The sequence below is a fragment of the Setaria viridis genome, chromosome 5 (assembly GCF_005286985.2).
Source record: "Setaria viridis chromosome 5, Setaria_viridis_v4.0, whole genome shotgun sequence".
NCBI classification, from domain to species: domain Eukaryota; kingdom Viridiplantae; phylum Streptophyta; class Magnoliopsida; order Poales; family Poaceae; genus Setaria; species Setaria viridis.
The window spans coordinates 30,974,992-31,047,080 of NC_048267.2; the positions used below are offsets into that span (position 1 = coordinate 30,974,992).

The 72,089-nt window shown below is 46.5% G+C and overlaps 2 protein-coding genes and 2 pseudogenes across 2 annotated transcripts; 3 read left to right on the forward strand and 1 right to left on the reverse strand.

Moving 5' to 3' along the window:
- Positions 1-1,347: 1,347 nt before the first annotated feature.
- On the forward strand, positions 1,348-8,809 carry LOC117855320 (probable protein phosphatase 2C 8). The gene is made up of 3 exons (XM_034737640.2): positions 1,348-2,251; positions 7,631-7,736; positions 8,168-8,809. The coding sequence occupies exons 1-3, from the start codon at positions 1,370-1,372 to the stop codon at positions 8,500-8,502; spliced, it is 1,323 nt and encodes a 440-aa protein (XP_034593531.1). The 5' UTR covers positions 1,348-1,369; the 3' UTR covers positions 8,503-8,809.
- Positions 8,810-18,671: 9,862 nt separating this feature from the next.
- On the forward strand, positions 18,672-19,998 carry LOC117856420 (uncharacterized; annotated as a pseudogene).
- Positions 19,999-25,569: 5,571 nt separating this feature from the next.
- Positions 25,570-28,024, reverse strand: LOC117856421 (uncharacterized). The gene is made up of 5 exons (XM_072294009.1): positions 27,839-28,024; positions 27,662-27,736; positions 26,983-27,486; positions 26,348-26,701; positions 25,570-25,665 (listed from the first exon to the last, which is right to left on the reverse strand). Exons 1-5 carry the CDS (start codon positions 28,022-28,024, stop codon positions 25,570-25,572), a joined length of 1,215 nt encoding a protein of 404 aa, XP_072150110.1.
- A 19,381-nt stretch (positions 28,025-47,405) lies between these two features.
- On the forward strand, positions 47,406-50,989 carry LOC117856424 (uncharacterized; annotated as a pseudogene).
- The last annotated feature ends 21,100 nt before the right edge of the window (positions 50,990-72,089 follow it).

Here is a 72,089-nt window from a genome sequence, read left to right on the forward strand (position 1 = left end):
TTCATATACGACAAAAGTTTCAGGTAGAAAAGGAAAAGCTGCTAAACAACTATCGCTCTATCTATCCAACAGTGGCTTGGGCCGTGTGCGTGTATGATAGCCTTCGACGGAAGTTTGTGATTCGCTCTCTTCAGAGACACAAAAGGCCCTTAACAATTCTTTTAAATCTTGAGGTCCAATTCTTTCCCGCTAGGTACAAAACTTTTGAATCTCAAGGCCCAGTTCTTTCCCGCTCAATACAGATTTTGAATCTCAAAGCCCGCATGATGTGGAACTTTCTTGGCAGATAGTGCGAGCAAGTTACACGTGAGTATAGAAAATCAACAGGTAGAACGTGATTGTGTGAGCAAGTTGCACGTGAATATATAATATTAACGGGTAGAATGTGGCTCAAATCTGTCCAATTCTACCATTTTTTTCCATAGTCATGAATTGACAATGTGGATACATGACCATTTGTAATTGTTAATATGCTTTAAAAATCATGTTTGAACTTTCGTTGGCTGAAAATCAACCGAGCTACATTTTATTTTTTTTGGGGGAATCCATTAAGTTTACATAAGGTTTGAACCTATTATCTACTTGAAACATATGCAAGCATCTAAAGCATACCACTTTGGACGCCATATGATACTGTCTAGCAACGCTTTGAAGAAGTTCATGAAATGTTTAGCTCCTCATTAAGTATGTACTGATTTTACCGCAAGACATTCCCGTGAGGCATAACGGAGTGCCTAATCTGAACACGTAGTCGAATTCTCATGCGCAGGCTGTGCTGCGCGCACAACAGCTGGCATCCAAAAGGCACCTGAATCTTTTGCACACTGGCAGGCGGAGACGGCGTGCCGCTACCAATTCACTCCTACCAGTCAAAACCGCACGGCATACCCCACCGGTCGTCTTCCTTCTCTCCTCCACGTAAACCCTCTGCCCTTCTCGCCGGGGTCCCACGCGTAGGCCAAGCGAGGAGAGCCAGACGGTTCCGGCGCCGGCTGCGCCTTCTCCGCGCAGGCACGCACACCTTCAGCGACGGACAGCTGGGCCCCACCGCCTAGCTTCCTGATCCCGTCTCTCCGGTTCACGTGAGCCGCGCGCACCGGTTGCTTCCTGGAGCCGCGAGGATCGAAAGCCGCCCATCGCGAGCGCCACGCGACGGGCGCCGGCTATCCCCACCGTCCACGTACAGGTCCGATGGGATCCACGTCAGGATACCAATCCTCCGGGTCCTCCCTCCTGTCGCGCATCCGGGCCATGTAGCGCCGATCCGACGGCTGCCCGCCGCTGCCGGGGGCTATTTAAAGCCGGCCTGACCCCACCCCATTTTCTCACTTGTCTTGCGCTCATTCCCCCGCTAGTATAGAGGAGAAGCATGAGCAGCAGTGAGGCCAGCGCTCAAGGTCACGGCGTGCCCGTGGCCGAGCCCGAGGTGCTCCTCCCGCTAGTAGATAAGAAGGAGACGAGTAGCAGTGAGGCGAGCGAGAAAGATCATGGCGTGCCCTTGCCCGTCCCCGTTCCCGTGCCCGAGCCTCAGGCTCCCGCGGCCGGGGCGGAGGACGTGAGGAGGCTGGCTAGGCGCCGGAGGCGGGAGATGGTGCTGTTGAACCGCTTGGCGTCCTCGGACGGGTCCAAGCGGGCGCGCTCGGAGTCTGGCACCTCCTCGGGCTCGCCCGGGGGGTCGGCCAAGGTGGCGCCGGAGCCGCAGCAAGGAGCTGATGCGGCGGCTGCCGCGGCGGTGGCGGTGTGGCCGAGGAGCCTGTCGCACGGCGTGCATTCCGTGATCGGGCGGCGTCGGGCGATGGAGGACATGGTGGACGTCGCGGCGCCGCTACCGGCTGCGGCCGGGGAGGGGGAGGACCGCGGGAAGGAGGAGGAGGGAGACGACGGCTGGGTTCCTGAGTTCTTTGCCGTGTACGACGGGCACGGCGGGGCCTGGGTGGCGGAGATGTGCCAGGACCGCCTGCACGTGGTGCTCGCGGAGGAGATGGCGCGCCTGCGCCTTGCGAACGGCGGCGGCAGCGAGGAGGCCAGCGCGCTGTGGAGGGAGGCCATGCTGGCCGCCTTCTCCCGCGTGGACGGCGAGGTCGCCGCCATCCAGATCGCGAGGAAGGACACCAGCCCCCCGCACACCGAGGGCTCCACCGCCGTGGTGGTCGTGGTGGAGCCCCGCCGCATCGTGGTCGCCAACTGCGGGGACTCCCGCGCCGTGCTCTGCCGCGGCGGCGTCGCCGTGCCGCTCTCCACCGACCACAAGGTAACTAGCTACCCCCCCAAAACAGATCCTCCCGAGTTACAACCAGGCATCAGGTAGGGGGGCGGCGGCGAGCTGATAGCTCGCCAGGTGCCCCCCCCTCCAGATCCGCATTAGTTTAGGATCGCTGCGAATTAGGGAACGCAGCGCCTCTGACGCACGCGTCGACGTCGCCGTCGTGACGCCATTCCCTGCCGTGCCCCCGGGATCTTTTTTTTCGTCCGGGGATCACACGCAGACACAGGTGTCGCGCGCCGGCCGCAAAGCCAGGAGGCTTTTATTTGGCGTGCGGCCGTGTCGAAGCGGGGGCGCTCACCTCGACCGCGCCGCAGGTTTCAGCAGTCAGTCGCTCTCAGTCTCTCACCCGTTTCTCGCTTCCGGCAAGGGAGCGCCTGCACGGCTAGCGCAGGTCCCTTGTAGCGCTGCGCCAAATTGGAAGGCGATCCCGGCCCGCTCCTGGCCGCGGAGTTAGCTGTCCCGGCCAGGGTGGGGCGCGGCCGTCTGGGGCTTGGTGAGCGATGGAGTTTGTCAGTTTGTCACACACAGACACACTCACAGTCTCATACTGCGTGAGGAACTCGATCTCCCACCTGGCTAGGGGTTTGTTACGGTAAACGCCAAGCGGCGGGCGGGGTGGTCTACACCTGGCCGGGTCCTGGTCACGCGGCAAAGCTGGCGACACGTCGGGGGCGGAGGGGAAGTTCACCATCGGGCCAAGCCACGGTGGGCGTGTCCAGCCGCGGTTACCGGTTGGGTCTGTGTAAAGTAGGGTGCTTGGTTGGATCTAGGTCGGCCAGTGTTCTCTGGTGGTGGTGTGCTGTGTATGCTACTGCCTGGCTATCTGCGATGGGGTCCTTTCGCACTGGGAAGGATGCTCAGGTGATTCGGTTTACTAAACTGGGTAGAGATTCCTTGCTTCATACACTCAGGCCTGAAATGATTCAGGATTGCTTCCGGCTCGTACAGTGCTGCTGCTGAATTGCTGCCCTCTCACTAGAAACCAAAGTTAGTGCTGTACTACTTTTAACTGGGCCATTATTGGTTACTACTTTTAACTGCTGGTTGCTGTAGACAAAGCTTGACTTGGTCTAGCCTGAGGTTCGACTAGTGGAATTTAGGAAGCAGGACAGACCGGGTAGCAATTCTACACACCTACCCCTAAGCAACCGTTCTTCAGGGAAGAGCCCCTAGATCCTGTGACCTCGTTGCCTGTCTCAGTACGTGTACGTTTTAAAATATGCAATGCATACTTGGAACATTGTAAAAGATCGTGGAGATCTCAAGATACTAATTTTGTCATGTATAAAGATAAGATCATGGCTAGGTAAGAAGGTTCTATAAAATTGGAGAGAATGCATAAGCTATAGTTATCATACCTCATGGTGAAGTGTAGAATACTTCAGAACTAGATATTTTAGCATGGTAGAAATATAAGAAACTAGATAAGAATAAGGATAAGAAGAGTTCTATAATTAGGATATACAAGAAGAATGTGGAAGTTGTCATATGGCAACACCACACTGATCATAAGCACAAATAGAGGCGCTCCCCTTCCTCCTAGCTATACCATAGTATAAGAGGTCTTAAGTAGGAGATTGCAAGGTAGTCATGTAGTGTAGTGGTGAGTAGAAATATAAGAAACTAGATAAGGATAAGGATAAGGATAAGAAGAGTTCTATAATTAGGATATACAAGAAGAATGTGGAAGTTGTCATATGGCAACACCACACTGATCATAAGCACAAATAGAGGCGCTCCCCTTCCTCCTAGCTATACCATAGTATAAGAGGTCTTAAGTAGGAGATTGCAAGGTAGTCATGTAGTGTAGTGGTGTCCTCAAGTAGGACATTGCAAGGTAGCCATATACTGTAGTGGTGTTATGGTAAGATAGTCACGCAAAGAGTGTGCAAGTGAGCCTTGTATAAAATTGAGTAGTGAATAAAGATTTGAGTTTCCTTATAGAGAGTTGGTCTCCTGCATTGGTGTCATGGTAAGATAGTCACACAAAGAGTGTGCAAGTGAGTCTTGTATAAAATTGAGTAGTGAATAAAGATTTGAGTTTCCTTATAGAGAGTTGGTCTTCTGCATTGGTGTCAGTGTGAAGGTCTTCTTGATGTAGTGTGGGTAAGGGTCTACAAAAGAAGTGGTAGCACATTACTTTGGTGTCACTTTTGAGAAGTCGATGTCAAGTTCGGGGCACACTACTTTGCTTGTTGTATTCATGCAATATCAAGGCTCTTAGAGGAGACTCTGCCGGTGCACAGCCTAGAACTGTGAAGCTCATTGGTACAGGATCAAGAAAGCTAACTTGATGTCGATGTCGGGCTTCAGTTTGGAAGACCTGCATGGAGTCCTACCTAAAGGTCAAGACCTATGGGAGGTCGTTTCCTACCTAAAGGTCAAGACCTATGGGAGGTCGTTGTGGGCGTCGAAATAGTACCTCCACCAAAGGAGAGTGGCGACAGTTCTTCGAAGGAGGGAGCCGATGCCTTGCGGAAATGGCGTATCAAAGCCAGTAAGGTCATATTTGTGCTGAAGACAACTATTGAGGATACCTTCTGGAGCACATTCGAGATGCGGAGACCTCGAAGGAAGCTCGGGAGACTGGGGAAATTATTCTCCAAGAAGAAATAAGCATGCCTCTATCTTTTAGAGAAATAAGACACTATGAGTATTAATAATTACTTTACTAAGGTGAAGAATATATGCTAGAAGATTTCTCAGCTTGATCCGGAGGAGAAGGTCAGCGAAGCTCGGATGAGAAGGATCATTATCAACGACCTAAGACTCGAGTACAGTGGGTTTATGGCTGCAGTGAGTTGAAGGTCAGTATAGCCATCCTTGGTGGAGTTGGAGAATTTATTGGCTAATCAGGAGGCATTAGCCAAGTAGATGGGCAACATCACTTTGGAAGAGAAGGATGAAGAGGAAGCGCTCTTCATAAAAAAGAAGGGTCCACCAAGAAGCTGAGGAAAGGTGAAGGAGTGGACAAGAGGTGATAGGAGTTTTCCAAGGAAGAGCAGCTATTCAGGGGAAGCTCAATAAGATAGCAGTGACGAAGATGACGAAGAGTTGGTGAAGAATAAGAGGAGAAGAAGAGGTGAATGCTTTAACTGTAGCAAGAAAGGGCATCTTGCACGGGACTACTGAAGTTTACGAAGGCACTCAGAAGGAAACATGGCTACAACAAAAGAAGTTGTCCTGAGTGGGGTAGTTAAGTGAAGAAGAGTGGGATGCTATGGCAGCAGCCATAATTGAAGATGATGGAGCTTACTTGACAGAAGGTGAAACTTAGGGTTGACGAAGAAGAAGAAGAGTGGGATGCAGAAGGTGGTTTCTCCATGGAGGTGAGAGATCCAGATACTTCAGATTCTAGTATTTGGATATGATAGTGATGAAAATTGAGAGGCTCTAAGCGACCATGTCACGAGGGTAAGTGAAGAAGAAGATTCGTAATGGCAGAGCATAGAAGATCCATGGGTAGCGACACGCAATGGTTCAACCGCTCGAGAAAAGTATGCATTGAGGGGGAGTGTTGAAATTTGCAATGCATACTTGGAACATTCTAAAAGATTGTGGAGATCTCAAGAGACTAACTTTACCATGTATAAGGATAATATCATGGCAAGGTAAGAAGGTTCTAGAGAATTGGAGAGAATGCATGAGTCATAGTTGCCATACTTCATGGTGAAGTGTAGAATACTCTAGAATTAGATATTTTAACATGGTAGAAATATAAAAAATTAGATAAGGATGAGGAGGGTTCTAGAGTTAGGATATTTTGTATGAAAGAGTGTGGAAGTTGCCACATAGCAACATCATAATGATCATGAGCACCTATAAATAGAGGTGCTCCCCTCTCTCCTAGCTATACCATGGCATAAGAGGTCTCAAGTAGCAGATTGCAAGATAGCCATGAAGTGTAGTGGTGTCATGGTAGGATAGCCACACAAAGAGTGTGCAAGTGAGTCTTATATCAAATTGAGTAGTGAATAAATGTTTGAGTTTCTTTGTAAAGAGTTGGTTTCTCGTATTGGTGTCAGTGCGAAGATCTTGTCGAATTAGTGTGGGTAAGGGTCTACAAAAGAAATGGTAGCACACTACTTTGGTGCCACTTCTAGGAAGTCGGTGTCAAATTTGGGGTGCCGAATTCTCAACGTGTATATATATATATATGTATATATATGCTCAAGTGCTCTTTTTGCGGAATGAAATTGTAAAGGTTCCATTGCAGTAATCAGATCGTATTATTTAGTTCAATAGGCCGGGTGGTACGTAGTTGCGTGCAGTGCAACGAGAGAGTGAAAGACTTTTTCTTTCGATGGTTAGCTTGGTTCAGTCCTTGTGATTAGTACTGACATATATGCTCCTTTATTTCTTTCAAAGCTTCAAATGGGAGCAGCTTTGTTTTCCAATCTCCCGAATTACCATTGGTTGTGATATAGTCTACTACTATTTCGAGTTCTTTAATTAGTTTACCTATGTCATATCTCTTGGTAAGTTGGGTGTTGTTGCGTCTCCGCAATACATTTCTTCGATAGTCTCTCCGCAATACATTTCTTCGATAGTTACGTGCAGTTAGATTTATACCGTAAACTGTGCGTGTCTTTGTTTCAATTGTTTATGGTATACATGGTACAATACTACTACTTTAGTCGGTACTAATTGTGTTTACAAAATGCCACATAGAATGCTTCATCATTCAATCTGACATCTTCTAGGTGAGTTATTTAAGCTTTTGTTATGTTTTATATCAATTTTCTTAAATACTATAGGTCGATCAATCTATAAAAAAGTTAGAGTAGAGTTTATTTCAAAAGATTTCTGCGATAATGTTTAAGTAGGTTTAAATATAGACGAAATGTGAAATGTAATACACTACTGTAGTCAGACTCCAGGTGTTAGTCTAAGTGATGAGTATTCTTTTTCGTTGATGCAATGCACTGTTAAATTACTCCCTCCTCCGTTCCTATTTATAAGGCATGGCACATGACATAGCACGGTCTTCCAAATTAAACTTTAACTATTCATTTATTTTATATTATATTATTTATGGTTATAAATTTATAATCTCCATTATATTATATTATTTATGGTTATAAACTTATAATCATTGGAGAGTACATTTGATTACAAATCCAACCATACCAAATTTATATTAAAAAATAAAAAAATTATTAGCTAAATTATTGATTAAAGATTGTTAACTTTAAATCTTGATATGCATGCGCGCCTCATAAACAAGAATGGAGGAAGCACTCTATTGTGGTTCAGTTTGAGATTTCCTTTCCTTTTACTGCACTTGCTTTACAGTTTCCTGCTTTGTCAAACACGTATGTTTGTCACAGGTAACGCTAATGGAGCTTTGTTTTACATGTACAGCCAGAACGCCCGGATGAGTTGGCAAGGATAGAATCAGTAGGTGGCCAGGTCATCTACTGGCAGGGACCCCGTGTCCTGGGGGTGCTTGCAATGTCAAGGTCAATTGGTACGATGTGTACTTTACATTGGCCATGCATGTGGGCGGAGATGACAATCATCATATATTTATAGCTAGAGTATCAACCATCTTACGATTGCAGTAGCTTTGGTAATTAAGGGAAAACAATGAACATTAGCTGGATAATGTCTAACCATGTTATCACACGGATCATTTTGGATTTTTTGTGCAATGACATGCTTTGTGCACCCTGAACCTTAAGGTCCAATTAAACCAAGCTGCACCAGTAGTGAAGTAGCAAAACTCAATTTCACTGGATGAGATGCAAAACCCTATGTAGACTTGGAACTTGGTGAATCATTCGAAATGCTCAATATGTTCCCATGCATGTCTCCATTTAGACAAGCTATTACCGTACAGATTAAGCTCTATATATCTGGATCGACCACTGAATTTCTTTGATGTGTCTGCCATTTCAGGAGACTATTTCATGAAGCCAAGCATATCAGCTGAGCCAGAGGTGACCGTGACTGACCGCACGGGCACGGACGAGTTCATCATCCTGGGGAGCGACGGGCTGTGGGACGCCATGTCCAACGAGTACGCTTGCAGGGTCGTGAGGTACTGCCTGAGCGGGCGCTTGGCGGCCAAGTACCCCGCGACGGTCCACGGGAGCTCGGCCACCGACGCCGCCAAGCTGCTGGCGGACATGGCGATGGCGCGGGGCAGCGAGGACAACGTCAGCGTCGTGGTGGTCCAGCTGAGGCGCATGGTGTGGAGGAGGAAGGCTGCTCGCCAGAACGGCAGGACGTAGCCTGCGGGAGTCCCCTCCCGGCTCGTCGCAAATATAAAGCATGCATGGCGACGGAGCGAGGGAAGGAGAAGGAAACTCGCAGTATGACGGGACGGTGTGGGGGAAAAAAAAAGAAAAAGGGCTATGAGAGCTGCTCCTATATATGGTGTGATTAGGAGTGTGTTACTCGTAGGCTTCGTAGTCCGTGCCGTTGTGTTGCGTTGGTTCTTTAGTTATCCTGACATGCATGTGGCATTCCGGACATATGCATGGAAGCATAATGAAACATGGGATGCTTTTACCAGTTCTGATCGTCTTGTTCTAGTCAGATTACTATCCTGTTTTAGCTGAAGCCTGAAGCACTGCTGTTAGTTTTGGATGTCGAACTTGCGGTAGTGTCGACACTACCTCACAGCTCTAGATGAAGACACTACCGTGAGAAAGTGCAGTAGCTCTAAGCTCGGTATCCTCCGGTAGTCCGGTTTATTCAGTTGTCGGGCATTTGAGCGATGTGGTGCGAGATAGAAATTTGTAGTCTGATCTGATCGCAAGATTGAGAAAAAGGCTAACGATCTAATAGGTGGATCATATCCGATCCGCTGCTGCATTTTCAATACTCTGTCCGCCACTATCGTAGCGAAAATAGGGAAGAGCTCGAGTGCCCGTGCTACATGCAAAAGTGGATGGCTACGTCGGGAGGAGCTCGCGCTGTGGTAGTCCTTATCACTGCTGTATTTGTTTCTTTCACCAGTTGATGCTCGGTTACGCTTAGACATCTATCGTGTACACCATTAGATTGCACGTGTTGTGCCATCTTCAAAGCACCGCAGAGTTGGTAGATCTAAACGCGAACAGTAGTCTAGTGACTGGTGATAGCTTGATCGTGCCATCGATAGTACTCATAACGACAAGGAACAACAACGTCGGGGATGACGTGTCACCTTGCCTCAGACTCAAATCGTAGCCATGAGCCCCTGGCATTTTTTTAAAAACAATGGAATAGTTTCCCGCCTGTGCGAATGAGCCTATGACATACACGATAATATATTTTTTGCGACGACATACACGATAACATGTTACTTAAAGGTACAGTGTGAAAGTACAAAGGAAAAGAAGTGGTGGCAAAAACTCAAGATATAGGTCTTGCAATCTGCAGCGAAATGATGAGACTTGAAGGAAAAGAAGCATATATAGAAGGCAAACCCAGCTGATCAACTGCGGGTGCATTAGATTTTAAAAAAACAGCGGGTGCATTGCAGGCCATGTTTAGTTCACTCCAAAATCTCAACTTTGACACTATGCAAAAAGAAGATTCCCCATTACATCAAACTTGCGGTACATGCATGGAGTACTGAATGTAGACGAAATAAAAAACTAATTGCACAGTTTTGTTGTACTTTGCGAGACGAATCTTTTGAGCCTAATTAGTCAATATTTGGACAATAATTCACAAATATAAACGAAACGCTACAGTGTTGCTACGGTAATTTTGGAACCCCAAAGTTGGACAACTAAACAAGGCCACAGTTTATGCTAAGAGCCTAGCCAACAACACTAGCTTCCACATGAATGGCTTAACCAGAGGCTCGGAGGCAGAGCTAGCCCACAATTGCACACTTCAGTTTTTGCCACCACTCATTCAACAGCTTCCTGACGGTAAAAGAACGTACTGCCCAAAATTAAAAACTGAGAGTCGTCGGTCACCATGATAATCAACATCTGCTCACGACAGAAACCAAATGCAACTGGAACAGTGGATGGGATCCCTTCTGATGCGTTGATGACCTGCATGCATACAAGGCCTCAGACGAGCAGCAAACACTCACGGCTGTTCATGCATTCCAAGAATCCAGATGGCAACTTGTAGGCCTGCCTCTTCAGCTTCTCCTCCTTGGGCACCTGACAATTTGTCTGTTACAGCCCTCTCAATGGCTTCAAGAGCATCCATGCTTCTGCTGCATGTTTCTAACAAATTCAGACACTTTGCCACCGCGGCATTTGTACATGCCTCAGCAGCTGTAGCATTTGAACCTGCTTGGCTGCCTCCTGGACTATACAACAAAATAACTTCAGCCGAGCACAACTCCTCTCGTGCACACATCAGATTCCGGCAAGAGATATCTATTCATCTAACAAATACGGAGTAAAACACTAAAACGATGTCTTTTTTTTGAAAGACCCGGAACCATGTCCGGCATTCATTGACAAGGAGAACACTAAGGGTTAGTTTGGTGCGACTTCAAACAGCTCCGGCTTCTTCTGACATTTTTTCTGACATTTTACTGTTTATGTTCTGCAATAACACTGTTCACACGAGTTATTTTTCTCTCTCTTCTCCCTCCCTCTCACAGATCAAGGAGCAGTCGGTGGAGCCTGTTTTTGTGGCTCCTCCAACTTCAGCTCCTCTGATGCTACAGTAGCACATCAGTGGAGGAGTCGGAGTCGGTAGGAGCTCCACCAAACCGGCCCTAAAATGATGTCCCATCTCACGTTCAATTAATCAACTGCTACGAGCTGGGAAATATAAGTGCAGCACAAAACAGGAAAAAACGTACGATATTTAGGTACACGTTCGACCCCATGGGCCATTGTGTCAACTCTCAAGGGGACGCTTTGCTGCGTTTCTGAACACACAGTATGGTTTTGCTTTTGCGTTTGTAAACATCAGTGATCCAGTGGTCTGCTGATGATGTGGCTGAACCAAAATGGTTTGGGTCCAAAGCATGCACCATTGCAATAATCCCAAAAATTGTTAAAGGAAAAGTGTTCAGATATAATGGTATATATCTACGCTAGTAGAGAATTGGGCTTTAGTCCCGGTTGGTAGGGTGCAAATATCCCGAAAATCCATCCAGGATAAATCAACCGGGACAAAAACCTCCAGCCTCGCGCGTAACTTCCTTGCCATCCCACCTACACAACACATCTGACTGTGCAGGGGATGCTATCCTTTTGTATTAACTCGTGGGGGACCCTTTTATCCCGGTTTGTAACACCAACCGGGATAAAAGTCTTTTATCCCGGTTGGTGTTACAAACCGGGATAAAAGGGTTCGAGGGATTTAGTCCTGTTCCAGTGACCTCGTTGGGGACCCTTTTATCCCGGTTTGAAACACCAACCAGGATAAATGACCCCCTTTTATCCCGGTTGGTATTACAAACCGGGATAAAAGGGTCGATCCCGGTTGGTGTTACCAACTGGGATAAAAGGGGGATCTTTTATCCCGGTTGGTGTTTCAAACCGGGATAAAATGCCTCTCAGGATCTTTTTTTCACACTAGCCTTTGCAACCGGGATAAAAGGTCCCGGTTGGTGAGCCCCCCACAGTAACAGAGCTTTAGTCCCGGTTGGTAAACCTTTTATCCCGGGCTAACTTTAAACCGGGACAAAAGGGGACGCATCGAAAGTCAATTCTCTACTAGTGGTTGAGCCGCAGGTGCTAATGGCTAGGACTGCAAAAGGGCTGGACAACTTTGAGACACTTGAGAAGGCTTCCAAGGACCTTCTGTATGAGGAATCCAAGGGATGTGATAAGGAGTTCACAGTGTTACGTGCGGTCCTTGAGCTGATGAAACTGAAGGCCATCCACGGGTGGTCGGACGCAAGTTTCACAGATTTGTTACAGCTCCTTTCGGATGCGTTGTCGAAGCCTAACTCGTTGCCCAAGAGTACCTACTATGCAAAGAAGCTAATATCGCCGATGTCGCTCGGCGTGCAAAAAATTCACGCCTGTCCAAACCATTCCATCCTGTATCGTGGGGACCACAAGGACGCCGTGAGATGCCCGAGGTGCAAGCGCCGTCGTTACAAGAGGAATGACGACAGTACAGCCGATGGTGCCAAGAAGAGTAAGAAGAAGGACAGGACGAGGAAGAAGAGTGCTGTCGTCGATGACAGCGATGATCGGAAGATTCCCGCCCTTGTCATGTGGTACCTCCCCATGGTCTATCCTAGTCTATAGCCGTAATGTTCCATGTATCCTCCTTGACAGTAATATTTATGCGTTAATATTAAAAAACGTGTCATGTAGACTAGTATAGACCACGGGACATATGTTCCTTTGTTCAACAACGTGTCATGTAGTCAAGCTCTTGTAGCTGTGCAAGCTTTCACGAGTGAACCCCGCGTTTTGGGTGATGAGCAAGCTGCAGCTCACATGCCAAAGGAGTCTTGACCGAGTGGTCAAGACGTCCGAGCGGCACCTCCTAGGTCCAGGTTCAATCCCGGGCGGGAGCGAATTTACGGCTAATTATTCATTCAGTGGGAGGTGACGTCCCCGTTGACAGCGAGGTGCCTGTGGTGACTTCGTGAATCTCAAGATCAAGCAGGTCCAGCCTTTCGAAGGCGCTCATGAGGGTAGAGTGTGCGTGCGTGTGTTCATAGGGGTCATTACTCGTACGTGTTTGTGAGTGTCTGCACTTACTTTGCAAAAAAAAAAGCTGCGGCTCATATAAATTTTGCCGGCAGGGCCCTGAAGTTACTGTTCCATAGCGCTACTGTTACATTGGTCCATTTATAAGAAATCATTTTCTGATATGTTTGGCTGCTCTCATTTAATTCTCAGCTACTTTAGCTGCAGTAGATCTGTATATTCTTATTAATCGGAAACAATGCATGGGTACTCTAGTTTGTTATTTGTTTCTAAAACCAATCATGCAACAATTAGCTTGAGAAATTAGTATTATTAAGAAACATGGGAAAATAAGAACTAGGAGAAAATGAAGCTGCTAGCCAGAGACAGCCGTTCTCCATCAGAAACAATCAAGCATGATTTGTTGCTAACTAGTACTAACTCATCAGACAACAGTCTAAAAACTCATCAGACAACCTCTGTCGCTCAATGATATTTCATCACGAACAAGTATCGTCAAAAGTCACAGAATGTGACACAACAGCATACCAGAAGGGCATCAGTATCGTGTCAATAACCGCTACCAGCGCAAGCGAACACGGTAAGCGCTATCATGAACCAAAAGTAATATGACTCCTAAAAGTAAAACTATTCGCTCTTCCAGTTTTCCACGTTCCATTATAAACGACTACTCTGGAATTGGCAGTAGTGGTAGGACTGTTAGTCTACTTGACGACTGACAAAACACTTCAGCAAATCAGCCAGACGTCTCCACACGACTACAACCGCTTTGTCTTTTAGTACATCCAAACCTCTCCACAACCACACCATCAGTACTCAAAGCTAGTTCTGGCCCTTCTTTCCTGGATTTGTCGGCGAGCAAGCTACAAGTAGTAAAACAACTCAGAGTCAGTTTTAGAACCGTTCCAGAAGTAAAGAAAACTAGTAGATCCCCCCAAACAGCATTCAGAAGAATTTCAAATAGATATGATAGAACAATCAAAGAAGCCTCTGTACTGTATGCACCAACCAAATTTAGTGGACTGCTCCCAGAATGCATATGTGCACATAAGTGACACCAGAATTTCATTGGTTTGTACCCATGAAAATAAACGACCCACGCTCTGATCCTACTACCATCACCCATATATGTTAAGGAAATGCAGGGCCGGCCCTGGCGGGGGGCAGGGGGGGCGGCCGCCCTGGGCCCCCAAATCCCAGGGGCTCACCCTAGGTTCAAGTGTCAAACGAGTTAGGAATTAGGATTAGGACGGGAATAGCAACGAACGCTGAACGCAGTCACGCAACTCGTACACGTCGTGTAGGGGGCCGCCGCTAGGCAAAACTCATACGCGTCGTTTTAGGGGGCTGCCGCGGGGGCCAGCGTCAAAACTCGTACGCGTTGTCCAGGGAGCCGCTAGGGGATCGCCGCCAGCAAGGGCCGCCGCCAGGAATCATAAGGATTATCCAAATCGCAATTAAAACTCCGATCGCCGCCAGGGCCGCCGCCGCGTCGTGCGCATCAACGACTGGTTGTTGGACTGCGTCTGCGCCATCATCCAGGTACAGTACTCATCGCTGTATACACGCGCGCGAACAACCCGGCGGCCCAGCGATTGCTGTTCCTGACCACTCTGCGGCGACCAATCGGCTTGTTGCTTGCGGACCTTACGGTTGGTGCCAATTCGCTTCTGTGACCAGGTGATTCGATTGCCAATTCCTCAATTCTCCGTACCATTAATTATTAATTTACTATTACAAATTATTTAATCTCAACTGATTTATAATTATTGTGTATTTATAATAATTTTAGTACCGTAACATTTGATAGGTATAAATATCGAGAAATGTTAGAAGAAACTTTTAAGGTAATATGTATAAATAATTTGATATGAATATTGCTTTTAGGTATATTTAAATATTTATTGGTAATATTTATATTACTTGTTATAATGTTTATATTAAAGGCTCCAAGTTTTACTTTCGCCCCGGGCCTCCCAAATCTCAGGACCGGCCCTGAGGAAATGAGAAATTAATGATACATATTCACACGTGAAAAGAATAATTCACAACATACAACATGAAAAAGAAGTTAATAGAAAAAACATTAATATTAAAGTGGAAAAGATGGTCACAACAGCTTATGAAGGCATCTCGATTCTCCTATACTCCTAACAGAGAAAGCCTATTACCAGGTAAAGCTTTCCTGGTGCATTGGAGATGAAAGCTGGCACCATGGAATAAAACCTTATAGGAATGCTATAGTAGATGGAGTTTGTATGACTTTAGTAGCACAACAAGCAAAAACAATAAAAAATAAATATCATCCATAGAAGCTAAATTGGCAGCGGGTCTTTCATATGAGATCAAGCACAGCAAATAATCCTCATTATCAATTTTAAATCAACAGGAAAGTCAAAGAACGGGCGTTACTTACGTCCATGAAAAAAGATGTATGAGGACGCACTCAGCTCCCTAACACCCATTCTGGCAAGAATTCCTCTATCTGTGGCTGTTGATAGCATTACAGTGAGATCAACATGAGGAAGTGGAGTCTCAGGACAGATTCCATCAAAGATTATAAGCAAAGATCCACTTTTATCATCTCCAGCTTCAATGTCCAATAGAGACCAGCCCTTCAACCTTCGTGTCACAGAGGTACCCAACAGTTCAAGTAACTCTTTCTGCATCAGATCTGATTTTCTTTGGAGTTCCTTAATAGCAACATATAGCTTCTTTGGTTTGAGGACCTGAATTAAGTTATTCAAAGCACTAATCTTCTTCATCTCTGCATCCAGTTCAATGAAATACTTGTTGTGACGTGGCTCTCCATGAATTGGTTTTCCTGTAACAGTAATAAAAAATTACAGCCCTGAATAACCCTGTGGTAGTAGAGAGAAAAGTGCTTTTGACTGTTGATTTTATTTTTCTGAGCTACTTTTGACAGGTGCATATGCCAAACCTAGAGCTAGCCTATAGCAGCAGTTTGCAGCCAATGTTGGACCATTTACTTGGTTAAAGTACTCTCTGGGATCTCTATGACCTTTTTGATACACTCTCATTAATATTACAACAACGAAGTTGAGACCTAAATGCTACTCGACAATTTAAAATCTATGTATACATACGCATACAGAGACAAAAAGAAGATAAGCAATTAAAATGACGTGAAAATGACTTACCAAATGTGTTCATTTCTTTAGTTGCAGCCTCACTTAACGAGAGTCGGAATTCTGGAAGTCCATTTAAAAGGTATGCCCATGGTTTAGCTGACTGTTCGACGCACTGAGGATGCTTAACGCCAAGCCGTAGCATCCCATTGGCTGGAGCCATCATTTCACGCGGCACCCAGATAGCGACCAATCTCTTGAATGCTGATCTAAGCACTCTGATTGCCATAAAAAGATTCCAGTCCTTGTTTTCTGTGGTTATATGTTTTGTGCCATTAAGAACACCGCATATCTCTTTGTTGTCTGTCCAAAGAACGAAATTCTCTATCCCCAGGTCTTTGGCTTTAGTTAGGATTGCAAACACAGACTTTGCTTCACTTTGGGCAATAGAGATGCAATCACTGACCCCAAGATATGTGGTAGCACTGATAACCTGGTTATCCTTCCATATCAAATTAGCAAGATCAGCTGTGCTACTGTCCTTGTGCCATGAAGCAACGGCTTCTCCTTTATGGAAGTGGATGGTACTAGAAAGATTCTTAAGCCCAAGGTCATAAAACATATGTTGAGTAGTGGAAATGGATACCCACTCCTCGATCACAGAAATTCTTTCTCTTGCAAGGTAGTTGAGATAGAATACCCAGTATTCTTGACGCAATCCAACAAGATAAACCATCACATCATAGCAGCTCGTGAATCTTGGTCTGTTGTTGATGCGAGCATGTGTCTGGTATTTCAGCCAATGCGTGCTGATGTCGTTGAACTTGTGATTATGTATAAGCAACCTTGACACCAGTTCAGGTCTGACATGTCTGCAGTAGAGATCTTTAAGCTTCTCCAGGTCAAAATCCTTTGCGATTGAATCCTTAGCATCTTCTATTTGAGAACACAACTGCTGAGATCCAACAAAGTGAACCCCCACATCTTCAGTTTCCACATTAAGGTCCCTAACGTGCTGACTTGCTTTCTTGGAACAAAGGAAACGTGTCAGATGGTCTCTGTCAGTTGTGAAAAATCTTGTAGGCCTGTTGATGCAAAGAAGCTCAAGAGACGGAAGCAGGAAGTGTGGCGTTCGCGGAACCCAGTGAAGATAGGAAGATGAGCACTGCCGGGTGTGGTGCCCAGCAGCCACCTTCAACAGCTGTCTTATCATTTTGCCGGTTGTACAACCTGAAACAACATAGAAGTGTGGATTAGAAACAGCTGTGGCCTAAATAATTACAAACAAAGAGGATATAGATAGTGCCAAACAATTGGAAAGAAATAAAGAAATAAACAAATTCAAACAATCTCATCTTCCACAATATAACAAAGGCTTGGTCCTGCTATCTTACACAAAGGAAAATAAATCCTCTTGGGTATACTAGCTTTACAATAAATTTTCGGTATCTTCAGTAAACAACTCTATGACCCTGCAACTCTAGAAATGAAGCTAAACAAAAAACAAAGAGGCTAAAAAGTCAATGTGACATGTTCTCATATTCAAAATATAATAATTAACTGGTTCTAACATGGACCTACTGTTGAAGCCTGAATATGCAAATCGAACCCCTTGCAGTATATATGGCTCCACAATATTCTTGGACCATGATCTCCATCACTCACTAGTGACTACAGCAACATTGAACAAAATGCACTACAGTTTACATCTCTCTTCAATTTGGTATCAAGTATCAACAGACTAAGAATGTCGCCTTCGAGACAAAACGAAAAATGGAAATCTGAATCTACAAGCTACAACTGAAAAATGAAAAGCTTAATTGAACATGGACAAAGATGTTTTTCTATCAGAGCAATTAAACATATATAGAAGACCAGAGACAAAAAGGCACCACAACTCAGAGTGCATTTGACAGTTCACGATACATTATGCATTCAGGAGTCAACAATATCTGATATCAGGGGTCCTGCTAATTCAATTGAAATACTCAGTGATCACATATGGAAATCTGCTACTGACAACATACGCACACTGAAGTCAACTTTACCACTTCATGAGATTTTTATCCCCAACAGTGAAAGTAGAAGGAAACATCTGTAAACATAAATTCAGGGCACATAGTGATACTTGTAGGTTATTTAATTGGCGTTTCCAACTCAGCGCAAACTAGAAAAACGCACATGCACCAGAAATATTTATGCTATGCCAAATCACGCAGACCATGGAACATTTCGCTACAGTGAAGGCTAAATCAAATGGGGGAGGGTTTTTGTCAGGGCTCCTGCACATGAATATGCTACCGCAAATGATGCTTTAAAGCAAACGGCGGTGCCCCTCGGCCTATTGGAGACGGCGCTGCAGATGAAGCATAACGACGGCGCCTACAAACACGGGCATTTCGCCCTGGATCATCATCTACACGACGCACTCGGAAAAGGGGGTTACACGACTCACCTAGTTCAGACGGCGGAAGCAGGAGAAGGATCGACGAACAGGAGTCCGTTGCGATCCTCCTGCTCCTCCCTTCACGTTTGGCTCGTCGGGCTCCCCGTCCGCTGCGATTCGATGAACAGGAGACTCGTCAAGCGTACACCACGGATACAAACAAGGAAACAGGAGGGTGGAGCGAATCACCTACCGTTCCCGGAGGATATGAGACAGCCTGCGCACGCCTGGTCTCCGCCGTGGCCGCGATCTCGTCGACGACGGCGGCGCCGGAGTTGGGGGAGATGGGGATTTCCCCCTTTGGTCTGGAACGAGCCGCGGCGGCGGAAACAAGCCGAGCAGGAGGAAGAAAATTAGGTGCACACCGGATGCAAAACGCATCCGGTGCATACCCATGCGCTCGGCCGACGCGTGGAGGGCGCCCCAAATGCGACGGAAGCAATCGCTGGGTCCAGCAGCTCGTCGCGGCTCGGCTGCATGGCTCGGCAGGGAAGGAATAGTTGGGTGAGGGTTTGGGGAACGCGAGCCGCCGCCTCGTGATCTCCTGGCGACGCACTTGCCGCCGCCGCCGCCGCCTCCTCCATCTGGGCCGCCGCCACCTTCTCCATCTGGCCGGCGGACCGTCATCTACACCGCGCTCGTCCTCTACACCGGTGCCGCCACGTACCTCGACCGCTCCTGGTGGCTGCGGGGCCGCCGCACGCTCTGCACGCTCCTCATGGTGCTCGTCTACGCGCAGGAGCTCTTCATGTTCCACGTCCACTCCTCCGACCACGCCGGTGTCAAGGGCCAGTTCCACTGGTTCCTGCAGGCCGTCGTCGCCGCCTGCCTCGCCACCGCGCTCCTCGGCGCCGGCTTCCCGCAGAGCTTCGCGGTGAGCCTGATCCGGTCGGCGGCACTCACGTTCCAGGGGGTGTGGTTCATGGACATCAGCGTCATGTGGCTCCCGGGGCTCATCGCCAATGGCTACTCACTCGAGGATGGCGGCCTCTCTATCCGCTGCCACAGCGACGAAAGCGAGCACCACGCTAAGGCCGTCATCAACGTGTAGTTCGGGTGGTGCTTGACATTCATGGCGTTGTTCGTCGTCGTGCTCTACTCGTATGTGTGCAGGAGGTATCAACCGAAGGCAACGTACGGCCGGCTGCCGGAAGCTGGAGACCCGAAGGACCTCAACGTACGGCACCGCCTATTCCTTCCCTTCCGAGCCATGCAGCCGTGCGTTATCGAGCCATGCAGCCGAGCCGCGACGAGCCGCTGGACCCAACGATTGCTTCCGTCGGATTTGGGGCGCCCTCCACGCGTTGGCCGAGCACACGGGTATGTACCGGATGCGTTTTGCATCCGGTGTGCACCTAATTTTCTTCCGAGCAGGATGGGGCTGTGTCCCTTATAGAGTTACGGCTGTCCAAGCAGCTGGGCTGGACCATTTGTTTGGGCCGTTCCTCACGTATTGTCGCTGGGCTACTAGCGTGGGCTCGCTCGCTACAGCAGCTCGAGGGCTCGCTACCGTTAGTGCAGCCAGCACTAGGCGCTAGTGGGCAGTGTATACGCATGTAACTTATATGCCATTAGCTAAATTAATCCTTGTAGGAGTATGTTATTAGCTAAATCAATAGAAAGGTGACTAACAACTAGTATCTGACTAATAATTAGCTATTGTCTGTTTGGAGCACTGACTAACTGTTCAAACTACGGTGAAAACTAACTACAAAGAAGTTAAAGTGTACCATGTTTCATATGGAGTTGTTAGTCTAACAATTAGTCCCACCTATTAGTTCCATTTGGAGCTCCAAAGACTAAAATTAGTCAGCCAACAATTAGTTCCTTAGATCCAACCAGAGACTAAATTATTAAAAATCTCCAATATACCATTGTTAGAGCATCTCCAAGAGATTAGCTACCAATTAGCTAAATTTAGAGTTTCTACCTTCTTTGTAAAAATAGAGAGGCTCCTAAAACCATGTTGTATTCTAACAGACTATCCAATTATTGACTCTCCACATTCAAATATATTTCCATGTCATTTTTTCTTTTTTTTTCTCCAACGTCGCTCCTACGTAATCACGCCGCCGCCGGCACTTGCACCTGGGGCTCTTTGGTTCGCGCCCTCCAGGCAGCCACCCTGCCGGGCAGCGACGCCAGGCGCTCGATTTCGAGTGCCTGCGGCTGGGATCGCTGCCTGGCACCGGCAGCTGCCTGCCAGGCACAAACCAAACAGGCACAAACCAAGGACTAGCACCTGGCGCCTCCGGCAATTGCACCTGCACTTGACGCCTCAAGCCGGGCCGCCGCCGCCGGCACTTGCTCTGGTTTGATCAAGCCCATAATCATGTAACAGTGCACAGAATTATTGCTCTGAATTACTAGTACTTCGTAGAGTATCTACCATTATTAAAACGATATTTATAGGTAGCCACAACGTTTGCCTGTACATGACGAAGAATCCTAGGCACCAGTTTTTACTACTGCAAACTGAAACAACTATAAATAGAATTCCCGCATGCAATTGATAGTGACCTCTGCAAATATTGACCTTATCAGAAGTGTGAATGCATGAACAAAGGTGCTTGTTGGAAATTTGTTCAAGCATGGCACAAAAAGCACAGAACAATTTATTTCAAGTAGAAAGAGTTATATATTATGATACTCTCTCCCTCCCATTATCTCCAGCGTATTCTAGAAATTAGGAAATTCCATAATCTGTGTCGTATTTGAGCTGGAAGCCGTTTTCTTTTCGTAAGTTGCATGGACGTCTCTCCTTCCGATGGAAAAAAATTGAAGCCGGCTAGTAATTCGATTAGACAGCTCAGCTGCCCATTACTCCACCGCGCATGCAGGCCTCACCGCTCCATGCAAACCAACAGTGCATGATTCACTGGCCTGCGGGGCCCTCGAATTGATGCTCCCGTGCACAACTCTCGTACGCGCGCGTCGCTCGTGAAACGAAGCGTTACGGCTGCGGAATCGAAGTGGAGTACTGCCTCACCGTTGCTCCCTTGGTCACCGTGTACAGGCCAAATACGCTGGAGATAATGGGAGGGAGGGAGTAGTTCGTAGTACGATGAATCGAATAACATCAAATCAACTTTATGTTGTATATCTTCACAAGTTTTTCGTTATTGTTGGTAAAAGTTAAAAAAGTTTGATTTAGGACAAAATCTAAAACTTATATTCGTGGACAGAGGGAGTACTACTGAATCGAGCTGGTTCCTTACCAGGGCTCACGCCGCCAGCCCTCAACGCCTGTGGCCTCCGAATGTGGCCTCCGAATCCTGCTGGAATCCTTGCGGGACTTGCCAGAGAGGAGACGACCACGCAACAGCAGGGCACCGCACGGGGACGCGGCGGCCTGGACATGACGACTACGCTACGGCTGCGGTGTGATTCAAACGAGGCGGCGCCGATTTGGTGCGAGGTACAGTAGAGATGGGCGCTTTGTTGGGGGAAGACCAGAGAGGGCCAAGCGCGCGGGAGGGTCGGAGCAGCAAAATCTCGCACGGGAACGAGGGCGAGTGTCGATGGCGAGCGTGCAGCACTAGCCAAAGATGCCGACCGGAGCCATTCGGATACCAACACTCCAACAGAGGTTGAAGCCAGAGTCTGTTGGAACTCCAAAAATGTTTCCCTCTGTCCACAAATGTTAGAACTCCTAAGTATATGCCATGTTAAAACTTTTATTTTTTCCAACATAAATGTTAGCATTTGTTGACTTTCACTCGTCTTATAAATGTTAGCATTTGTTGACTTTCAGTCATCGTGTTTGACCATTCATCTTATTTAAAATATTTAACATAATATTAAATATTTTATTATAACTTGTTTTATCATTAGATATATTTTATGCATAACTTATTTATTTTTATATTTTTATAATTTTTTTGAATAAGACGAGTGGTCGAACGTGATGGATAAAAGTTAACAAATGCTAACATTTGTGGACAGAGGGAGTAAGGAAATTTATTAAATTACAGATGGAGCACGTACAACGAAAGTCTCATACTACACGTTTGCACTTCACGGCGCCTGCTTCCCTAAAGACGCCTAGGGTTTTACCTCACAGGCTCACTTTTCAGGTCTTCATGGGTGGGCGTAAAACCAGAAGGCAGCCAGCCGCAAACGAGGCATGCACGAAAAACGACGACAAAGACTATACGGACTACCAATAACAGCCAGATTAACCCAGATCCAGGCAATTGTCCAGTAATTGCACTAGCCAGACACTAGAACAGTTCCAGCACCACATCAGTTCACAGTACAGGTACGTCTTGTTTACTTGACTAAATATAATTACAGCACACAGCTACTATAGAGGAACAATTTAACAGCTACAGTTTAACACATCAGTCCATTACAATATCAAATATAATTTATTCCATGTTGGATCAACCAACACAGCTTTCTGGCACCTGCACAGACAAATATAATTTATTTCATGTTGGATCAACCAGCACAGCTTTATGGCACCTGCAGACAAAAATGAGAATTTATTTGCCTGAAAATGACATGCGAAATATCGACCATACACAAGAGAGATTCAACGGGGAAAACAAATACCTTTCTACTCATGCCTTCTTTAACACTTTCAACAGAGTCAACGCAGTGGTACCAAATAGCCTTCTGGATGTATGATTAGCTGTAGCTTGCGGCCTCATTCCCAAGGCAGCGGTACTAAACAGCCTTGCTGATGCATGGTCATTTGAAATTTGCAGAGTTCTTCCCAACATAGCACGAATATGACTTGGAATTGTAGGAGAAGATCCTTTGTCGGCTGATTTCTGACGCTGTTTGTCATGATTAAGCCTACACTTAGGATCAGCTGCTGCATAGTCTGGATAAAGTACAACACGAATATGGGAGAGTAGCACCGATCTCCAAAATGGGAAGAAGCAGTTCCTTGTGTATTCGAGATTCCAAACTTTATTTCTGGTGGCCTGCCCCATAAAGTCAACACATACAAATGTTAGAAAACCATAAAGCAAACCATATTGAGCTTGGACACTGCCACCCAGCAGCATTTGTGACGACATGTCATTTGCAATACTAATGAAAAAATATGGTATCAGTCAGGTAAGCAAGCCACCTAAAATACTTTTTTGAGTTGGATACAGAACTTAATTGTAGTGTTTGAGTAGCATGTTTAAGTAACTTAGACATGGTCTTAATACAACTTAAAGAGTAGACTGAAACAATTTCATCAGAACTGACACAAACTGAGATACATTTACAAAGTAACCCCAGTAAATGCGGCAGATTGTTCAGTTAACAATAGAGGCAAATATGAGACAAGCAGGGGTGGGACACCATTAAAAAGTGGCTAGAGGCTCAACTTGACAAGTCTTACTCCAGGTGCTATTTTCCAATTCATAGGGGTGCTAATGTGCAAGAGAAGTTCTAGTTGCCCAATTGCAGTGTGCTGAGGAAGGGAAAAAGTTTCTCCCAGCTATTGCCTAGGTTGAAGTTTGTTCGCTCATCTCAGCTCCAAAACAAGGTACCTTTCCGTTACCGCTCACCTCAGCTCCACAACAAGATACCTTTACACTCAAAAAACATGAAGTGCCCCTCATAACCAGGAGATTTTGCACACGATGAAGCTCGCTGAATCAGCCCTCCAGTATAACTCCCTAACATCCTGCACGCACCCTCCCCCTGCTCATTGTCCCATTTACCTTGCCTCGCGCAAAGCCCATAGCTAGCAGATCCTGCACAAGCCGACATTCCACCTTGCACGCCAGCCCTAATAAGAAACCCTCCCCCAGGTACTTATTTGTTCTCTCCAGCGAGGGAGAAAAAGGAGGAAATGCGTTCAGCCCAGCCTACTAGGATGCCCATATGCGGCCTAGGTCATTCCCAGGTTTCTCAGGTCGCAGAGATAGGGCACCGCTGCTCTCTTCCACAGGTTCTCTGTTCTGCCGCCGCCGCTCATCCTTTCTCCTCTGCAGCCACGCCGCCGCGATTGCTCCTCCTCTGCAGCCGCCGCCGGTGCCGCTCCTCCCTGCTCCTCTTCTGTCACAGCGGCCACCACTCCTCCTCCTTACTTTTCCTCTGCCACTGCTGCTGCTCTCTCCACTGCACCGCCAGAGCTCCGCCTCTGATCGACCGCCTCAAGCCTCCGCCTCCCACATCGACGGCCGTCGGAGACGGAGAGTCGGCAACAGGACCGCGACGGACATCGTCCCTATTCGACCCCGACCCTCGATTCGGGACGATGTCCCCGGGCCGCGGAACGCGGGCTCGACCCCGTTCCCGGTGACTATGGTCAATCATAGCTGCAAGCTCATCAGCGCAGACATGCACACGAAAGCGCTATACCAGGCGTGCGACACCATGCGTTTGAAAACGAAGATTTGATGCAGATGAGGTAATTTCCTACCATCAATCAATTTACCCTATCCCCAATGGTGACTAAGATAGATAATCAAGGTAACATAGACAATGATGTGACCACTAGATGACATGATTGTGTCATCTGGTACCTCCAGCAAAACCAGATCGAGGACTAATAATGCACCAGTATTTAGAAATGATGGACTTTCTACCAGATTTGAAATTTGAGGACGAAACACTAAACCGTGGCAATAGTTAAGAGGACCGTAATAGACTTTTTCCATCCTATATCATAACAAGAGACTGTACGCAGATAATAGGAATTCCAAGTGACCATTTGAATTCTAGATAACCATCAAAGCCCTCTGAAGAATATAGAGTATTAAGCTCGAAAATTTCATGTATATATCTAATTACAGTACCACTTTTTTATTTGTTCATGTGCATTAAACTTATCAACCCTACATTAAAAAGAATATCCTAGCTCCATCTATCAGATATTTTCAAACATGCAAAAGTACGGAAAAAGATGCAATTTGCCACAAAAAAAAGGATGCTCGAGAATTTGAATATTTTTACCTTTCCCAATGAAGCATGTGGATAAGCTGTTTCCGTATCAACCCTGGTTGCATCCAGATGCTCTGTTCTCCGTGTAACAAAATCATTAGGGTCCATTTTGCAAAGTATGGAAAGAATAATTCAAGCCCAAACACTCACCACGTGATCCAGGGTCAGAGAACATTTTACAATCAAAAGGACAGCTTCAAAAAGAAATGGATGAAATAAATAAATAATCAACAGTACAATTGTATATTTGCAAACAAATTGTTATATCAAAGCAATGAAAAATGAGTACTACAGGTTTCCAACGTCGATTCCTTCTCCGGTAGGGAAAAATCCACGGTCCTTAAGAATAGAAGACACCCGTTCAAGGACCTCCACATAGGGCACCTGCATGATCTGCATGAAGTTTAAGACTGTCATACAAGATTGAAAAAACAAAAAGTCATGCAATACTAAAAACAGATTACGGCATATAACTAATGCTGGTCAAAAGATCATGAAACGAATGGTCAATTGCCTGTGCAAAGATACCAATATAAAATGACATTGAGTATAAATGCATTCAACTATGGTCACGGTTTTAAACCAAGGTCTGAAAGGGTTTTCAGGCTTTACAATACAATAGTAAAATCTAGACAATTCAATTGGGTGAGCATCAATCATTGTATCAAACACGCGTATATTTCAACTAAATTGAACTGTCCTAATTATTCTAATTTCTTTCTTATAGTATTGGTTACACAAAATACAAGCACAAAAGTTATTGGAACTTAACTTACCTTCATTCTTTTCTTTTGGTTTTCTCAGTGGAAGTATTAACTTTCTTCAAATTTTCTAATACAAGCTTCAAGACAAAGTTGATGGTCCGCCAAAACCCCCAAAAAAATCAATTTATGCTAGCCCAGCAAAAGAGATTAAAAGATGCTATCAAACAAACATTGATTATTTTTCAATATCTCAGTTTATTCCATTCAGAAGGTTTGTGCAAGAATAAAGTACTATAAAGAATATTTATAGCCATTTTTTTAGCTCAGATTGCTGAGATACTCTTAGAAGGTTAAGGGCGTACCTCTGAATGTGTTTGAATGTATGCATCAAGATCTTCACCAGCTTTGGAAATTATATTAACAAGCAAAGCAATGCACTCAAGAGTTAAACTCGCCTCCAGCTCATTCTGATCCCTTCTTTTTTCTTTTAGGGCAACTGAACACTTCATCAAACAAGTCATGATAGTGTCAAACCCATCTGGCTCAGAAAAGCCTTTTCTCTTCTTGGACGAACCAACCTGACGGATCTGCTCTTGACCTGCCAGGAGTAAAACTGCAGTCTGGACAAGCTTGCCATCCTTCACATAGTTCCAGAGCTCGTCAAGTAGATTATCCGTCTTTTTCGTGAGCAATCTAGTCGTATCCAAGAAAATTTTCTGTAAAAGCACAACCAAGAAAAAAGAACACGGTGAATTTCAGCATATCTATGCGAGCAAGTGCTGAGGAGATATTTTAACAGCAATTCAAAGTTCATGACCCCTTTTCTGCAAACTTTAAATAAAAATGTGCCCACCGCATGAACAAATACAAAACATAAGACAGGAATACTAAGCTCAGTTTATAAGTCTATACAAGTGGTTTGCAACAATGAATGAACATAACTGCTATTCTTTGCCAGCTGCAAATAAGTACATTTTGTAGAAGTGATGTGACTAACCATTTCAGGTAGGCACAGGAGTTGGATGAGCTTGTAGACATAGTCTCGACGATCCGGATAATCCTGGAAAGGCAATAAACTGTCCTCCAGATACTTGTGGAGGCAAGTATTCTCAACCGCAACATGGAGTGGGAGTAGATTCTCAATGATCTTATCACCGGCTGTGCGAACATTAGCTGATGCACCATAGTTGAACAGCAAGTTGATCATATCAACAGAGAACTTTTCAGCAGCTTCGTGAAGCGGGAAGTATCCATATGGATTCATGTAGTTGGGATTGGCACGGTGTCCACTGAGTTCAGGTGCCTTTCCCTCCAACGCAACTTTGGCACATCGCAGTGCATTTTCACTGACAATGTAATTGAAGGTTTCTGGGGTGATGACAAAACCCCATGCCATGCATCCCCTGTTATTATTAAAAAGTTGGAGGAAGCCGGGGACATTATCCTTTTCGAGGATGGAAACTAGGTCCGGAACTTTGTGCCATAAAGCATCAGTCACCCGCTGTATTAAAACACGCACAATTGCAAAGGGTTGAAGGCAAAGAAATAACAACGAACTCATGCCAAGATGCAATTTAAGAAAAAAAAACTAAAAACTTTCAGCAGATAGCATGATTGAAGCAAAAATAACAAACATAATGTGTCGACTGGACTATGTAGAAGAATATAGCAAAAACCTGTGGTGTACGGTCTGGGGTAATTATATTGGTTGCCCTGGAGTTAGCAATTAAAGCAGTAGTTTTATGGAACCACTGAAAGAGAAAATGTTAAGAGTCAGTGTCATACAAGAAAACATGAGAGAGAGAGAGAGAGAGAGAGAGAGAGAGAGAGAGAGAGATGGGTGACTATGATACCTCTTCTGACTCTTCCCAGGTTTCACAAGGAGGGCAAGGATCATATAGAGGATCCCATGGATCCTCTGTTTCATCCGTTGTCGATGCGTCTTTATCTTTACTGTTATCTTGATCAGCTGCCTGCAAGGCCTCCCTTTCACACTTTTCATGCCTTGGCGCAGAATTTTCCAGGAAGATGAATCTCATTGTTTCTTCGTTTGAAACAAGGTTGAACTTTGAATTAGATTCCAGACAAGATTACATTTCAGTATTTCAATTAATCATATTGATTAACAACAATAATCCGGAATACAACAAGACAAGATGGGCCTTGAATCATTCAATAATGCAACGTGCATGTTAATATTTTGTATGTGTATCTGGATATCGTCACAAAACTAGGAATGCTATGCTATATATAACATGTCTATCCTATCAAGAATCAACAGAATGCTAGAAAGTACGATGAGTGACAAACATTACCAAGTACGATGAGTGACAAACACTACCGAAGTTGGACATTTGGATTTCGGCAACAATAAGTGATTTCCACAAGGCTTCACTGGCTACTATTGATTCAGATCAAAAACTTGCTGATACTAAAAAAATACTAATAGTTGTTGGTGCCATAGTTTTTAAGGCGTCGAGGCGCTGAGAATTTCCGGGCGTCCTCGTCGCGAACAGCCAAGGCGGGGTGGAGAGCGGGGGAAGAGAGGAAACAAGGGAGGGGGAGCCAACCAGAAAGTCGTCGCCGTCATCCACGAGCGCTGATGCGGCGGAATAGGAGCAGGAAGCGCCCGAAGAGGAGCAGGGAGCGCCGGCGGAAGAGGGAGTAGTAAGCGGCGGCGGAAGAGGAGCAGTAAGCGGCGGCGGAAGAGAGAAGCAGGGAAGATCAGACCTGTCGTGGAACGGCATAAAACGTGGGGGAACGGGACGTGGGAATAACCTAATAGGCCATCCAGTGGGCTGGGCCAAGCGGCCTTCCTGTCTTTTTCCTTTTAGGCTACGTTTGGAAACAAGGGGTGGGAAACACAGGGACGGAATCCACCGAGGGGAACTCCCCTGCGCAGGGAGTTTTTTTATTATTAATATTTTATTTTATTCAATTTGCAAAGTTAACGCACGTTTTTGAAAATTTGTTGGGCGACAAGGGCCAGTCGCCAATCGAACTGGCGACAAGGTGGCACGTGGCGTCCTGTCGCCAGGCTGCTTATCGACAGCATTGCTGTCGTCAGACTGTTTGGCGACAGAGGACAGCTCGGGACACGTGAGCCCCTGTTGGTGAGCCCCAAAGGGGGGGTCTTTTATCCGGGTTGGTGTTTCAAACCGGGATAAAAGACCTCTCAGAGTCTTTTTTTCCCACCAGCCTTTGCAACCGGGATAAAAGGTCCCGGTTGGTGAGCCCCCCACCAGTGACCGAGTTTTAGTCCCGGTTGGTGAACCTTTTGTCCCGGGCCAACTTTAAACCGGGACAAAAGGAGGCGCATGGAAAGCCAATTCTCTACTAGTGCTATCACGAGGGGCTTTATCTAGCTCTGTAAACAAACAAAACGTGTGGCCTAAGACGGTAATACGCTTCCACAATTTTTCTACAAATGATATGTTTTGGAGGCGTATAATTCCGCCACTTAGAAGCTAGCTCCAGCATGCACGTTCTGCAAGTGTATATATACATGCTCAGGGAAGAATATCCGCTTACGGGAAAAAAAAGAAGCTATATATGTTCCGTGCTCACATTTGAAAGTAGGGCTGTGCATGTGCTTAAAGAAAGAAAGAAAATAAAATCTGGATTCTTCTAATGGAAAAGGGATCATGATTGTATAAAACCTGAATTTCCGACATGAACTACACTTTGTAAGAAGTGGCCGCGCGATAGGCCTCAAAACGTAGTTTCGTTCTCATGTTCCTCGCTATCTGAAACTTTCCATTTGCACGTGAGAGTCAGAGAGTCCACGAGAATTTTTCCATTGTACTCCGTAGCCTACTAGCTAGTAGCTACTGCTCGCCATCGGTGGACGCCGAGCCTTCTGTTGCAGACGGGTCTTCGTGCGCTGCTGGCTTCTTCACCCCCACCCCGATGTCAATGCCAAAGAGAAGCACTCTGCCCACCACGGCCGGCCCAGGTGCTGGCTCGGGGGTTCTCTCCACCGCTGGCGCCGGACCAGGCTGCACCGCCGCCTCCAAGGCCGGCGCAGGCGATGCCTCGTCCGCGTACGCGTTGGCCGGCAACACGAGCGTGAGGGCCGGTGGCGGTAGAAGGGGCTGGATGACGAGGCGCGGCTTCTTGTTGGGCACGATCGGCGGGCCGGCGTAGTGCTTCCTCATGTGGCCGCCGAGCTGCACTCCCGCTGGGAACACCACGCCGCAGACCTTGCACGCGTGCGTCTTCTCCGGCTTGGCGTTACGGCGGCCTGGGACGGCGCCGTCCCCGAGCATCTCCGCGGCCACCGCGACGAGCTCCCTGTTCTTGTGGCCGGCCCTGTGGCCACCGAGCCCCTGGTGCGTTCGGAACCACGCGTCGCACTCGTTGCACGTGTAGCCGTTCGGGTTTTGCCGACCTGCGGCAGGCCGCGGAACGATGGGCGGCTGGTGGGCGGGTGGAGCTCGCTCCACGGCAGCAGGCGGCGACGGCGGTGCCATAGGCTGCTGGTGGACGGATGGAGCTTGCTCCCCTGCAGCTGGCGGTGTCGACGGCGTCGCAGCATGTGCGTCGACGTCGCTACGCGGATTGTCTGCTCCTGCCACCACTGTGTCCATGGCGTCGTTGTTCATTGGCTGCGCGCTGCTGCTCTGGTCGGAAACATTGGTCATACTCTGGTCGGAAACATTGGTCATTGAGGACGCCAACGGCACGGGAGACAGATTGGGCGAGGTGGACGCCATGGACGAGGACGACGGATTGGGCGTTGCCATAGCGGACGCCGTGGGCACGGACGACGGATTGGGCGATGCGGACGCGATGGACACGGACGACAGATTGGGTGCCGCGAACGCCAAAGGCATCGGCTGGAAGACAATCTGGGGTTCTGCAACCACGATGGCCATGGACTGGTCCGATTCGGCATTCGGAGTGGCAGCCCTGCCCCCCAACCCCAAGCAGCCTCGCTTGCCGTTGCCGCCCCAGCGCCCCACGACCGGCACCACATCGCGCTTGATCCCCCTGACCTTCCCGATCCCCTGATCCTGCCTCCCGACCCCATGCTGGTGAACCTTCATGTGCCCGCACACCGCCTTCTGGCTGCTGAACTCCTTCCCGCAGACGGGGCAGGGGAGCATCACCGGCGCGGCGACCGAGGACGAGCTGGCGTTGCCGCCGTTGTTGTTATTCGCCGCGACGGAGGACGCGCCGGCGCTCCCGTACTTCGCCGCGACGGGGTACGGGCTGGTGGCGTCGTCGTAGTTCTCCGGGACGGAGCAGGCGGCGTTGCTGTCGCTGACGGTCTCGTCCGAGTCGCTCGAGTAGCTGTGGCGGTTGTAGTACTCCTCGGTGTCCACGTCGGAGTGGTACCCGGGGACGACCTCGCCTTCCTCCGGCTCGTCATCGTGCAGATCGGCGTGGAAGCGGCTGGTGGGCCGCCGCAACCGCTCCTCAGAAGAGCCTGCCATCGCGGTCGTGCGCGCCCGCGCTAGGGCTCTGCTGGCCTGGTGTGAATCAGAGCAGGATCCCAAGAGTCCCAACGACGACGAGAGCGCGAGCTGCTGGTGCTCGACCTGAGAGTTGGGAACTGGGAAGAGTTGGTTTCACTACCCCGGACAGAGGTCCCTTTTTATTGCGCGCCGTCACCCGCGCTCCTCGGAGGCGTCGGCATCAAGGACTCCGAGACCGAGATCGATACGAGGACGGGGACGGCGCGTAGCAGGCGCAACCGCCTTGGTCGATCCCATTGCGGAATAGCAAGGGATGACGCGTCACAGTCCTACTCCCGCCCGTTTCCCACCGGCCCGGGCGAGCTGCATTTTAACTGTCTCTCTCTCTGGCACGACTCCGCTCAGATTAATTCAGAGATGGCTGTATTTCGTGCTCGCAACTTCGTCATCTGCTAGAACGCGGTCAGCTGGAGCTCCGGATCCGTTTCGGGAACGAGCTGCGTGGGCCACCTGATGCAGCTGCAAAGCTCCACGGCTAGCCTACCTACTAGCTACTGCACGATTGAGCCACTGCGACAATCAGCGGCGATCGAGTTCAGGTTCAGGAATCAGGATGGATGAGCTAGCAGACCTCGTTTAATTTGGGTCAGAAGAAAAGCAATGGAGTTGCCTTCCTGGCCTGCTAGCTATTTAGGAAATCATCTTGTTTAGTACTGTCTGGAGGAAGAACATTGAGGCGATTTGTTTTATTTTGTAGGAGTTCAGATTTAGAATCCATACATGTTCTGGATGAATCCATGGAAAAATTTTAAATGAAGAGAGGCTAACCCAGTTGCGGCATCTTGTAAATTTGTGTGTTTCTTCGTGGATGGGCTGACTTATTACACATTTGGACTCTCTCCTTATACATTACCAGCACTGTGACAGCTTGGGCAACATGATCAGCTGATCATAGCGGCATGACACTCTATAGCACAAAACACCATCTCGACAACGACCAACAAGTAGATTTGAACACCTACTTCCTCCTCCGTTCAAAATTACAGTTCACTTTGCTAAGTCAAAGTTTCACCAATTTGTCATAAAAAACATCAGCATCAAACTACTTTCATTAGATACACCATGTAATATATATACTGATTGTGCATTTATTTGACATTGTATATGTCAATATATATTTCCTATAAATTTTGTAAGAGTAAAATACGCCAGCGGTCCCTGAACTTGTCTTGTGGTATCATCCAGATGCCTAAACTTAAAAAATACATTTCATATCCCCAAACTTGTCTCGAGGTATCATCTAAGTTTCTAAATTCTCAAAATGTATTTTCAGATCCCCAAACTTGTCTTCGTGTATCTGCTTTTCCAACCATATATGTATCTGATATTGTCTCATTTTTTCAAACATGTAAGAGCTTTGCGTGTTAATTTTATTGAGGAAGGATCACAATCCAAGTGAGTCAGCGTAGTATGTTACTCCTCTGTCCTAAATTACTATTCGTTTTGATTTTTTAGGTACATAGCTTTTGTTATGTACTTAGATATGTGTTATGTTTAGATACATAGAAAAATTATGCAGCTAGAAAAGCCAAAACGAATTGTAATTTGGGACAGAAGGAGTACATACCAAAACGCAAGTATTTAAGGAACGATAGCAATCTTAAGACAAATATATACAGCAAGAGCAACCATTGCATTTGTTTGTATTTCAATTGTCTTTGCAAAAGAGTAATAACTGCTCTCCATGAATCCATGGAAAAGAAAAATGTATATCTTGTACTAGAATCTATAGAAGGAAACAATATCATACTACCCTTTTGTTAGGGTGCCCGCACTAGGTCTCAAAACTTATCTTCTGTTCCTAGCTGAGAGTGCTCGCGAAAAACTTTCCATTGTTGCCTACTGCTCCCCACTGGCGGACGCCGAGGCCTCTGGCGCAGGCGAGCATTCTTGCGCCGCCGGCGTCTTCACCCCCGCCCCGATGTCAATGCCAAAGAGAAGTACTCTGCCCGCCACGGCCGGCCTAGGCGCAGGCGATGCCTCGTCCGCTTTGATCGACAGCGCAAGCCTGAGGGGCGGGGCGACGAGGCGCGGCTTCTTCTTGTTGAACGGCGAGCCAGTCCAGTGTTTCCTCATGTGGCCGCCGAGCTGCAATCCTCCGGGGAACTCGCGGCCGCAGACCTTGCACACGTGCGCCTTCCCCGGCTTGGCGTCGCGGCCGTTACGGACGGCGCCGCCGTGGAGCGCGACGGCGATCTCCCTGTTCTTGTGGCCGACCACGTGGCCGCCGAGCCCCTGGTGCGTCCGGAACCACATACCGCACCTCTTGCATGTGTACCCCTTCGGATTTTGCCGGCCTCCGGGCGGCGGCGCGACGGGCTGCTCGTGAGCCTGCTCCCCTGCAGCAGGAGGCGGAGGCGGCGGCGCATCATGTAGGTGGACGACGGCTTCGGTGGGTGGATTGGCTGCTCCTGCCACCACTGTCTCCATGGCGTCGTCGCGCATCGGCGGCGCGCTGCTGCTCTCGACGGGATCGTTGGTCATTACGGACGCTGCGGGCACGGACGAGGACGACATCTTGGGTGTTGGGGACGCCATGGGCGTGGACTGATTGGGTGTTTCGGTCGCCGTGGGCGCGGGCGGCGGATTGGGTGTTTCGGTCGCCGTGGGCGCGGGCGGCGGATTGGGTGCTGCGAACGCCAAAGGCATCGGGTTGAAGACAATCTTGGCCTCTGCAACCACGACGGCCATGGATTGGTCCGGCTCGTCAATCGGAGGCGCGGCCCTGCCCCTCGAGCCCGAGCAGCCTCGCTTGCCGGTGCCGCCCCAGCCCCCCACGGCAGCCGCATTGCGCTTGATCCCCTTGTTGGCCTTCCCGATCCCCTGCTCCCGGTGAACCTTCATGTGCCCGCACACGGCCTTGTGGTTGCGGAACTCCTTCCCGCAGAAGGGGCAGGCGAGCACCTGCGCCGCCGGGGAGGAGGACGCGCCGCCGCCGTTGTTGTTCGCCGAGGCGGAGGACGTGCTGGCGCTGCCGTAGTTGTGCGCCGCGGCGGGGAACGTGCTGGCGCCGCGGTAGTCCGCCGGGACGGAGTCGCTCGAGCAGCCGCGGTTGGTGTTGTAGTACTCCTCGGTGTCGGCGTCGGAGTGGTACCCGGCCGGGACGACCTCGCCTTCCTCCGGCCCGTCGCCGTACAGATCGGCGAGGCGGCGGCGGCGGATCCGCCACCGGTCCTCGGGGGATCCTGCCATCGCGGGTGCGCGCGCGGCTGTGGCTCCCGCTGGCTCGGTGGGAGCTAGGGCTGCTCCGCCGCACTCCCCAGTCCCCACGACGACCAGATGACCAGAGCACCACCCGCTCGCTGCTCGTGCTCGGGTCCGGAGTTGGGGATGAGATGGCTTCACTTCCCACGGGCCAGATCAGGCTACCTTTTATTGCGCGCCGTCACCTGCGGGAAGCGTCGGCCGCAAGGATTCCGAGAAAGATACGATCCGATACGATACGAGGACGCCGCAGCAGGACCCGGGTCTCGCGCAACTGCCGTGGTCGATACCGTTGCGGAATCGACTAGGACAGCCGCGCGTCACCGAGTCCCCGCGGCCGGTTTCCCACCGGGCTGGTTGGCGCCCCGGATACGATCCGGAAACAAAGATGCTTGACCTGAAAGGTCCCGCTGCGAGCCAGCCTTCTAGCCTAGCTCGTACTCGAGTTTTGGTAGGGACATTGATGAGGAGATTTGTTTTGTTTGGTAGGTTTTCAGATTTGGTATGCTCACGATTAGACGAATGCAACTTCTGGGTGTTGCCAAACCTAGAGGGCGGCCAGTCAAGTCGTGGTGCACAAGTTTGGAGTTTAGAGTCCGTCAGTTAGTCGACTGGTGAGCCAGCTGAACTGCTTGAAGCATATGTGCACGTTTCTTAACGTGAGAACAAGATACAACGATAATTATGAAAATTATGTGTACAAAAAAGAGAGAACAAGAAAAGAAAAGGAAACATGCATGGTCCTGTGTCCCTTTTTTTCACGGAAAATGAAATACCACAACTTTGTGGCCGGTTGCACAATATAAACATTTCGCTTTGAGATTTGTGTATTCACATATAGTACATGCGAGGTAAGCTGATTTGTCTCATTCCCATCATGCTCACGGATCTCATGGCAATAGGCGTCACTGGTTAACATGTACTGTGGTGCGTTACATGGTTAAGGTAAATACATTTCACTTGTTTCTAAAACATCCCAATGCAATATCCCATCATACAAGTTAGTACAAATTATTTTTCGCCTTCAGTACTGCTACCATTCTACCTGCAAAGGAAGGCGAAAAATATATCGGCATTTCCCATCCAATGTGGCAAGATGAGGCCAATGCACACCGTTAATGAAATAATGAGGTGGTAGCAGAAGTAAATGGAGTTGAAGGGCCCAGGGGGCTTGTCGTTGAGAACGTACAAACATGTTAAGGTGTGAGGCACACGTCTTCTTTAAAAGAAAATCCTGATGTCCGACGAGACAAAGCACATGAAGAGAGAACCAGGAGTCAACAATGTATTTGATTGAAATATATATGAGTGGCCAATTGCTGAATCCAATTCCCTCGGTAAGGAGGTGTTTGGATCCTTGAGCTAAAGTCTAGTCCATATCACATCGAATCTTCAGAGACTAATTAGGAGGACTAAATATGAGTTAATTATAAAACTAATTACATGGATAGAGGCTAATTCGCGAGACGAATCTATTAAACCTAATTAATTCATGATTAGCCCATGTTAACTGTAGCATCACATTGTCAAATCACGGACTAATTAGGCTTAATAGATTCGTCTCGCAAATTAGCCTCCATCTGTGTAATTAGTTTTGTAATTAGTCTATGTTTAATACTCCTAATTAGTATCTAAACATTCGATGTGATAAGAACTTTAGAAGGGATTAAAGAACCAAACACCGCCTAAGAAAACATCAATTCTCTCAAATAATTAAGGATCTATTTGGATGGCTAAAACTAAAGTTAGTCCTGATTAAAGTTTAGACGTCTAAATTTTAGTTGGCTAAATTTAGTCATGTCTTGTTTGGAACTAGAGCTAATTTTTAGCCTATCTACTAGGAAAGGTCCATTCTATCCTTGGGGGTGTAATAGAGAAAATGTTAATATTTTAGTGGGAGGGAATTTTCAGTCTTTTGCCATTCGCGTCTAAAATTAGCCCCTTTTGAGGGCAACGGACTAATGTTTAGTTAAGATTGGCTAATTATTAGCCTACCTTTAGCCCCCACCATTTGGATCATCAGTTTAGCTGACTAAAATTTAGCTCTTGAATTCAAACAAAATCTAAACTGCATTCATAGAAACTAACCGGCACAGACCATTCCAATTGCTTGTTTTACAAAGGCACTAACAAAAAGACCTCATCGGTACCATTTCCCTGGCACCGGGTGTCTTCTCTGGCTACAGGTGCTTCGCTAGCTTCAATCTTAGCAAACCCTCCAATGTATTGCACCTCTCGTATCCTTTTCTCTCTCCTGCTAGCACCACCTAAAAACAAACACTGGAGCTGCCCTAAGCCAGGATTAAATGTTTGCACAAAAGCACATGAAGAGAGAATCAGGAGTCAGATATTTTATAAACAAGGATTAAGCTTTGATCGAAATATATAAGTGGCCAATTGCTGAACACACCTCTTTCAGTGGCAAAACATCAATTCTCTCGAATAATTAAACGGAAACTAACCGGCACAGACAATTCTAATTGCTTGTTTTACAAAGGCCCTAACGAATAAAATACGTTGACAGGACGCACTTGCTTGTAAAATGGCCAAACGGACAGCGCGACCCGACCTGGTACGAGCATGATTTGGCCCAGCCCATTTAGGCTCGGCACGGTGCGGTCCGGATAATGACCGTGACGTGCTGCGCTAGCCCGCGTGCCGAAGAAGCGGCCCAGGCACGGCACGCTGCCTTCTTAGGCGGGCTGTGCCGGCACACTGGCCCGTCAGGACTTAACGGCATCACCGTGCTCTGCATCAACCTACACTTCTCCAAGAATAGATTCAACATAGCAATTCAAATTTTGCAGGTTCAAAAATCAAATAAACTATTGTGCTAACCATATCACAATTCTCAAGTCATACATACACATGCACAATAACATAAACAAGTGTGAATTCAAAAGAGTTCGATATTATTTTGAGCCATTTGTTTTGCTGCCTTATTAAAAACCTTTGTAGGTAAAAACTCATACCTCATGAGAAAACCCTATAAAGGAAAAAAGAGTACAACCAACTTGATAATTGTTTAGATACATCACAGTTGCATTACACAGATTCATCAAGATACAAGTTCTCAAATCATTCTTCAAGTTCTGGATCGTCCACAATATATTGCAGTCCTCAATGATCCTGCCAGTGGTACTAAATGCAGACTCTGAAGATATGGTAGAAATATATATAGTCATAACATCCCTAGCTAAGGTGGAAAGAACATGATAGGATAACTTATGCTCATGCCACTAGTGCAATATGTTGAAGTCATCATTGTACTGGTTGACAAGTGTCACTGTCTAGGTAGGCAGATAGTTCAGATGCAGCAGCAAGAGATGCACCAATATTAGCAGCCTGCAACAAGGATGCACCAATATTAGCAGCCTGCAACAAGACACTTGCAGATGTTCTCCTAGATAGGGAGGAGGATGCAGAATCAGAACCCAGACCAGCACCAATGCTAGCAGCAGCATAACCAGAACCAAATGAAGTACTCTGATTATCATAAATTTACTATGATTACCAAAAACTTTACCCCAAGCGGTCTTTTTCTTACTTGTAGGTCCTGGCTATGTGGCCCTCTGCAACCTCACAGAACCAAACTTAGCATCATACTTGAAAAAGATTGTAAACAACAGTAGAATTATAGAACTGTTCAAGAAATAATAGAAACTTTTCAGCAACATACCAGTACGTTTCTGTCAGGAGTGGCTGGCCTTCAACCAAAGGGTGCTGAGTGGTTACAAACACAGAAAATATGTTTTTATGGGGCATTAGATGCTTGAGCATGAGATAAGTTGAATTCCATCTCACATCCATGTCCAAACCAAACTTACGAGGACGGACACCAACAACATTGCAATAGGACTTGTATGCAGCAATACGTTGGTTAGAAGAATTTAGGAGTGAAATTGCAGTTCTTAATGCACTAAGCATAGGCTTGAAAACATCAAACCAGCCTTAACAATAAGATTAATAATGTGACAAGCACAAAGCTGATGCAAAAACAGTTTTCCAACATAACCAGACAGTGAAGGACTGAGCTTACCAACGGCGACAGTGTTTGCCGATGCATTATCCAACGTAACAGAAAAGATCTTATCAATTAAACCATAATCAGAAACAACAGAAGTAATATGCTTAGCAATATTATCAGCATTATGAGATACGTCAATTAAACGAAGGTCTAAGATCCTCTTCTCCAGTTGCTAATCAACATTCACATAATGAGCAACCACACTAAGGTAATCTTCCTTAGCATTACCATACCATATGTCAGAGGTAAGAGCAACAGAGGAAACAGATTGCAAAGAAGCCACAAGATTAGTACGACGCTCATTGAAATACTTACCAAAATCCTTCGTAGTGGTTTGCTTTGACACGGAAGTAAATCTAGGATTATGAGCAACCTGAATATACTCCTCAAATGCATTAGACTCACCAAAGTATAAAGGAAGATCTAGTCTAGCAATCAACCTACACAACTGAGTACGAGCAACATCAACATTGTACGTCCAGAGATGGAGAGCCATTAGGATTGTACTTGAGTTGGGACTGAGCCATACGTGTAGTTCCTTGCAAGACTGGGCACCTTGGAAGGTGCCTATGCAAATGTCCAGTACCACTAGAGGAAATATCAGAATAGAGTTTCTTGCAATGGATGCACCTAGCACCAGTTCTTACCCTCTTGCCACTCTTTACCTCATACAGTGGCTCAAAGTCGTCCAATACCTTAGAGGTGCAAGAACGGCTCCTCTTGCTGCCCGTACTCTCCGTCCCCATCCCCGTCTCATCTCTAGCACCAACAACCATCACCAGGCTGACCATCGGCATTGGGGATGGGGATGCTGACTAGCTCACGCCGATCCGCCTCCAAGTCAGACTCATCATCTCCGGTCTCCCCCATCAACCTAAACTCGTCGTTGTAGCAGGTTGGATAGTTAGCCATTGTCGGCTCCCCGGCTCCTCAACGGGTGTGCACCGAAGATTTGCAGAGACACAGAGATACAACAAGTTAGAGAAGCACCAGAGCACGGTAGAGGAGAAGTAGAGAAGCACCGGAGCACGGTAGAGGAGAAGTAGAGAAGCACCAGAGTTTGGCTTACCTTGTCCTTGGGCGCACCCGGAGCACGGGAGTCACCTTCGATGTCATCTATCCACCCACTAGAGAAGCACCAGAGCACGGTAGTGGAGAAGCAGAGAAGCATTGGAGTTTGGCTTACCTCGTCCTCGTGCGCACTCAAAGCACCGGATTCTGAGAGGGAGAAGAGGGGAAGAGCTGACTCAATTGACTCCTTGAGAGGGAGGAGGCGGTGGATCTACGAGGGAGGAGCGGAGTCGACGAAGGAGGCGGAGGGGCGATACGGCGGTGGGTGAGGGAGGCGGCGGATCTGCAAGGTGAGGAGCGGAGTCGATGAGGGAGGCGGAGAGGTAATACGGCGGCGGGCGAGGGAGGCGGTGGATCAGCAAGGGCTGAGGGGAGGAGTCGATGAGGGAGGCGGAGGGGCGATACGGCGGCGGGTGAGGGAGGCGGCGGATCTGCGAGAGGAGGAGCGGAGTCGATGAGGGAGGTGGAGGGGCGAGGGAGGCGGTGGAATGGAGGGTAGGGTTTGGGGGTGAGGGTGTGCCGAGGCGGAGCGGAGGCCAGAGGGTATATGTGCAGTGCGCCGGGCCTTAACAGATCAGGCCGCCCACTTAATTGTAACGGGTCCAATGGGTCGTGCCGTGCCGGGTCAGCACGCGGGCTGAGAGATCGGCCCAGACACGGCCGTGGTACGGGCCGGGCTAGCACATGCACGACGGCTGCCGTGCTGTGTCGTGCTCGGACCGGGCTAAAATCCCGTGCCGTGGGCCGGTCCACGTGCCACGGGCCATATGGCAACTATACTTGCTTGGTTTGGCCTCCGCGTCGAGCGCCAAGCCGGCCTTGCATGTGTGGAGGCTGTAGAAACTCTTGCCGGTGGTGATGTTCACGTTGTAAAGGGTCAGGTCGATGTCGAACTCCGCGGCGCCGTGCATCTGCTGGTCCACCCAGACGTGGTCGCGGAACATCTGCGAGAGCGGCGTCTGGTCCGCGCCGGCCGACACGACGGCCCTGGCCGCCTCCACCCACTTGCTCTGCCCGCCGGCGACGTAGAACTTGGGCACCGGCCCCTCGGCCAGCTTGATGCCGGCGTAGTAGGAGATGGCTATCTGCCCGCTGTCGTGGGCTACCGCGAGGGAGCGCGCTATGGAGGTGCAGGAGGCCGATGGCGACGTCGAACTCCACCGGGGTTTCCCTGCTCCGGTCGTCGACGTCGAGCCCCCGCGCGCCGAGGAGGCTGACCGTGACGTAGGGAGGAGCCGTGGTGATCACGTACCAGTGGATCAGGAAGACCAGAGCGACTAGGAGGCCGGCGAGCAGTACCCCAACGCAAGCTTTTCCCTGCCAGCTGGTGAGGGATCCCTCACCTGCCTATACGGCGCTGGCGTATTTGGGAGGCGTAGATTTTCGGCGTCGATGTGGTGAAAATTAAACAGCTGCCATGGTTGAGTTCATTCATATATGTAGTGCTTCGCCGCATCAGAACCGTTTTCCTCGAGGCTAGGATCGCAATTCTTCTATGTCCCACGACTCCAAATCAAATACGGATCGATGGCCGAGAAGTGAGATGCTCGCGTACGTGTTCGTCTTCTAGCTGCTTGCGCATCACGTATAGGGGGCCTTCTCCTTGATGTTCTGAGTTTCTGATGACTCGGCTGCAAGAGCAATTTGCTTCAGCCGGATGAGGGATGACTCCTTTTCGTTTCAGTATGCACATGGTGATTTCTACTGGCTAGCAGCCTGATTAGAAAAAAAACAAGTGGAGCTCGATCGGTAGTTGATACTGGACCATCAGCTGCTCAACCTGATCATGTTTACACACACGTGCCTTCGTCCACAGTCTGCTCTGTTTGCTTCTTTCTCGATCGTAGTCAGATGCAAATGACTCCGAGTCGATTTATCTACATCTTTTCCATCACATTTACCATTTGGTCGTAAACTAAGCGTAAGCTAGCTTGGTTTCTTAGGGCAGAACTTATCTGTCTAGATTTCAAGTTTTTTACTAAGGTGCCGTTTGGTTCAAATTTTGCAGCGCAAACGTAAACGATATCGGATCACAGTGCGACCTGTTACGGAGTAAAGGGTTCCTCCTTTTGTTTGGTTCAATCTGAGACGAGCTCTGTAATTGGCCGGTCGCCACCAGTCCACATCGCACCATTGCATGCCAAACTGACACCTCGGCGACTCCCTTCTTGCTCTTCCTTCCCTCACCACCACGGCGCCCCTTCCCATGCCTGCCTCAGGTGGACGCCGCAAGTTCCGGTGAGGCCGCGCACGTACGGCAGCGCCCTGACCTCCTCGCTCCCTTCGGGCTTCGGCAACACCCTGTTCATGCTTCTCCAATTGACCTGCATGCTCCTCCAATACTTCTTCATCCAAGTTATATAGGTCGGTTTAATTTTTATAAGTATGTATATTTTGTTATGCACCTCGATATAGCCTATATCCAGATATATAGTTTAGAAAAGCAAAACGACATGCAATTTAAAACGAAGAGATTATATGCTCGTATAGCTGCTTATCCAAACCTATATGATTCACTGGCCATTCTCCATTCTCTCCCTTGAAATAGGAACACTGGCCATTCTCGTTCATTATATAACGTTGGGTAGTAGAGCTAGATTAGTAGACGTGGTTGAAGCTGCATCCCCTTTGGTGGTTCATGCATGCTAGAGAAGCTGTCTTCGTCGTGGTACCAATCGTGCATGGAGTACCAACTAAAGAGACTCATCACTATGTTATCAACGTTGGATTTGAACAAGAACTTGTCTTTAAACTTAAAAACTCATTTCAAAATCCCACAGGATTTACTTATTTGCGATTTCGCAGCTTGCATGCTTCTCTGTAACTTGTCTACATTTTATCGAACCAAGATTTAATACTCCCTAGAATTATGATAGGTGTTATTCTCTACACTCTCGTTTATGTACTTTTCATATTATGAGATGTATGTCGGTGGCAGGTGGGACAACATTACATCTTATCATGTCTGTATAGGTACCAATTCCATATGCAATAAATGTATGCTCCATTCCACGTCCTGTTTTCAAAATCATTTGATCGCGTCTCACTGTCTCTCCCCTCCCTCCTACCATCCCACTCTCTCTCCTCCATGGCTATCTATCCCTTCCAGCAATCTGTTCTGGCCAGATTCGGCTGCACTCCGGCCAGATCGAGGGGTGGTGGGGCCAGATCCGGTGGGGGTGGCACCGGATCTAGGTGCAGGAGTGGGAGGCGGAGCTGGAAGCCAGGGCAACTCGTGCGAGCCCGCTACGGCTGGCACGTCGTGGGAGCTTGGCGGGCTCGCAGGCATGCGCATGGCCCTTCTCCAGCTGTTGCGGCGCTGGCAGGGGTGCCGCCGCCCCGGGTCCGGCGCGGCACGGTGGCTGGCGGCAGGATCTCGCACAAGGCCCAGCCGTGGGGGCGGTTCTGACAAGGTACCACCGTGACCTCGAGCGCCATCCCGCGTGACCCGAGCTTGGGCGCAGCTCCCCGATGGTGGTGGCCATCGGCACCCGGCGCGAGGCTGGGGTAGTGGCTGCTGGAGCGACGCCGAGTGCCGGCTCGGCGTGACCACGGCGACGCGCTACGCCTGGCCGGTAGGCTGTGCTGAGCGGTGGTGGCGTCGGACCTTATCGCGGGGAGGGGGCGACGTGGCTGCTAGAGCCAGGGGCACCCAGATGGGGGAGCGGCAGCGCGGGGCCGGCAGGGCTGTGCCGAGTGGTGGCGCGCCGCAGCTGCGAGCCTGGCCGCCCGTGCCACCAATCTTCTTTTTTTCCCCTTTGTTTTTCTTCCTTCTTGCTTTCTCCAGCTGCTTTCTCTTGTTTCGTCATTTTTTCATTTTTTTTCTTCTATGCTTGCTTTTTTTCTTGTGTTTTGTACAGATTTGTTCGCGGTAGGGGAGCTCGCGGGCAGTCCCCGGTGCTCCTCAACCCTAGGCCCAAGCTGCGGACCGGCGCTACTCCGCGGCATGGATGACACTGCAGAAGCAGGCGGCGGAGGACGGAGCCATTGCCGCGGCGCGCGACGTGGAGTAGCGGCTGGACGCACCCCGGTCAGGCTCTGCTCCGCGGCGTGGATGATGCTAAAGAAGCAGGTGGCGTAGGACGGAGCTGTTGCCGCAGCGCACGACGTGGAGTAGCGGCTGGATGCACCCCGGCCAGGCTCCATGGGGCCAAGCGGTGGTGGCTCGTGGCCTGGGGGCGATGGCCCGCGCCCTGGCTGATGGCCGAATGGCCAGCAACACCCGGCCGGTCTCCCCTTGGCGCGCGACAAGAAGTGGTGGCGTTTCGCTGCTTGGGCGTCAACGGCATGCGGGACAGCGGCACTGCATGAGCGCCCCTGGTGCGGGCGGCCAGGAGCCGTGCTGGTGGCGGTGGGGCGCGGCCGCAGGAGGCGAGCGCGACACGGGGGAGGGGGGCATCACGGTGCACCTGGTGAGTTCTCCGCGTGGCTCAATGGGGCCGCTAAGCAGGTCGCAGCGCACCGCCCCTCGGCCCATCGCCGCCGACAAGCTCCCCGCCACGGTGGAGGATGGAGCGCGGCCACGGCAACCCGAAGGAGAGCACAGGAGGAGCAGATTTTTTTTCTTCTTTATCTTTATTTCATTGGATCTGTATGTGGCGCTTCCTTCTCTCTTTTTTTTCTTGAAGTTTTCAATTTCATAGTGAGATAATTTTTTATTTGACATCAGACAATGACCTGTTCCTTCCTTATCCTCAAAATTTTTTCCCGTTGATTCTAACTCCAACTTTCGTTCCCAAATTGACACTTTGTTCGATTTTCCATCCGACCACCGTTAAATTCCTTATAAAAAGATGATTTTGCTTCTGCTTCACACCCTTCTCCCTCCTCTCCCCTCCTTCACCCTCTACTCCACACCGGCCATCCGACGTGACGCGTTGTGGGGGTGCTGGTGTGTGGCGATGGGGGCCGGCTGCCTTGGCATCGGCACAACCACGACGCTCCGCGATCGGATGCCATGCGGAGGTCTCCAGCTCCTCCTTCTCTTCTCCACCGCTAAGGCGCTCACGCTGAACGGCCAAGCGCTGCTAGCGTTCAAGGCGGCGGTCGTCCAGGACCCCACGGGGGTGCTCGCCAACTGGGATGCTACCGTCGCGGACCCCTGCGCCTGGAATGGCATCGCGTGCTCCTCCTCCTCCATCGACGCCACCCAGCCCCGCGGCGTCGTCGCACTCTCCCTCCCCAAGAAGCACCTCGTCGCGAGGCTCCCGGCAGCACCGCTCCCATCCTCGCTGTACCACCTCCACCTCTGCAGCAACCGCCTCTTCGGCCCCGTCCCACCCGAGCTCATCTTTGGCGCGCCCGTGCTCCAGAGCCTCGTCCTCTACGGGAATGCGCTCGATGGTTTCAGTGTGTTTGTATCTCTCTCACCCACTAAACACCTTATTAGCTCGAAGCAGGCGAGGCGAGCAGTAACTCCTACTTTGGCACTTTGAATCCTACCGTGTGACTTGATCCCTCATGGTACGTGGCTGTTTGGTTGTCCATGTTCAATCTTTAAAATTTATAATCAGCTCTTTCATTTAATTATGTTTATCTTCAATATAACAGTAATGCATTAACCATTTGTTAAATGTAAATTGGTAGGAGCCCTGGCAATTTTGTATTAATATAGATAGATATTTATAAAGGACCTCTCATTTAGTTATGTTTGTTATCTGCCAATTCATTGTTTTGCCCCTAGTCTCATGTCTCATTTTCCATGTCTAGCTCATGCATGTATGGACAAGCAAGCCGTGGGAGTACAGTAGTATCCGTGTACGCACTGCACTATCCCAGCTAGCCGTAGGGAATTCTGGCAGCACACATGTGAGGTCCACGGTTGTGTTAGTGAAGGTGTGAAGCTGCTTTCTTTTCTCTGTACTGTACAACAACTAGAATAGTCATGTCAAAAAGATTCAACAGGAGTAGAAATGGATTTCATTTTGCCCAACGGGCAAAGAATTGTCCCATACAAATAGAGATTGGAGAGGTGATTGACCCATGAACACGCTAAGCAAAAGGTGGCTGTTGCCAAGTAGTTTTGGGCTTTTGGCATGCTTTCTTTGAAATTAAAGCCAAGCAACTTTTCAGATTTGCTTGTTCCAAGTAAAATGCCGAAAAATGGATGGTACACCTGGCAGACATGATAGAAGCTATCCTGACCCTTCATTTGCTTAGTTTCCCGTGCGATTTTATCTTTACCTCATGTACTGCACTTGTATTTTTATTTTCTTCAGCCCATATATTTACTAGGAGAGAGGAGTGGGGAATTTTCACTGTTGGATAAGATGGAAAGCAGCTTCTTTCATGTGAATGAGTTGACATAAAGTTACATACTCTCTCTTCCACTGCACACTCATTTCAAATTTTAAAAACTTACCGTTGCATGCTTAAATATTTAATTAGGTGTTCTTCCCAAACTGGTGCCTTGTGTAGAGGTATTCACATTGATACATCAATGCACTGCTTTTGTACACAATTGTTCACGATGTGGCAAAAAGTTTCATACTGGTTCAACCAGTGTGTTGTCCATTGATGTACCCCCACTGTACATCGTTGTATACATCATCAATACATGTTCGTTAAAAAGATCTTTCAACATGTGCCACATCAGAATTTGTTCATTTATGGATGCTCCTGTGCGTTTCCTGTTCCTCTGAAAACCCTCTCCTCTGCACATCTCTCTCGTGGCCGCATCGGTGTCTCCTCTCCTCTTTGTGACATCTGGCCCAAATTTAGATGGCCCTAGTAGTAGCCCATGAGCGCAGGTGCGCATGTTTAGCACCACCTTGCTAGTTATAAGTCTTTGTCCTCCAGCCATAACACTCTCCGATTAACCCTTTTACACGAAGCGAGGATGAAAGGGTAAGCAAAGTGATGTGTGTATGCGAGCCCGCCCCTCGGAAGGGTTGGACGGTGCGGCTTTGGAGGATGGGGTGTTACAATTGGTATCAGAGCCGACCCTCGCAGTTGCACGTGCGAGTCAGTGTGCGGGCATATGGAGCATGGCGCGTGTGAGCCCGAAGGGGACACATGGCATAGCATATGGCGCCGGCGCTGGACGTACGATCATGCGCTAAGAGGGAACGTTCCTGGACATTTGCCCAAGTGTGGGTGAGTTGGACCGATGAGGACGTCAGGTCCTTTGGGGGGGGTGTATGTGATATCCGGCTCAAATTTGTATGATCTAGTAGTGGCCCATGAGCGCAGGTGCGAGTTGAGTAAGGGTGGAGTCAACTTATAAGCCTTTGTCCTCTAGCCATAACACCCTGGGTTAACCCTTTTACACGAAGCGATGATGAAAGTGTAAGCAGGATGATGTGTGTATGCGGGCCCACCCCTCGAAAGGGCTGAACGGTGCGGCTTTGGAGGACGGGGTGTTACACTCTCTACATCATCGTCGCATGTGTGGCCTGTGGGTGGTATGGACGCTCATCACCTGCCTGTGCTGTGTTCTTCATCATCTCACACCTTGCAATATTCTTCTGCTTTTACATTTCTAGCATCTTTACGATTTGTTTTCTGTTGTTCTACATGTTCTACCCTCCTCTTTGCTGTGTTTTCTTTCCAACCTCTTTCTCTCTGTTTTTTTTGAAAAAAAATCTCTGACGTTGCTGTCAATCATTTTGCTCATATTTGCTTGCCATTTGCACAGATATGGGTCCAGGGAGCACAAGAGGCGCTCTCATGTTTCTTTTGCTGGTTCTGATGGCAGTTAGAGCGAATGATGATTACATCCCTCCAAGGGTACGTGTTCTCCATCAGAGTGTCCTTAGAAATTGTTTATCATCCGATATTACTCACACATGCTAGTTCTTAAATGTTATTCAGGCATCTGTATGTGCAAGGGCAGTATCCAGGGCGGAAGGGTTGGCATCACCAGCTCCTATTCCAAGCCCTGGTAGCGAGCCAAACATCAGAAATTGGGTGGTCCTATCCGTTGGTAAGCTACCAATTAAGTCGAACTCTACTTTGTATAGATTGTGTCAATATATGCTATAAAACTCTCTGCAAAATTTCAGTTGTAATTGACACCCATGGCTTGTTGTAAATCACACCATCCTAGGCTGTGAATATATAAGATCTTTATTCCAAAAATGAATCCATTTTGTTTAGTCATGATGCCACCCTTGGTGGGCACTAGACTGTCTAGGAGAGTTTGACCACGCACGTGAAATCTTTCCAGCAAAAGGCGTGGCATGCAATCTTGTTGCATCTGCCACTTGGACCGTCTATGTGCGTGATGCTTCAAATGTATGCTAATCGCAACTATGCTGGAGAAGATCTTCTATTGATCAACTCTGTAACCATAACTTCTAGTGTGGGGGTGTGGGTGTCCTGTTGACCTACTTCTTAAATGGTAAAGAACATAAAAAGGTAAAGAAAATAGTTTACATTTGTCCTAACTGGTTATCTTACTTGCTCTAATTGATCTCACAAATTCTTTCACTTATCAGTACTGGATTTTCATGATAATCTTCATCGTCATGGTATGCTGTGGCATGGGATGGTCGGTTTGGCACCCGAATATGATTGTCTCTTAAAGAAGACAAAATTTGTTAAAGAAGTCCAGTCAATACCGGGGTATCACTGGAATAGCGCTCTTTGCATTGGTTAACACCCTTCCCTTTTCTGACCTGGTAAGATAATAAAATAATATCAATTTATTCCTGTCCTACTACTTGGCATGAAAGTATATTTCATTTTCCATGAATAAGTGAGTTGAGTATAGTTGATAGCAGCTAACCTGAGAACAATTATAGGTACAAAAACCACTTGGAACACAAAAAAGTTTGGCATGAAAAGAATCATGTGCTAATTTTATTAGTGCACAATCCACATTTTTACTATTATACCATTTATACCAGAAGATTGAATGGTGATGGGAAGTGTTACATGGAGATGGGCTACTACTGAGTGACTTTGAAGGACTTGTCTGGCCCATGATCTAGAATTGTGGAACAAGCCTTGTGAGACATTAGCCTCTCACGTATCCAAGGCATGGCCTAGGGGATGCTTTGTTGTTGCATGCAGAAACAAGTGATTCAATTGCCTCATTAATCCCCTTCATTATATTGTTAATATTTCTCTAATTATTCTATATTTTTTCTGTTTGAATATGGAGATACTTTGAGTTCCCCCCCTACTTGAGGGCACCATAGTTGGCTTTTTGAAAACATCCTGAATTAATCAGGCCGTTCGGCAGCGCTAGTTGTGGCTGCCGCTGCTGGCTTCTGCTGCCAGCGGCTGCAGCGCAGTTGCTAGCTGCTGCTTGTGGCTTCAGCCAGAAGAAGCCCAGCGCAGCAGCAGAAGCCCACCGAACGACCTGAATCTTACTGGTAATAATGGAATTAGAGGTTCAGTTTTTTATTTTTAGCAAGAGTAAGAGGATTGAGAATAAGATATTTTTGTAATTTTCATTTGGTTGTTTGTCTGAAACACGCATGCTGCCTTTGGTCATTGGTTGTATTGTCTTAAAACTTGTAATTGTTAGTTAGAAATCTGACTAGAGAACCAATCATCTTCATCGTCAGTGTATACCTTCTTTGGTGATTAAGAGGAGGGGATTATTTATTATTTTCAGAAGGAAACAAATGTAAACCTATGCAAGTGCAAAACGAGTTCAGGGGAAACCAAGTTAGGTTTCATAGTAATATGTGTCCTTTCCTTCAGGCCAAACAGTGATCCAAGTCTAAATTGCTCCCCTGTAATCTCCTATTTTGCCATGTGCGTCCAAAGCTTTAGACTTTTTATGCATTGTTGATCCACTTCCTATACCTAGCAAGGAACATCACCCAGTCATGCAAGTGTTGTGGACTGTGGTGTAGTGATGTTGCAACATGAACAACTAATCAACTACTTGAATTATTGATCGCCTTATATGCCTCACAGATGGTTTCTTTCAGTTTCCTTCTTATTTCGATCTTACAAAAGGATTTAATTAGCATGCAAATTTCTTACTTTATTAGTTTGAAATATATTAACACCCCATTTCTCTCTTTCAGTGGGCAGTGACCAGAGGTTACAGAACCCACTTTACTTTACTGATGCCAATGATGATTAACACTTTCCTAGGTTGTCTAGAAAATGCTCTTTGGGCATTACATATATGCTTGGGTGTTTGATCCAAAATATCCTAACTACATGGTAAGTGATTACCCTTTCACTGCTATATATATATACGAGGTCGATTTCACTATTTAATTGCAACTGAATGCATATCATTTCAGTTTATATGTCTATGCTTCCCATAATGTGTAAATTAATTCTCTAGTTTCCACTGCTACAATCGTACAAACTTTACATAAAAAGTGAAGTGGTAGTAGATTGCTAAGCAAAAAAGTGTGCTTTACTACTGCCATTTTGTTGTTGTTGTTGTTGTTTCTAATTAATTTATGTTTGCAATTGCATGGAAGATTGCAAACTCAGTGGCGGCCGGGCTGGCATTTGTACAGGTTCTATGGCTATTGGTTCTGCGCATCGTGCACAGAGAAGTCGTAGGACAAATTACAGATTTTGAGAGCTTGCGATCCGTGTTCCTTAGCGTCTCAAAGTCATTGGAGAGATTGGCAGCAGCTCCTCCTGCCGCAGCATTCTGGACTAGGGTCTACCTGTTGGAGTTACAAGGCAGCCTTGACATTGGATGGCAATCTTTGTCACTAATGGAACGTACCTTCACTCGTCTTGAAGCTGAACTAGTGAAGAAAGCCGATTTACTTGCTGCTGCTGCAATAGAGGCTGGTGGAAATGAAGCCTCAGTGGCCAACCAAGTGGCTTCTTCCAATGCGGTAGCTGCTGAGGCAAGTGCAAATGCTTCCCTAGCATTGTGCAGGAGTTTCCTTGGAACATGCAGATCAAACATGATTGCTTTTGATGACATGAAAAGGGCTATAAAAGACAGGCTATCAAATAATGATCCACAAGCAGCGGAAGTCCCACAAGCAGGGCAAGTCCCACAAGCATAGCAAAATCTGCAGGCCAGCATCACAGTTGCGTCAACAACGACGAGGGGGTTAGCTGATAACCTGAGATCCAGCATCCAGATCATCAACGCTTCAGAAGGCATTCCATCCACCATAAAGATCGCTTTCAATTTCTGTCATGAGCAGATATTGTCAGTTAAAACTTGTGCTGACTCAAAGTTGCAGTGGCTTGGATGTGGTGCCTTCAGTTTCAGGAGGCGTCTGGGCTTTCTACAGGAAGATCGCTTGTGCGCACAATGCTTAGGTGTTTGGTTATAGGGACTAAAGTTTAATCCCTATCATATCGAATATTTAGATACTAATTAGGAGTATTAAATATAGATTAATTATAAAACCAATTGTATAAATGTGATAGGGACTAAACTTTAGTCCCTGGAACCAAACACCCCCTAGATTGATTCAGCAGTTCATGTTAGACAGAAGTTGGATTGATGTGAAGTTGTACTTTCTACTTGCTAGCTGATATCTTTGTCCTGTACTTCATGCTGTTATCCTGTAGGGTTTTGTTAAGGTACTCCTAAATCACTATGGATCATCGATCTAATAACATATTACCTCCATGGAGGTAATAGATTTAATTTTTATTATATATATTTTTAAATCAGAAAATAGGGAAATATCTTCTATTAGATCGAACTTCTATGCAATCAGATCTAACATTTCTTTTTTCTCTCAAACATGATTATGTCAACGTGACATGGATATTTATTTTTGTGCCGTAGCCTCTAACGTGTCATTTCTTTTTCTCTCTCTCTAAGGTTTTAAATCACATTAGCTCTAACCTATAGAGAGAAGAACGTGACCTGTACATTGATCTGCTAAAAAAATAACGTGACATTTGTTCAAATAAATGTGTTTCTTTGGAATGTATGAATCATGTCTATAATTATATTTTGGATGTTGCAAGATATAGTTGGCCAGAGACATGTTATGTGTGAGTTGTAATTTTTTTTTCCAAACTTGACATGCACGAGTTGTAATATTTTTTTTCCAACGACACATAGGTGGGTTGTAATATTTTTTTTCCAACGTCACATAGGTGGGCTGTAATATTTATTAGCTAACGTGACATCTATTTTCTCCCTAATGACCACGTGCTATTGTTCGCCTACATGAAGCATAGTAGATAGCCACGGTAACAAATCACCACAATTAACTGCCATGACTTAAAAACAAGCAGCAGCTATGCAGATTGAGTATGTTTTTTTTTAAATTTTTTTTGACATCAACTTAATTAAAAGAAACATGCGCCTAGATTAAACAACTTTGGGGGAAGAAAGGGGAGGCGCCCACTCAAGATTCCATCTGCATGGCCGCATGCATAGTAACAGGCACATTCCATCTGCATGGCCGCATGCGTGGTGACCCGAATAGCTGGTAATTTCTTTTTATTTTTTACTTTTTCTTCTATAAATTTAAGGGTCCAGATTTATTTAATATCTTACCTCCTAGGAGGAGGTAGGAGGAGTACCTTAGCAACCTGTACTCATTGCCTGACACTCGTAGTGCAGACTGCACAATGTACTACAATTATTCAGCTGTCTGTCTTTCTCTGTTGTTTCTCTATTTTTTTCCTTTATCAGAATCTCCAATTGCGTGGCTTGTCCATTTCGAGCTAACCATTTTGTTTCGGTTTAAAACCCTCACTTTTGCATCTGTTTATCTCTATAGCCACTGAAGTTGTACGCTCTCGTACAAGTTTCGATCTGTTTCCGCTAATTTCTCAGGCTTAATTGCCTTTTTGTTTTCTCGTGCCATGTCACATTGCCACTTTCACATTGGTGAAGGAGTTTCTGGCAGCATGCGGACGCTGAAGGCGGGGCCCTGCTGTCAGAATTCGAGGATAAGTGGGCTAAAAATTCGTATGGTTCTCAGGTTGGGAAGGGACCATTAGTAGAGAATTGATTTTCGATGCGCCCCCTTTTGTCCCGGTTTAAAGTTGGCCCGGGACATAAGGGGGTGCGCCACGGTAGGCAAAAATGGAGGGGGAGGTTAGTCCCGGTTGGTAATTGCAACCGGGACTAAAGGCCCCCCTTTAGTCCCGGTTGCAACGGCTAGCTGGGACGCGTCGGTGGCGGCACCCTTTTATCCCGGTTGGAGCCTCCAACCGTGATAAAAGGTCCACCCTTTTATCCCGGTTGGAGCCTCCAACCGGGATACAAAGTTTAGTCCCGGTTGGAGGCTCCAACCGGGACTATCCCGGTTGGAGCCTCCAACCGGGATAAAAGGGTGGCCTTTTATCCCGGTTGGAGCCTCCAACCGGGACTAAACTTTCAACCAGGACAAAAGGTGTTCCCTTTTGTCTCGGTTGGAGTTTTTAACCGGGATAAAAACTCATCCCCCATTATATCCCGAGACAGAGGACTTTCTTCCTCTTCCAGCCCGAGTTAGTCTAGCACATTGACAGAGAGCTGAGCTTCACCTACTCTCCGGTGGTGCTGAAGCAAGGGAGGTGCTGCCCGAAGTTTTTTCCCTCATTTTCGTGGGAATTTGACTCAGCCAACACAAGTGTTGTGAAGGTTTGCTACTTCATCCTCGTGTTATGCTTTGATTTATGCTTTGGAGATGGAAAGATTATTTGCTAGAATGTGATGAAGTAGAAAATGGAGAGGTATTTTGAGGTAGAATGTGAGGGAGATTGATGTGTCATATATAGTATGCATTCTTGCAGTGGTTTAAGAATGATGCTACCTTGTCTAGACGGTTTATCTTATCAAATTCAATATGGTTTTTCAAATCCATACTTGTTGAACTTGCATACCATATTCATCTCTGCGATGATGTTCTCCGCCGAGCAGCAACGTATGTCAAGAAGGAGGTTCGATTCTACGAGAAAGAGTGAATACGGACATCATGACCGTGTCCCCTTTTCCGTAGCATCTAACCTCTTTCATGACAAAGTGCGGTGCCGCCCAGTTGAGAACATGCTCGCGAGATGATCACGGTCTTCAAGTTCAACAACTTCTGCAGTGGTAAGGAAAGAATTTTTGTACATAGATGACTTCTGCTACTTGTTGAACTTATCAAATTCAATAAGGTTTTTCAAATCCATACTTATTGAACTTGCATACCGTGGTCATATCTGCGAGGATGTTCTCCGCCGAGCAGCAACATATGTCAAGAAAGAGGTTCGATTCTACGAGAAAGAGTGGATACGGACATTGTGACCGTGTCCCCTTTTCCGTAGAATTGAACCTCTTTCATGACGAAGTGTGGTGCCGCCCAGTTGAGGACATGCTCGCGAGATGATCACGATCTTCAAGTTCAACAACTTATGCAGTGTTAAGGTAATAATTTTTGTACATAGATGACTTCTGCTACTGGAGGAAGTGGTGATGGTGGGAGCGATCGTGGTTCCTATTTCGGCAAGGGGATAATCATAGTTGGCCCTCAGCATAAGCCGAAGAAAAAGAGCGCGCTGGAAAAAGCAATGCTTCGTTATTTGCAGCAAGGTCATGAAGAAGCTGTTGCCGCGGGTCAGGAATCTCCTTTTGGTGGTCGTTATGCTCCACCCTCAGTCTCGGGTGTTTCACGTCCACTTAGTACTACCATTTCAGGTGGCACAAATAAACCTAAGGATGAGGCTGGGCAGCGGAACCTTCGTCTTCACCGTCCAAGGATACTTAAAGTCCTCCTAGATAATAACCAGTGGATGGCTTGTTGTATTGTATCATGTTGTTTGGATCTTTAATTTAAATATGTGTATTTGGATCTTCATGTTGTTGTATTGTACCATGTTGTTTGGATCTTTAATCAATTTTCACACGTAATCTATTATCAAGTGTAATCCATTTTCATGCGTAATACGATGCAGATGGACCGGCAATGGATGTATAATGCAGACAGGCGGAGCAAGGTGTTTATTGATGGCTTGCATTATTTTCTCGAAGTGGCCAAAGAGAACAAGCTAGAGAATGGGTTCGTATGTTGTCCATGATTCTAATGCAATAACAAGAAGGAGTATTCAAAGGATTCCTGTGGGACTATTCACAGCCACTTGTTTAAATATGGTTTCATGCCTAACTATTTGGTTTGGACCAAGCACGGTGAACTAGGGGTCGTAATGGAAGATGGCGAGGAGGAGGAGGAAGATGACACCATTCTGGACTGGGTTTCAGGCCAAGCTTTTGCAGGTACTACAATGGGCGAGGCTGATGAAGATGAGTTTGTAGAAAATGGCCCTACCGATGACCTTGGTCAGGTGATACGAGATGCATACAGAGATTGCGAAACTGAGAAGGAAGCAGCAAAGTTGCAGCGCATGATAGATGATCACCAAAAATTGTTGTACCCAGGTTGCCAGCAGGACCATAAAAAACTAGGTACGACACTAGAATTTGTGCAATGGAAGGCAAAAATGGTGTGTTCGATAAGGCATTTCAGGGGATGTTGAACATTGTCAAGAAGATTCTCCCCGAGAATAATGAATTACTGTCCACAACATATCAAGCTAAACAGATTATTTGCCCTCTCGGATTGGATGTTCAGAAGATACACGCATGCCCTAATGACTGTATTCTCTATCGTGGTGATGAATACGAGAATTTGGATGCTTGTCCCGTCTGCGAAGCCCTGCGGTATAAGATCAGGCGAGATGATCCTAGTGATGTCGAGGGCAGTCTCCCAAGAAGAGAGTTCCCGCGAAGGTGATGTGGTATTTCCCTATAATACAACGCTTGAAGCGCTTGTTCAGGAATAAGGCGAATGCTAAGTTGATGCGATGGCACAAAGAAGACCGTAAGGAAGATGAAATGCTGAGACACCCCGCAGATGGGCACAGTGGAGATCAATTGATAGAACATTTCCGGACTTTGAAAGTGAAGCAAAGAACATAAGGTTTGGTTTAAGTACTGATGGATTCAATCCATTCGGTGAGTTGAGTAGTGGCCATAGTACTTGGCCTGTGACCCTTTGTATGTTCAACCTTCTTCCTTGGTTGTGCATGAAGCGGAAGTTCATTATGATGCCGGCGCTTATCCAAGGCCCAAAACAACCCGGCAACGACATTAATGTGTACCTAAGGCCGTTGGTTGATGACCTTTTATAGCTCTGGAAGGAAGAAGGTGTACGTGTGTGGGATGAGGATAGATAAGAGATCTTTAATCTACGAGCATTGTTGTTCGTAACCATCAATGATTGGCCTGCATTGAGTAACCTTTCAGGATAGACAAATAAGGGATATCGGGCATGCACCCACTGTTTAGACGACACAGACAGCATGTACTTGAAGCATTGTAAGAAGGTCGTCTATATGGGTCATCGTTGATTTCTCCCTGCTCACCACCAGCTGAGAAAGAGCGGAATGCATTTCAAAGGGGCGCCAGACCATCGTAAAAACCTGCACACCGTAATGTAAAGCGTGTCTTCGAGATGATGAAGGATGTAAATATAGTCTTTGGAAAGGGTCTTGGTAGCCAACCTCTTCCGAACGACGATAACGGACATGCACCCATGTGGAAGAAAAAGTCAATATTTTGGGAGCTACCTTATTGGAAAATCCTAGATGTTCGCAACGCAATAGACGTGATGCACCTGACGAAGAATCTTTGCGTGAACGTGCTAGGCTTCATGGGTGTTTATGGGACCTCAAAAGATACATTGGAAGCACGACAGGACCTGAAAGTCATGGGGCAACGAGATGACCTACATCCGGAAAAGAGAGATAATGGACAGCACTACTTACGTCCTGCCAGATACTCTCTCAGCAAGGAAGAGAAGGATAGCATGTTTGAATGCTTCAATAGTATGAAGGTTCCGTTTGGGTACTCCTCGAATATAAAGGGAATAATAAATATGAAACAAAAGAAGTTTACAAATCTCAAGGCTCATGACTGCCACATGTTGATGACCCAGTTGCTTCCGGTTGCACTGAGGGGTGTTCTACCAGAAAATGTCCGGTTGCCGCTCGTAAAGCTATGCGCATTTCTCAATGCGATTTCGCAGAAGGCAATCGATCCATCCAAGCTATCAAAGCTACAGAACGATGTGGTGCAATGTCTTGTCAGTTTTGAGTTGTTATTTCCACCATCCTTCTTCAATATTATGACGCACTTACTGGTTCACCTAGTAAAAGAGATTGGTATTCTCGGACCTGTATACCTGCACAATATGTGGCCTTTCGAGAGGTTCATGGCAGTCCTAAAAAACTATGTCTTAATTGTGCCCATCCAGAAGGAAGCATCGCCAAGGGATATGGAACAGAGGAGGTGATCGAGTTTTGTGTTGATTTTATTGATTCAATTGACTCGATTGGGGTTCCAACTTCACGCCACGAGGGGAGGCTCCGAGGAATGGGCACCCTTGGAAGGAAATCAAGTTTGAGCAATGATACTGATTTGTTCGACAAGGCACACTACACTGTTCTACAACAGTCATCCTTTGTGTCTCCGTATATCGAGCAGCACAGGCAGATGGTAGCTTCCAAAAACCCGACCAAATCCGATGCTTGGCTTACCCATCATCACATGGAAACTTTTCCCTCCTGGTTGCGCCAACAACTTATGGGTAACTCTGAGATTCACCCACGCTTGCCTGGTTAGCCAGGGGACCTGCTAGCACAATCGTCAAATTCCAAGGCTATGAGATAAATGGTTATACATTTTACACGAGAGCCCAGGACCAGAAAAGCACGAACCAGAATAGTGGTGTCCGCATAGATGCCATGGACAGAAATAATAGCAAGGAGTCGAATTATGGTTTCATACAGGAGATATGGGAACTCGAATACGGACCGCTGTACATCCCTCTATTTCTTTGCAATTGGGTGAAGCTAACTGCCGTAACCAAAGATCAGTACGGAATGACAATAGTAGATCTGAGCAAGACTGGATACAGTGATGACCCATTCGTACTTGCCAATGATGTGCATCAGGTGTTCTATGTGAAGGACATGTGTAGCAAACCCAAGAGGAATCCAGAAGATACATGGGAGCCAAAGTGCCACATAGTTCTTCCAGGTAAAAGAAAAATCGTGGGAGTTGAGGATAAAACAGACCAATCAGATGATTATGATCAGTTTGATGGCATGCCTCTATTCGCCGTTGAAGTTGATCCAAGCATCCTGCTATCCAAAGAAGAGGCTCCGTACTTACGCCGCGATCATGATCAAGGAACTTTCGTGAAAAAGAAATTTTACAACGTTGTATTGTAATGCGCTAAATTTACATGACCTTTGTGTATTAATTGATACAATTTTTAATTTACCCTATGTATGATTTCATGTGTTCTTAAATTTGTTAGGTGAAGATTTTTTAGATAAACATGAACAATGTTAACCACATACAAACATGGATTTTTCTGCGCATTGAAATTATTTAATTGAATAATTTCTTGATCACAGCGATGCAGTAAAATAAATATTTTAGAGGCTAAATGAACTGGTATAGAATTAATGACTAAATCATACTTATTGTCAATTTACTCGCTAATTAAATATATTTTTGCATGTACAAAATATGTGAAGGTTTTTGTTTTCCATCCTGAAATGCAGTGAAAAGATAAATAAAATCCATTTCCAAAAAATAGGCGGGAGAAGAAAACTAGGAAAAAGACCTTTTGTCTCGGGTGCCAACAGCAACCGGGACAAAAGGCCCCCCTTTTATCCCGGCTGCAAACTGCAACCGGGATAAAAGGCCCCCCCTTTTATCCCGGTTGGTGGTGGCACCCGGGATAAAAGGGTAGGCTCCCAGCCCCACCTGGCGGACGAACCCTTTTGTCCCAGGTCCCGTCACCAACCGGGATAAAAGGGGGAGCCTTTTATCCCGGTTGGTGACGGGACCCGGGACAAAAGGCCCTTTAGTCCCGGGTGCCATTACGAACCGGGATAAAGGGGGGGGTTTAAAAGGCATTGTAGCCCCTTCTACCCCCCACGCCAGTTACACTTAGCAAAATTTTCGCCAAGTCCCACGCGCGCTCTACTCCATCACCGCCCGTCCGCCTCCCTCGCCGGCCGCCGCCGCCGCCGTCCCCCATTGCCCCGGCTGTCGTCGTCCCGCCGCCGACCGCGCCCAGACATCGCGGGCCCTACCTCGTCGCCGCCGCCGTCGTCCTCCTCGTCCATCGCGCCCGGCCCCTACCTCGTCGCCGCCGGCCACCAGAGCTCCATCGCGGGCCTCGTCGCCGCCTCCATCCTCGTCGCCGCCTCGTCGCCCCTCGTCGCCTCTCGTCGCCGCCTCATCGCCGTCCCGCCTCCACCGTCCCGCCGTCCCACGCGCCTTCGCTCCGTCGTCGCCTTGGCCGCCGTCCTCGCCGCCCCGGCCGCCGCCGTCCTGTCGCCCCGGCCGCCGCCGTCCTGCCGCCCCGGCCACCTCGTTGCCCCACCACCGTTGACGACCGCGCGCGAGAGGTCCGCCACGCCGGCCGGCACTGGCACCGAGAGTACCGCCTTGCTGACGCAAGCCCACCGGCTTGCGTCAGCAAGGGCCTTTTTTTTAAGTTAGAAAATAAATAGGTAGTAATTAGGTACAAATTCAATAGTTTTTGTATATGTGTTTAAAAATCAAATTAGTGTAAATTAGTAGTAATTAGTAGTAATTAGGTTCGTCGCTCCGCCTAGGTTAGAAATGAATCGTGTTTCGTCGTGGTTCCGTCCCCGCCTCCGCCGTCCCGCCGCCCTGACCGCCGCCGTCACAACCTAGGTACCGCCTGTGGTTCCGTCCCCGCCTCCACCCGCCGCCCCGGCCTCCGCAAATTCATGTTATTGCTAGAAATTCGTAAAAATTCATGTTATTGCTAGAAATTCGTCACAAAGTACTACTAATTTGTAGAAATTTGTATAAATATTCCGGACTTTGTAGGATTCATGTTATTTTATGATTTCATTATATACATATAAGTAAGGCGATTTCTATGACTGTCATGTATGATTCCATGTATGTTTCAATCAATAGTTGAAATGGCAGACGATGAGACCGCAAGGTATATCATGGAGCAGATAATCGCTGGTGATGGTAGTGGCAACAACCTTCCACTATCGTACACGGATGAAGAGGGCACCCAGGCGGACATGTTCCTCAACATGTCCGCCGATGGGAATGAAGAGCAACAGCCCCAGCAACACCTTGCCGTGGCGGAAGGTTCCGGCGAGGTATATATAACGATTCTTGTATTGTTTCACGCCACCGTTACTACTACGTACTAATTAATGAATCTTGAACTGTTAGCCCTCCGGATCGATGCAAGGGTAGAAGACCCGAGGTCGTACAAAGGTGATGGAAGGGAGGCTTGTCATCATGGAAGTGATAGAAGAGGGCAGGCCGGTTGCTCCCGAGAAAGTAGCAAAGAAGTACGTGAGTCAGATCGGGGCAATCGTCCGGGACAACGTGCCTATCAGCATCAGAGAATGGAAGGGCAGAAGCACTAATCCGTACGCCCTTCCGGAGATAGAAAAGACTATGCTGTGGGAAGACGTCAAGAGACATTTCACATTCCCCGAAGGATATATTGAGAAGGATGTGAAAGCGTGGACGCTTAAGAAGATGGCTACACAATTCCAGACATTCAAGAAGCTGCTGGATACCCACTACATTAAGAAGGGCCGAACTCCAGACTTCAATGCGTGGCCAAAGTTGAGGGACCACTGGGATGCATTTGTTGAATATAAGAGGAGTGAAGACGGTGTGAAAAAGATCATGACCAACACAACAAATGCTAGTCAGAAGGGCTACCATCATCATCTGGGACGAGGTGGGTATGGCTCAACAATTCCCGAGTGGAGGAAGATGGAACAAGATCTGATCGAATGGGGAATCGTACCTCCAACTATTGAATGGCCCGAACGATCAAAAAATTGGTACTACGCTCATGGAGGCTCTCTGAGCCAAGAGGATGGGACGTTGATTTTTAATGACACAATACGTGAGAAGGCCGAACATCTTGTGAAGAACATTGAAGATTCTAAGGCTGGGAGGTTGAAGGTGGACCGAGAAAATGATGAGCTCACATTGGCCCTTGGTAATCCGGAGCACCCAGGACGTTGCCGAGGGTTCGGGGTGGTTCCGTGGAAGTTTGCTTTCCGAGGCGACAGCTCCTCGTACAGAAGCCGGAAGCAAAGAAAGGAACAGATCGAGGAGAGCTGGCGGCAGATGCTAGAATCTAAAGTGCAGGCATAAGAACAAAGAATGCAGGAGGAAATCAATCGTGGAGTGGCCCACGCAGTTGCAGAGTTGGTCCAATCTGGAGCATTGCCGAATCCTAACACTGCCAGCCCTTCTCAACGCCTCTTGAGCAGTTGTGCTTCTACAGGGGTCCCCGAAGCACAGACGCCTAGGTTACCCGTGGAGGAGCAACGGTTCCCCGTGGATGCCATCACGCAACGGACCTCATGTGAGCTGCATGCACCGGTCGGCAACCTCACTATTAAGGTATACTTATACATAATATTTATGCAATCTTGTCAATTGATCCAGGCCTCGAGATCGGAGTTCAACTTGTTTACTTCTGCTATATGTACAGGTAGCGTACGGGAGTGCGTTAGCAACCTTGGCGGGGCAGAGCAGTCATGGCATGGAGATTCCACCTGGCTACGCCAGCGTCCACGTAGAGCAAATAGTTGATAGCCAATATGAAGGTCTAGAGCTCGACCTCCCAGGAGGCGACGGGGAAAAGACATTGGTAGATGCGCTTCATGGGATCATTCTATGGCGAAAACGCTACATCATTATTCCCGGCACGGAGCCATCTCCTCAGAGCTCAAGACCGCTCCCCGTAGATCCCCAGCAGCGACCTTCTCCTCATACCTCGAGACCGTCATCTCCTGCTCCAGGACCGTCCCTTCCATCTATATCAAGGTCTCCATCTCCACCACATCCTGGTGGTGGGAGCGATGACGACAATAACAACACCCCTCCCCGATCACCGTCGCCGGCACCAAGAGCGGCCCCCATGAAAGAACCTGCACCACCACTAAAGAAGTCACGAGCACCGCCTCCCAAGCAAAGATAGAGAAAGAAGAAAACAAAGGAGCCTGAAGTGACTCGTAAGGAACGCTGGGAGACAATGTCTCATGCGGAACAGTGGGCAGAAATCCAACGAGAGGCCAGTGAGTGGTTCAAGAAACAAGCCGAAGAAAAAAAAGCAAGGGAGATGGAGCCACCACCAGTAAGTCGAAGAGATTTAAACTTTTTTATTAGGATGGAAGAAGGAGCCAAGAAAAGGATACCACTCTTATCAAACTATGAACGGGCTTTAGTAAAGGCTGATGAAAAGGATAAAAGGAAAGGAAAGTCATCTTCCAATGGTCCTATCCCCGACCTCAGCCATTTATCAAAAAAAGATGCTCAACGGGTAAAAGCAATGCCCTTGGATCAACAAGCAAATGTATTGAAGTTCATGGAAGAAACAGGTCTGGGATTTGATGAATGCATAGGGCAAGTTGAGACGCCAACTGCACCGCCCCCTGAGCCAAGATGGCCTTATGAGCTAGGCAAACCTCTAGTAAAGCCTTCATTGGTACAGAAGCTATCAACAAAGATGTACGCATTCCATCAATGGTACATGATGGCATCCGCCGACTCGAGGGAGATACTCAGACTGAAGGTAAAACCGATAGATTTTCACGGCGAAGGCGAGAAAGTCCTGTGGCTAGACTTCAAGGATATATACGAAGTGTACCATCATGATGCCCTGAACGTCTCTGTGATCAGCGCTTGGGTTCTGTAAGTGTCCGTTTATCTCTACATGTAAATTTTGGCGTGCGTCACCGTACTAACTTCGTCTTCCATTTCATGTAGAATGCTAATTCAGACATGCCGCCGAGAGGCGTACCTACATATAGGCTTCATGGATCCATCTGTAGTTAACCAACAACAGATACAATTAGCGCCGGAAGAAACCTTGGTGGAAGTATACCATTTCCTAGACAAACAAACATTCAAGGATTTCATACTACTTCCATACAACTTCAAGTAAGTGTGTGTATACCGTCTACTTTTGATGTCTTTTTCCTTATCTCTACATGTTAGTTAGCTCTAATATGCATGAACATTTTACGCACGCAGCTTCCACTGGATCCTTATTATAATTGAGCCTGAAAGAAGCCACGTCACTGTCTTCGATTCGTTGAGGAAAGATCCGGTGGAGTACCAAGAAGTGCAAGACATGCTAGGCTTGTAATAATTCTGGACCTTTATCTCTATGCAAAAGTTTGTTTTCTAAATTTTATCCCTGTTACACTATATCATTCATTATTCTAATCCGCAGCGCATGGAAACAATTTATAAGGACACACAAAGGTCCATTCAAAGAAAAACTTACATGGAACACAGACTTCCCGGTACGTATAAAGTCTGCACATTTATTACATTGTATAACAAGAATATTTCATAACTTATTTTTTTCCGCACTGAAGTGCTTAAGACAGGAACCCGAGAATAATCTATGTGGCTACTACATCTGTGAGCACATGCACAGTTTTATGGGACCCAAGGGACTGAAGATGACGCCGCACAACTTTAAAGTACGTAAAATAAAATTATTACTAGTTAATTATTTTCTAGCTCCTTATATGTATTTGTTCGTGTAACATTCACAAATTTCCAAATTATAGATGTTAAATATTCAACAAGGACTCTTGAAGGAAGAAAGAGTAGCGGCAATATGTGAAGGTCTCATTGGATTCCTAATGGACGAGGTGGTAGATCCAAAAGGAGAATTTTATTACGATGGACGACAATTAGACACTCCGATCAGCAACACCACGACGGGAAGATTGTAGATAGATACTTTGATTTATTTGTATATATAATACGCGCTAATTATGATCGATTTGTACTAGTTGAATTATGTATAAGAATTGTGTATAAGAATTGTGTATATATATAGTAATTGTATAATTATAAATCTCATTCGTTTAAATACTAGTTGATTTCGTTCTAAAAAAATCTCAACTACTAAAGGTTAACAAAAGGGCCGCGGTACTACGTACGTGATGCATGCATGAAAAATTCAGGCGCAGACAGTGCCATGCAGGGCGCCATTTAGTCCCGGTTGGAATCCAGCCGGGACTAAAGGGTAACCCTTTAGTCCCGGTTGGTTTTACCAACCGGGACTAAAGGGCCTGTCCCGCGCCTGGCGTGGCAGGCCAAACCAACCGGGACTAAAGGGGGACCTTTACTCCCGGTTAAAAGACCTGGGACTAAAGACCCCCCTTTTATCCCGGTTGGTTTATCCCAGATGGATTTTCAGGAGATATGCACCCTACCAACCGGGACTAAAGGCCAATTCTCTACTAGTGGACTGGAAGCCGTTGCCGGCAGTTGTAAACTTGCAGTCAACCAACGATCTCCCGTTTTCCCTTTCGGCATCGGATTCCGCACAGGAAATAGGTCGATCGTAGCTAGCTGCATAACACAACAACACGGAGGCCATCGTCACATTAACGCTAAAAACCTTCTTATATTAGTATCATACGCGCCTGAAATTTTCTAGCTCTGCAGAAAGCTATCGAGTTCGCTCGCCGTGTTCCGCAGGATGGCCTCCTGGAAAGGAGACGCTTTCACAGGGGCAGTCGTCATCGCGGCCGCAATCGGTCTCCTCTGTTTGATAATCTCGTTCGCGATCGACATGAGTAATCCTACCTACGTCACGGTCAGCCTCGTCAACGCACGGGGGCCGGACGCCAGCGAGGAAACGGCCGGGGACGACCCCTGTGGAGTTTGACGTCGCCATCGGATTCCTGCACCTTCAGAGCTACCTCGCGGTGGGCCACGATGGCGGGCAGGTGACGATCTCCTACGCCGGCGTCAAGCTGGCCGAGGGCTCCGTGCCCAAGTTTTACGTCGCCGGCGGCCGCAAGACGCGGGTGGAGGCCACCACGGCCGTGGCGTCGGCCGGGAAGGACCAAGCGCCGCTGCCGCAGGTGTTCCGCGACCACTTGTGGGTAGACCAGCAGTTGGACGGCGAGGCGGAGTTCGACGTCTCCCTGAGCTTTTACTACGTGAACATCACAACCGGCGAGACCGCCCACAGCTACCACTACTGCAAGGCCGGTTTGGCGCTCCATGGCAAGTCTAAACCAAGCAAGTGCGGGCAGCCTGAATCTTTTCTTGATCCCCATAGTCACAGTTAAGATCACATTGGCAGCAATAATTATTGCTGTGGTAGGGACGGGGTTTTACATGAGGGCTGAATGGCTGATTGCTTGTATAATAATACGTTTTACTGACCATAAAAAATGGGTTCAAGAGAATTAATCCGAGCATTACTACTGGTCTACTGTACCTAATTGATGCTTGTGTGAAACTGGGATTAGGAGTTTAGGACGATGAAATCCAAAATTATTGAGATCCACCAACAAAGAGCCAAACTAGTAAGAACGACTAAGAAAATGAGACGCGTCGTTACTAGAAACAGCAATAGCATTTACATGAACGGTGACATTTGTAGAATCCTTGCTGATCGATAGCGGATCTCCTTAAAACAATGAGCACGTGGCAGGCCGCACATGCAAGTCTCCAACCTCGCGCCTAACCGAAATTCACTGCTACGCTAAGGATCAACTTTCATACTTTCAACTTCTGCCCCTCGAGATTACTGGCTTGCGGCACTACGTTCACCGCGGGAAAATCATCTCGTGCGTTTAGCCATAGGAGTAGCAGGGGTGGTCCCGCCTTAGGACAAGGTTGTGCGGTACATCTAATATTATTATATAAAATGCCAGCAATTTTACTAGATTCTTTTTGAAACCTCCACATGAAAACACCTATAATTCTAGGTGGACACTCTAGAAAAAGAAAGAAATTCTAAAAATTCTTCAAAAAAGCAAAATATCTGCCCATCTATTCAGTAAACTTAAATCACCATAGCCATTGGATCTATTATGTTTTCTAAAATATTACCCACCTACCATTATAAAAATAGCTTAAAATAACCGCTAAATATATATCTAAATTACACACATCTACCATTACATAAAATAATCTAAAGTAACCCCCTAATCTTCATCTAAATTACCCACTTATGCTATTATTATAAATAATTTAAAATAACTCCCTAATTTTTTTCCAAATTGCCCACCACTAAAATTATAAAAAATAACTTAAAATTAAACCCTTCAATTTACATCTTTGTCTATTAAAATATACCCCAAGGTACACCAATATGTTATTTTAATTGTCTATTCTTACACTATTGGTATAGAAAATAATAATTAAGGTATACACGCATGATGTGTGTCACGTTTTATAAATATATAGAGGAAGTGAGAATATAGATTTCCATATTAAAAATGTAGCTTAAACTTAGTGTCCATTAAATAAATTTAAGAATGCATCTTTGGTGCAAGTGAAAAAAAGATATTATAAATATGGATGAAAATATTATAGAGTAATTACTAACTAAAATCTTTCATAATCGCATGAAGATAATAAGTATATATGCATATAAGTATCGCATTAGAATATTTGACAAATGAGAGACTTCATTGTAACAGTTTTGAGTATTTTAGCTATGTGCTCTTATTTTTTTCAATTGGAGAATCTTTGGACACCAGATTTTGGCTGATAAATCCCATAAAGCCCGGAGTAAGGATAAGAATATTCTGATAAGGACATGATGCGTATCAGACAAGGATTTTTGGAGATTGGTCTATGGGCTGGCAAGTAAGAGGTGATTAGAGTAAAGAAAGCAAGGTTGGTGTCAGGGGAAAAAGCCCATGCGTGGAGGCAAAGTTGATTAGAATAAAGACGGAAAGACTATGGCATGTGTGTTGGTCTATGTTACGTGCTTGCTTCATGTAGGAGGAGTCTGATTAATCACGCATGTGGATCGATCTCCTCGCGGACAGGTCGAAGGAAGCTTCATTAGTAAGGATTCTACATAATGGAAATTAGAGTCCATATATTTTAATATTTCCTTTTGTTTAGATATTTGTTAGGCAAGTTTTGTACGGTTCATTGTAATAGCTAATCAGGAGTCTAGGTAACCTCAAGGGTATAAATATGTGCACCACGAGGCTTGTAAAAGGATATATCTTGATCAATCAATACAATATTTCAGCACCAAGCTGCCAAACCCTTAGGAGTAGGAGTAATGTAGCTTTTCGATGAGTTTCTTCTTGCGCGCAGGGCTGCATCGGTTTTGATCTCAGACGAGTTTGTAAGTACCATCACCCGCTCATTACAATCTCTATCGGAACTTTCTATATTAAGTCTTATATTCTGATATTCGGTTGTGTGGCTAGTTATCGAGTTAACTTAGATTGCAAGTAGAACTTTCTAGGATTTATCCAACATTCTGCTTGTCTTCGACATTGCTCACAGTTATCGAACGGTTTAGATCTAGTTAGGTTGTCTTCATCAGCTCCCTTGCCTTGTTTAAATGTTCACAGTTATCAGATCATATCAGCTGGTAGATCTTGCATACTTTTATTGCTTTACATATATGCTAGGTCCTATAGATGTTTATTCCTGCCCCTCGTATTATTAACCGCCGGGCCTTTGACATCAGCATGCTACTGTTGGGAATCTACGCATCGGCTGGGTATCTCCATTATCTCACAGAAGCATGATAACGTCATTGAGCTGATAGGGGCGCATACGAGATCTTGCTGCAGTTAAGTTAATGGGCCAAAGTTAATACCCTCTCACCGTGTTACCTTGTCTAAGTTCAATTACACGGTCATGATATTGATTAGGTCACACTATCTTAATTAGCTTGTAAGCGGTAGGCTAGAGGCCCTTGTTGCTGTGTTCTAATGTTTTAGATTAATAGGTTGATGTCAATCCCTCTCATTCATGTTACCTTGTCTAAGTTCAATTACACTTATCAAGATATTGACTGATGTGTTAGCCTACCTGATGTGTGCATGGTTAACAAGAGCTCCCTTTTTTGGCTGTCAATTTACAATGCTTTTATCCTAGCCCATTAGCCCATATAGCTGATGGCACATGCCATTAATATTTTATTTATTTACACTGCATGATTACATTGAATATATTTAAGGATATTTATTCAAAGAACGCCTATCTATGAGTTCGAAGGCTTCACCGCTTTCGGCTCACGAATTTTACGTTTCTCTTGTCAATTGTAGGTCAAATTGACTAGCACACAGCGCACTTACGGGAGCTGATTTGGAGCCTGTACTGGAGTTAAGCAGATCTCCCAGGTCCTCTGTGTTATTCAATGCAGAAGCCTGAACCCCAGATTTTGCGTCAACAGAATCTGCATTAACTCTCACGAGACACGCTAAGACAAAGATAAATCCTAGAAATTCTCATAAAACTTAGAAACATCCGGGTATCAATCCGGTAGACAACCACTATCATTATGAAAAAATATATTAAAGTAAACCCCTATATCTATATCAAAATTACCAATGTATACCATTATAAAAGTAATCTAAACTAACTCCATAATTTTTATGTAAATTATCCATGCATGTCATCATAAAAAGTAACTTAACCTTCTAAATTTTTATCTAAGTTAATAGCATATGTTGTTATTAAAAATAATCTAAATTAAGCACCTAAATCTTAATATAGTTATCCACATGTTCATTATACATAAATGTCCAAAAGTAAACCAATATATGATTCTACATATTTCTAGCATTGTTAATATAGAAATACTAAGTTAATGTATATATGCATGATGGGTGTCACCATGTAGACCATTTATATATGTATGAGAGGAAGTGATGAAAAATACATGATTTTCATGTTAAATGCAATATATGGAAGTGAGATGCAAAGTGAAAAAAGTATGAATATGGATGAAAAAGTATATAGAGTAATTACTAATTAAAAGTTAACCACAACCAGATAAAGATAAATACACCTCTATATCAATATTGTGTTAGAATGTTAAATAAACAAGAGGGTCGTTGGTAACAATTTTGATTATTAACTAGGGGTCTAATTTTTAAATAACTTTATAATACAATAGCTTCTAAAATTATTAGTCCGTGCAGGAGCACAAGTTAATAAGCTAGTTAAGAACATAATATATGTGTACACTAATAGTTTGACCAAATTGATATTCAGCCTAATAAAGCTATAAACAACGAAAGAGTCTCCAGCTTAGTGGTTAGAGCATGTAAGTAGCATCTAGAGGGTCTTGGTTCGACTCCCATGTGGGAGAGAATTAAATAGGTTTAGAATAAAAAAATTTAAAAAATAGGTTGGAGCTCCCCTCCTAACTTCAGTAAAAAAACTATGAAAATGGGGATGGCCGCACCAAAATTCTTGTATCCTTTGCAACGGGGCACTGGAAACTGGACAACACTTGTCTGTATTACCCAAGCAGTATGTTACCAAGTGGTGCCTTGGGAAAATTCGACAATCCCTCAACAAGGGCATCCAGCGAACTTCAGTGGTAGGAGGCAACAACCAATTCAGTTCCCAATGATCGCAGGTGCGCCTTCAATGGTATGGCCATCTATATCATGTGGAACTTGTGGAAAGAGCGCAATCGAAGGATCTTTGACAACGTTCACTCAACAGTGCAACAAGTGGCCGAGCGAGCTAAAGAACATTGTGAACAATACAACAGGGCCTTTAGATCAGTGAGACATAAGAATTTGTGGTGTCATTTTTTGCTCTTTTGTGTGAGGGTTGTTTTGGCTCCTGGCACGGTGGCCACTCTTGATGTATCACGTAAATAAAAATCTTTATTCTCTCTTAATTGAAAGGCAGAGCTCCTACTAGTTACATTAAAAAAAAATCTATAAACAGCCTTATCCGTCCTCACTGTCGGTGTTTTATACCCGGCAACCTACCGAGGGGTATCCTAAGGTAGTATATTGGTAGGTGGGGGATCGCCGAACCTAGAGCCTAATGATAAACGCAACAACACAAGACACAGATTTATACAAGTTCAGACCACCAGAGTAGCATAATACCCTACATCCTATTTGGGGTGTTATATATTGCACTCTGCACTTGGGTGTTGAGATTACTCTCATTGGTTTGGTTATCTTGGTCTATGCCAATCTAGGGACCCTACCCTCCTTTATATATCCCGGGGGGATCACTAGTTGGTTATAATGTTGGAGCTTTAGTAGGATTACAAGGTAGGAGTCCTAGTAGGATTATATGGGAATCCTGGTAGGAGTCTATCTTCTTCCTTCCTTGCAGGCACATAGAAATCTATCCCTAACAAACCTCTGAACGCTATGTAGTCAAGTGCAGCAGCCCTCCGAGTACTTTTTAGATCCTCACCGAGTAGTTTCATCTTGCTTCGAGTACTTGACTTGGCTGAATCTTCAAAGTGCTTCAAGGCTGCCACAAGGCTATGATGTGCTCATCAAGTCCTAATCATCTGATTGTGTGATCTTCATCTTTGGAATGTGATATGGAGGATGTCGGAAGATGCACTCCATATGGAGTAGGTCCCGAGCCTTAGGTTGAATTGAAGAATCAAGCTGAGGATCAATAAAATCTTGTTACTTTATCTTAAAAAACAATTGTTGGGTATAGCTAATCAACTCTCAAGCCTTGGAATGATTACAATAATTAATTCAGGGGTCTAGTGAGTATAGTCTTCACGCTAGTCATCATCAATTGGAGACATATCTGTCATCATCCTAGTAGTTTTGCGGCATCCAACCCCCGAGCCTTGGAGCCATGTGAGCTATAGGAGCCACACTGAGTAGTTATTGGCACCCGCCCTCGAGCATGGAAGCTAACGGGTTGCTATTGGAGATATGCTGAGTAGTTATTGGCGCCCAGGCCCCGAGCCGGGAGCTAGAGGAGCCATTGGAGATACGTTGAGCAGCCTAGAGAGTCATCGCCGAAGCTTGACCTGTAAAAGGAGATGCAAACATTATGTAGCATAATGTAGGAGATACTAAAATTTATTCAGTGGTGAATGTAAAATTTTTCATGTCATGCTCTTGTGTCAGGTCATGTAATTCTCCCCAAGTAGTTAGCCTGTTATGTTTAAACACCTAGTCTCTTTTTTAGCCATTGCTGTTACGTTTATGAGACCTTTGTCTCGTGTACGCATTGCTATTGCATGTATGAGACCTATGTCTCGTGTACACGTAGTGGCACTAGGCGTGAAAGAAGAGAGGTTTCACAGATTAAGGCATGTTAGCTAGTCTTTGTTAGCACCATATTCTTCACATTTACCAACAGGACAAGTAAAAAAATATTTGGATTTTGTTGTGGTAATTATAAACATGTCTTCTTGTCTCAATCCTTACATAATCGATAGAAACTTTTAGACTTATTATTTTTTAAAAAAATAACGTGCCAATTATCACCTCTAAAATGTTTTTTGTTGCAAATCAAACTCTAGAATGTTATTAAAATCAAATAGATATAAAATTACTGCAAGATAATATAGAAGTCATATACAAAGCATGTAAATTTTAGAGATATTTCTAGATTAAAGATTTTATACATAAAAGATATTCACATTACTACATAAAAATTATAGTGTATATGTTTTTAAACGGGATCATATGAGAGCACTAATTATTTATGATATTTCAGTTAGAACAACTATATAATCGACTACTATATATCTACATAAGCCAACTGGTCAGCGACTTCCTCGCCACTGTAGTCTAGGAGTTTGATCACATCTATCAAGATGTGTTTTGACCCATTTCAAGAGAAACTGGAATCAGAAAGCTAAAACACCCAAACTCGCACAACAGGCAAAGCATATGCAGATTGTGTCCTCTTATATAATTGGGATTGCTAGTTTCTCGCCATTTGATAAAATTTATTTTTATTTCAAAGAGAGTCTCCACTTGCTTAGAAAGTTTGTAATTGAATAATATCTATTTAGGAACAAAATATGAATATTACATACGCACAATTATGAAATAAGTAAATGCACCAAACAAAACAAACAGCATGCTGCAGTTCTTGCGGCTCCTCAAGCTAATCCTCCTATAGTTAACAATACATTGAACCTGTCTAAAACAATCCAAGGTGTTGGTGGTTCACACTTGGTGCAGGTGGCACTACTAGGGAATGGACCTCTCATCCACGGTCTCAGTACCGGTCTAAGTTGGACCTGGTACTAGTGTTAGCATTAGTACCGAGCCTAATGGATAGTCCGTGAGGGGGGGGCGTGCCCCTTTAGTACCGAAAGAGTGCACATTAGTACCGGTTGGTGCTCTCAACTGGTACTAATATGCCACCCACCTATTAGTACCGGTTGGTGGCAACAACCTATACTAATGTGCCTGTGGGTGCACATTAGTACCGGTTGCGGTCCCAACCCGGTACTAATGTGGCACACCCTCTTTAGTACCGGTTGCGGCCCCAACTCGGTACTAAATCCCTCCTATAAATACCTCTCCTTCTTCCTCCAGCCCGAGCCATCTCATCAGCTCGAGCTTCACCCTATACATGGCAAAATAGGGGGAGGTGCTGCCGGATTTGTGACAATTTCTTGGGGATTTCAC

Excerpts from the sequence above, each read along its gene's own strand:
- LOC117855320 (XM_034737640.2), top strand. The coding sequence starts at position 1,370 with ATGAGCAGCAGTGAGGCCAGCGCTCAAGGTCACGGCGTGCCCGTGGCC. Across the intron at positions 2,252-7,630 it reads CGCTCTCCACCGACCACAAG|CCAGAACGCCCGGATGAGTT; the intron begins GTAACTAGCTAC and ends TTACATGTACAG. Across the intron at positions 7,737-8,167 it reads TGCAATGTCAAGGTCAATTG|GAGACTATTTCATGAAGCCA; the intron begins GTACGATGTGTA and ends CTGCCATTTCAG.
- LOC117856421 (XM_072294009.1), bottom strand. The coding sequence starts at position 28,024 with ATGAGATTCATCTTCCTGGAAAATTCTGCGCCAAGGCATGAAAAGTGT. Across the intron at positions 27,737-27,838 it reads CCTGGGAAGAGTCAGAAGAG|TGGTTCCATAAAACTACTGC; the intron begins GTATCATAGTCA and ends TTTCTCTTTCAG. Across the intron at positions 26,702-26,982 it reads TCCTGTGCCTACCTGAAATG|AAAATTTTCTTGGATACGAC; the intron begins GTTAGTCACATC and ends GTGCTTTTACAG.